This window comes from Helianthus annuus, chromosome 13 (genome assembly GCF_002127325.2).
Source record: "Helianthus annuus cultivar XRQ/B chromosome 13, HanXRQr2.0-SUNRISE, whole genome shotgun sequence".
Lineage (NCBI taxonomy): Eukaryota > Viridiplantae > Streptophyta > Magnoliopsida > Asterales > Asteraceae > Helianthus > Helianthus annuus.
The window spans coordinates 168,977,826-169,049,914 of NC_035445.2; the positions used below are offsets into that span (position 1 = coordinate 168,977,826).

Here is a 72,089-nt window from a genome sequence, read left to right on the forward strand (position 1 = left end):
TTATTAGGATCTGACCACTTTTCTATTAAAAACAAGTTTTAAACATAGATACATATTAATACTCATGTATGTACACATCCATGCATGCATCTATGTGGTAAAACTGTCGGGTCAGTTAAAAGTTTGGGGTCAAATTTGTTTCTGGTTAAAACGGGTCTTTTTTAATAAAGTGTTAATTTGGTTCAGATTAAAGCTAGATGGATTATGAACAAAATGGGCTCGCCTTTGTTGTCAAAACACTAAAGCGAATCTTATTAGGAAGATTTTAACATTTTTCATAATAGTGAATTTCAAGGATTGTCCTTTATCTTTATACCCATTTTCAGGCGCTGTCCTTTATGTTCAAAATTGATGACTTTTGTCCTTTATGTTTTCATATCATTCACGTTTTGTCCTTTAGGCCTAACCCAGTTAGTTTTTTCAGTTAAATTTGGTTATGTGCTTTGCACATGAGGGCATTTTTGTCAATTCAAAGGTCGCAGAAGCTTTGAGCTGTAAATCTGCCGTTGAACTTACCTTTGATTTGACAAAAATGTCCTCATGTGCAAAGCACATGACCAAATTTAACTGAAAAAACTAACTGGATTAGGCCTAAAGGACAAAACGTGTATGATATGAAATTCACTTTTTTCATAATAAAGAAAACAAATGTGGTTCAGTGGTTGAATCCAGAATCCATAAATATTTGATTGTTTCATCTGGGAACACATGTGATCCATCAAATATCAAGTAAATACACAAGTTTTTTTTAATGACTACCTACTCCCTCTCGAGTAAATAAACAAGTGGTTTTTTTTAATGACTACCTACTCCCTCTCGAGTAAATAAACAAGTGGTTTTTGTTAAATTATAATGGGCTTATTACATTTGTTATGTTTGTTGGGCCTGTTATATTTTCATTCTTCTTAATTCATTCAGTGAGTGCTAATGTTGGGCTTGTTCAAAATGGGCTGTTGGCTTGTTAGCCTGTTACTGTTGGAGATATTTATGGTTGCAAGTTGTTGCAACTGTTTTTGGGCCATTATTGTAAATCTTGTGTTTGTTAGGGTTTAAAGTGATCTTTTGGAGGGCCTCCGGTTAATGTTGGTTATAAGCTGAGGGTCAAAGTGAAACTTCATTTTTTCAACATATAAAAAGGGGTTTCTAGGGTTTCCAGATCATTCTGTACCCTTTCACTTCTCTTTCACTTGTACGCTCATGTTCTCTGGGTTTGTGTTGAAGATCGAGATGGTGTTGAAGATCTGCTGTTGATCTTGAAGATCCGTTGTTGATCTTGCTTTAGTTGTCATCTGTATTGTTTAGATCCTGTGGATCTTTGTCTGTTTTGGTTGTATCGTTCTTATGATCAACTGATTTATCATCAGTTGATCTTTTGTTCTTGTACTGATTTTAGATCTTACATTTTGTAAGATCAAGGGTGGTTGGGTGTTTTTTCTGGGTTGGTAACTAATAAAATTTTGTGTCACCGTTTTGTCGCTATTTCTGTTGTTGTTCATATTGATTGCTTAGATTAGAATTGTTGAACCATTTTTACATGGTATCAGAGCTTATAGCTCTTGATCTGTTGTTTCCGCTGCTTGATTCTGATTTTGTTTGTTATTGTTGTTCTTAGGGTCTTCCCTGGGTGTCTAGGGTTTGTGGACTTTGGACTTGGTTAGATCGGCTCGATCTTGGGAGTATTGGTTCAGATCTGTTCTTCGAAACCCTATCTTAGGGTTTCCTTGGAGTTGTGAGGACTTCATTATCTGCTGTTGGTTACACTGCGTTGGTCTCTAAAACCCTAGAAGGTTTTAGGGCAAACTAACCTGTGTGACTGTTGGTTTTCTGATATCAGATTCTGTGGTTCTAGAAAACTACAGATCTGATATTGATCAAGAAGATTGCACCCTCTGTAAGATCGTTCTTCTCTTGTTCTTTCTGTTGTTGGCTAGTTGAAGTCGGGGTAGTGAGGACCGGCACATATTTCTGTGATCTTGTTTGTTATCTTATCTGTTGTTTTTTGTGTTTGGGTCTTTGGCTCCTGAGTAAAGGCTTGTCCAGGCACCTTAGAGTGACGAACCTGGAATCTGGTCCCTGACTCAGCTTCGCCTTTTCTGTGTTGATTGATTGTTTGTTGTGTCTTGTCTTATTGTTTGGTTGTTGTGATTGTTTGCTGTTATGGGTGATACTGTTCCTAGTTCGTCTCAGACGTTGATTAGTAAACTTGATATAGGAGATCCTTTGTATTTGCATCCAAGTGATTCTAGTAGTCTAACTATCGTTAGTATTAAACTTAAAGGTACTGAAAACTATGCTGTGTGGTCTAGTGCCATGAAGTTGGCTTTAGAAGCTAAAAATAAGTATGGGTTTATAAATGGTAAAGTTGAAAAGTCTAAGGATGATACTGTTTTGGCAGCCCAATGGGACAGATGTAATTCTGTGGTAATAACTTGGTTGTTAAATTCAATTTCGGAAGAACTTTTTCTTGGTCAAGTATTTTCAAAACTAGCTTCCGAAGTGTGGACTGATTTAAAAGAGTCATTTGATAAAGTAGATGGTGCTGTTGTTTATGATCTATATAAAAGGATAAATTGTATTACACAAAATGGTAGCACTGTTGCTGAATATTATAACAGGTTGACAACAATGTGGAAGCAGTTTGATGCTATGCTTCAACTGCCTTCATGTTCTTGTCAAGCTGCTAAGGACTATAATGATTTTTCAACTCTTATAAAGTTAATGCAGTTTCTCATGGGTCTTGATGATGTATATCAGCCTGTGAGAACCAATCTTTTGACAAGAGAACCACTTCCCTCTGTTAAAGTTGCATTCTCAATAATATCTAGAGAAGAATCACATCGTTTATCTAGTAGTTCGTCTAAAAATCAAAATGTTTCATTTGTCTCTAAGGCTAGCCAAAGCTTTGATAATAGGAAAAGAACAACAAGAGGACCTAACCCTAATCTCAAGTGTACTCATTGCAATATGTTAGGTCATACGGTTGACAGGTGTTTTGAAATTATTGGTTATCCTTCAGGTTTTAGGAAAAGAACTAATAATAATAACAATAATAACTCTTCTAATAGAGTTAATTCATCTAGTACTAGTAATAATAACAAGTCTAATACATCTGTTGGTAAATCTGCTGCTGTTTCTATGTCTGGATTGCCTTTTACTTCTGAGCAGATTACCAAGTTGCTAAGTCTTGTTGGTGAAAGTAGTGGGTCAGATTCTCAGAATCCTAACCTGGGAGGTGAGTCTTTTAATGTGTCTAATTTTGTTAGCTGTTCTAGTTTTGGTGAATTTAGTAACAGTTGTGAGTGGATTGTTGACTCAGGGGCGAGTCAACATATGGTTAAGTCTGATAAATATCTAATAAATGCTGTGAATGTTTCTGAGTTTAATATCACTGTTAGTCACCCAAATGGTACTAAAGTTAAAGTGTTAAAGATTGGTAATCTTGAACTAATTAAAGGTGTTGTGTTACAAGATGTTTTTTATGTTCCTGATTACTGTGTAAATCTGCTGTCTGTTCACAAGTTAGCTAAGGATAATTGTGTGTCTGTTGTGTTTAATGAAGAGAATTGTTTGCTTCAGGATTCCAAGTCAAAGAAAACCCTGATGAGTGGTAGGCAAGATAGTGGGCTGTATATTATAGGAATGAATGGTAATTCTGCTCATGCTTGTTTTAATAGTGTTGTGAAATCTGTTACTTGGCATTCTAGGCTGGGACACCCCTCTGACCAGGTCTTAGCTGTGTTAAAACAGGGTCTTAACTTTAATTTAAATGGTCACAGTCCTTGTGATGTTTGTCACAGGGCTAAACAAGTTCGAGTTCCATTTCCTTTAAGTGAACATAAAACCAAGTTTGTAGGTGATCTTGTACATTTGGACTTGTGGGGTCCGTACAAGGTTACAAGCTATGAAGGCTTTAGATATTTTTTGACAATTGTGGATGATTTTTCAAGATCTGTTTGGTGTTACTTTATGTCAAGTAAAGTTGAAGTGTTTGAAAATTTAAAAGGGTTTTATGAGTTAATTCTAACACAATTTAAGAAAAAAATTAAAGTGTTTCGAAGTGATAATGGGACTGAATTTGTTAATAATAATATGCATGTGTTTTGTAAAAATAATGGTATTCTACATCAAACAACGTGTTCCTATACACCACAGCAAAATGGTGTGGTGGAAAGGAAACATAGGCACTTGCTAAACACAGCTAGGGCTTTGATGTTTCAAAGTGGTGTTCCTTTAAGGTTTTGGTCAGATTGCATTCTAACTGCTGTATACCTGATTAACAGGTTACCCTCCTCTGTGTTGAATAGTAAAAGTCCTTTTGAGGTTATGTTTGGTTTCAAACCCTCCTTGTCTCATTTAAGGAACTTTGGATGTTTGTGTTTCACTACTGTTTTAAATGAGGCTGATAAATTTGCCTCTCATGCTGATAAATGTATTTTTCTTGGTTATTCTAACATAAAAAAGGGGTATAAAGTTTGGAGTTTAGACAGTAAAAAGATATATTTTTCAAGGGATGTAAAATTCTATGAAGATGTGTACCCTTTTAAACTTAAAAGTTTTGATAATCAAGAAAAAGACATTGAGTTAAATTTAAATCACTTAAATTTTTTTGACATGATAACATCTGAAGTTCCTAACACGCCCAATGATGAAGAGGGTACAAGTGGTGCACATGATCCAGTTAGTGATGATCAGCAACCACTGCAGCCCTCTACATCAGCCCCTGTGTCCAGTTTTGAGTCTAGTCAATCTATGGAACAGGTTGGCAGTAGTGGATTAGGTAACAGTGGTAGGGCAGAGGACACTTCTGGGTCAAATGATGACACCAACCAGTCTGAGGGCATTCAGTCTGTTAGGCGTTCTTCTAGGAACATATCTATGCCAAAAAGGTTTGATGAGTATGTTGTTGAAGGGAGGGTAAAGTATGGCATAGAAAAAACTGTAAATTACTCTAATCTGTCTGTTGAAAACATGTGTTTTGTATCAAATTTAGATAAAACAATTGAGCCTTCTTGTTTTAGTGAGGCTGTTAAGGATTCTAGATGGGTAGAGGCCATGAATAAGGAGATGGAAGCATTATACAAGAATGGTACTTGGGTTCTTGTAAATTTGCCTAAAGATAGAAAGGCTATAGGCTGTAAATGGATCTATAAAATAAAATATAAGTCTAATGGTGAAATAGAAAGATATAAGGCCAGGTTAGTGGCTAAAGGTTTTAGCCAACGTGAAGGTCTAGATTTTGGGGAAACGTTTTCTCCTGTTGTAAAAATGGTAACCATTAGATGTGTGTTGAGCTTAGCTGTTAAAAATAACTGGCACATTTATCAGTTAGACGTTAACAATGCTTTTTTATATGGGTCTATTTCCGAAGACGTTTACATGAAACTTCCACCAGGTTATTTTCCAGAAAATGAAACTCGTGTTTGTAAGTTGGTTAAATCTTTGTATGGGCTTAAGCAAGCCCCAAGGAAGTGGAATGAGAAGTTGAATGATGTCTTGATTAAAATGGGTTTTGTGCAAAGTTTATGTGACCACTCTATGTATGTTATGTCTGCTGATTCTGTGTTTGTGGTTTTGCTTGTTTATGTTGACGATATCATTGTTACTGGTAATTCAGAAACTGATATTGTTAGAGTTAAGTCTGTGTTAAGTAAAAATTTTCAGATTAAAGATCTGGGAATTTTGAAATATTTTCTGGGAATTGAAGTGTTATATGTTGATAATGGCATTTGTTTGAACCAGCGTAAGTACTGCTTAGAATTACTTAGTGATTTTGGGTATTTGGGTGTTAAACCTGTTAGTACACCTATAGAGCAGAGTCATATTATTAGTAATAAACTGGAGCAGAATCAAACTGTTGTGAAAGATGTTACAAGTTTTCAGAAACTGATAGGCAAGCTAATATATCTGTCTATTACTAGACCTGATATAAGTTATGCCGTTCAGTTTCTAAGCCAGTTCATGCATTCTCCTAAAGATTGTCATTTGCAAATTGCGTTAAGGTTGTTAAAATACTTGAAACAATCTCCTGGTAAAGGGATTTTGTTTAAAAGGGAGAATGATTTTGTGTTAAAAGGTTTCGTTGATTCTGATTGGGCAAAGTGTTTAACATCTAGGAAGTCGGTAACTGGGTTTAGTATATTTCTTGGTAGTTCTGTTGTGTCTTGGAAGTCCAAGAAACAGAGTGTTGTTGCTAGATCTACCGCTGAGGCGGAATATAGGGCTATGTGCTCTGCTTGTTGTGAGGTTATGTGGATTTTGAATCTGTTAAAAGAACTGCGTATTGAAAGTGTTTTACCTGTGAAGTTGTTTTGTGATAGCCAGTCAGCTATCTCGATTGCGTTTAATCCAGTTTTTCATGAACGGACTAAACACTTTGAGCTGGATTTGCATTTCTTAAGGGAAAAAATTTCTGCAGGTATTGTTATTCCAGAAAAGGTAAGTTCGGATGATCAGTTGGCTGATCTGTTCACCAAAGGGCTGAATGGGTTACAGCATGACACTTTGTGTCATAAGATGGGTATGTTAGATGCTTTCACTGTATGAATTATGGGGGGATGTTAAATTATAATGGGCTTATTACATTTGTTATGTTTGTTGGGCCTGTTATATTTTCATTCTTCTTAATTCATTCAGTGAGTGCTAATGTTGGGCTTGTTCAAAATGGGCTGTTGGCTTGTTAGCCTGTTACTGTTGGAGATATTTATGGTTGCAAGTTGTTGCAACTGTTTTTGGGCCATTATTGTAAATCTTGTGTTTGTTAGGGTTTAAAGTGATCTTTTGGAGGGCCTCCGGTTAATGTTGGTTATAAGCTGAGGGTCAAAGTGAAACTTCATTTTTTCAACATATAAAAAGGGGTTTCTAGGGTTTCCAGATCATTCTGTACCCTTTCACTTCTCTTTCACTTGTACGCTCATGTTCTCTGGGTTTGTGTTGAAGATCGAGATGGTGTTGAAGATCTGCTGTTGATCTTGAAGATCCGTTGTTGATCTTGCTTTAGTTGTCATCTGTATTGTTTAGATCCTGTGGATCTTTGTCTGTTTTGGTTGTATCGTTCTTATGATCAACTGATTTATCATCAGTTGATCTTTTGTTCTTGTACTGATTTTAGATCTTACATTTTGTAAGATCAAGGGTGGTTGGGTGTTTTTTCTGGGTTGGTAACTAATAAAATTTTGTGTCACCGTTTTGTCGCTATTTCTGTTGTTGTTCATATTGATTGCTTAGATTAGAATTGTTGAACCATTTTTACAGTTTTTTTTAATGACTACCAGCCAGAAGATGCACAATAAGATTAAAATAAAAAAAGATAAAAGTTTGACCAAAAAAATTGCAGAATTCACTATAAACAACAGTTTCAATCGTTGTTTGATCTGTGCACTCATCAATTCATTCAGATCCCTATCACACACACACACACAGAGAGCTCCCAGTTTAAGTAATCACTATAAACCATGGCTGAAACTCTTGCAAATGAACTTCTCAAAGTTCTTGTTAAGAAGATGACCGATGAAGCCTTCAAGCAAGTTGCTCGTGCTCAGGGTATTCACAACGAGCTCAAGGAGTTGAAGAAGACACTCTCCAGGATCCAAGATCTACTTCAAGATGCCTCTCAGAAGGAGGTTACCCATAAATCTGTCAAAGAATGGCTGAATGCTCTCCAACATTTGGCTTACGATATCGACGACGTACTCGACGACGTGGCGACTGAAGCTATGCATCGTGAGCTCACCCTGCAGGAACCTGCAGCATCCACCAGCAAGGTAAGAAAGCTCATCCCATCATGCTGCACAAATTTCTCACTAACTCATAGGCTGTCTCCCAAGTTAGATAGTATTAACAGAGAGTTAGAAAATCTAGAAAAACGAAAAACGGATCTAGGTTTGCTTAAGATAGATGAAAAGCCAAGAAATACTAGTAGAAGAAGCGAAACCTCTTTACCAGAACGCCATGTTGTCGGAAGAGAAGTTGAGAAAGAGCAATTGCTTAAAAAGTTGTTGGGGGATGATGATGGGTCATCTCAGGATAACTTTAGCGTCTTACCTATAGTTGGTATGGGTGGGGTTGGAAAAACCACTCTCGCTAGACTTTTGTATAATGATACAAAGGTGCAGGAACACTTTGAACCCAAGGCATGGGTTTGTGTTTCAGATGATTTTGATATTTTTAAGATAAGCAATACCATCTTTCAGTCTGTGACTACTACCGAAAACAAGAAATTTGAAGATTTAGATAAGCTTCAAATAGCTATTGTAGAGCAATTTAAGGGCAAACGATTTCTACTGGTAGTTGATGATGTGTGGAGTGAAAACTATGGGGATTGGGAAAACCTAGTGCGCCCATTTCTGTCATGTGCTCCTGGAAGTAGGATAATCATGACCACTCGTAAGGAGCAATTGCTCAAACAGATAGGTTTGCATAATGTAGACCGTCTCGAGAGTTTGTCGAATGAAGATGCATTGCGTTTATTTGCAATACATGCATTGGGGGTAGATAACTTTGACTCACACATGACACTTAAACCGCAAGGTGAAGGTATTGTGAAAAAGTGTGGTTGTTTGTCTTTGGCTTTAAAGGCAATTGGAAGGCTTTTAAGGACGAAAACAGATAGAGAAGACTGGGATGAGGTGTTGAATAGCGAGATATGGGATGTAGAAATTGGTAATGCCACTGAAAATGGTAAAGATGTGGAAAATAGTGATAAGATTGTTCCGGCACTTAGGATAAGCTACCATGAACTTTCTGCAGATTTGAAGCAATTGTTTGCATACTGTTCTTTGTTCCCCAAAGACTTTTTGTTTGACAAGGAGGAGTTGGTATCGTTGTGGATGGCAGAAGGGTTTTTGAACTTATCCAAGTCACCAGAACGCTTGGGCCGTGAATATTTTGAAATTTTATTATCAAGGTCATTTTTCCAACATGCACCTAATGATGAATCATTGTTTATCATGCATGATCTGATGAATGACTTGGCCACTTTTGTTGCCGGAGATTTTTTTCTAAGGTTTGACAATCATACGAAGACAAAGACAGAAGCTTTGGCAAAGTATCGCCATATGTCATTTACTCACGAGGAGTATGTAGGTTACCAAAAGTTTGAGGCATTCAAAGGAGCCAAAAGCTTGAGAACATTTTTAGCAGTATCTCTCGGTGTGGATAAAGATTGGGGCTATTGTTACTTATCCTCTAAGATTTTGGATGACTTACTTCCAGAGTTAACATTGTTAAGGGTCCTTTCTTTGAGTCGTTTTCAGATAAGTGAGGTACCGGATTCCATTGGTAGTTTGAAGCACTTGCGGTATCTTAATTTATCTAGAACTAATATAAAAGAGTTACCGGAGAATGTTGGAAACCTTTATAATCTACAGACATTGATTGTTTTTGAGTGTATGTGGTTAACTAAGCTGCCTAAAAGCTTCTTAAATCTTAAAAGGTTACGACATTTGGACATAAGACATACTCCGTTGGAGAAGCTGCCATTGGGGATTGGTGAGTTGGGAAGCCTTCAGACTCTCCCCAAGATCATCATTGAAGGAGATGATGGCTTTGCTATAAATGAGCTCAAGGGATTAACAAATCTCCACGGGGAAGTTTCAATTGAGGGATTGCACAAAGTCCAAAGCGCAAAGCACGCACGGGAGGCGAACTTATCTCTAAAAAAGATTACTGGATTAGAGCTGCAATGGGTGGATGTGTTTGATGGCTCACGAATGGATACACTTGAAGAGGAAGTTCTCAATGAGTTGAAACCTAATAGTGATACATTGAAAATGCTTTCAGTCATGTCATATGGGGGAACACAAATTTCAAAATGGGTTGGTGATCGCTCTTTTCATGAGTTGGTTAATGTGTCAATACTTGGTTGTAAAAAATGCACATCTCTACCCCCATTTGGGTTGCTCCCTTCACTTAAGAGGTTGCAGATTCATGGCATGGATGAGGTTAAAATCATAGGTTTGGAGTTAACCGGAAATGATGTTAACGCCTTCCGTTCACTTGAAGTTCTAAGATTTGAAAATATGTCTGGATGGGAGGGGTGGTCAACTATAAAAGAGGGTTCAGCAGCAGTGTTTACGTGCCTTAAAGAGCTTTATGTAACGAAATGTCCAAAATTGATTCATGTCTCACTTCAAGCACTGCCTTCACTCAAGGTTCTTGAAATTGACAGATGTGGTGATGGTGTGTTGAGAAGTCTGGTTCAGGTAGCTTCTTCAGTCACTAAGTTGAAAATAAGTTATGTATCAGGGCTTACATATGAGGTGTGGAGAGGAGTTATAGGGTATCTTAGGGAAGTTGAAGATTTAAGTATCTGGGGATGTGATGAAATAAAATACTTGTGGGAATCAGAAACAGAGGCAAGTGAGCTTCTTGTGAGATTAAAGGAATTGAGGTTATGGGACTGTTCAGGTTTGGTAAGTTTAGAGGAGGATGACAATTTTGGGAGCAGCACCCTGTTTTCTCTTAGAAGTTTGCATGTATACTCTTCTAGTTGCATAAAGCGTTTATGCTGTCCAAATAGCATTGAGAGTTTGGAAATTCTTGATTGTTCAGTTATTACAGATGTCTACCTCCCAAAAGAAGGAGGGAGTAAGATCAAATCACTTCGTATAAGAAATTGTGATAAATTTGAGGGAAAAATCAACAACACAAGCATGCCAATGCTTGAAACCCTAAATATTTATAAATGGGAAAATCTAAGATCAATCAGTGAATTGAGTAACTCCACTTACCTCACCAGCCTGGAGATAATAGAATGCCCACATATCGTGTCACTTCCAGAGCTTCAGCTATCAAACCTCACCAGTTTGGAAATTGGTACATGTGAAAATCTTGAGTCATTACCCGAGCTATCAAACCTCACCAGTTTGTCAATTTGGACATGTGAAAGTCTGGAGTCATTACTTGAACTATCAAATCTCACCTTTTTGTCAATTAGTGATTGTAAACGTCTGGTGTCATTACCTGAGCTAAAGAATCTCGCCTTGTTAAAAGATCTGAAAATCAGAAGGTGTCCAGGTATTGCTGTTTCCATTCATGGTGGGCGTTGGCCTCCCAAATTGTGCTCACTTACACTAGAAGGGTTGAAGAAGCCCATATCAGAGTGGGGGGATCTGAATTTCCCACCTTTCCTTGTTGAGGTTGCGTTATTTGATGAACCCAATGTGAGTGATTTTAGTCGATTGTCCCACCTTTTCCCTTCTTCTCTTACTAAACTGGAAATAGTAAGATTTGATAATCTGGAATCACTATCAACGGGACTCCAACACCTCACATCTCTTCAACATCTTGAAATTTCGAATTGCCCAAAGCTGAACGATTTACCAGAGACGCTGTTGCCTTCCCTTCTGAGTTTGAGTATATATGGTGATTGCCCAAAATTGAAAGAAAGGTGTGAAGGAAGAGGCTCCCACTACTGGCCCCTCATCTCTCATATCCCCGAAATCAACATATAAGACTAATAAAGGTACATGTTTATTAAATACCCTCTGATTTCCATAAGATAAACTGGTATTCTCAGTCTTGTGCGTGTTTGTTTTTTGTTTTGGACTAGGAATTTGTTGCTCAGTACCTAAAATTAAATTTTAATTAATATCTTAACATGTTTAATATCTCTCAAAGGGTTAAGTGGATGGAAGTGGATGTTTACACAACTGAATATCTATTTTTTTTACAACATTTTGATTGAGATCATGTCTTACTCTGATGTTTTCTTTTCTTAATTCAAATTTATTTCAATTAGACATGCAGTTATTATTTACATCACCTTGACTTTCGGTTTGATAAATTCAAGAATCTGTTCAATCAGAGGGGGCTGACTGGATATCTTGTTTTTTTTCCTAGCCAATTTCATTATCTCTTTTGCAATTTCTTGAATTGAGTTTCTTCAATGATTCATTTTTAGTAATCCCATTAAAACTTGGCCTTTCAATTTCAATCCATTTGATTTTTTAAAACACATAAATCAAGCATCTTTCTCATTATCTTAGATCAAAAGTTTCAATTTAGTGGGACAATCGAATCGAGTATCTTAGATATTATACAACTATGTTTTGCAGGGACCTATAACCATATGAAATTGTAAAGGATGAACATTCACAGTTGACCGAGACATATGAGAGAACAGAGAAAAACCTATGAATGAGAGATTTTGGCAGTGTAATAACAATCACTCTGTCAATGGCATAAGCGTAAGTTCCTTTCAGTCTACAACATAACAACCTGGTTTTGATTATTCGTATTCATGATATAACTGTTAATGCACTTTTGGGTGATAAGTGCAAGGCTTCCAACATTTAGGGTCTTTATTGAACAATGTCCAAAGTTTAGAAAGAGTTTATTGTCTAGAAAGAGTTTATTGTCTAGAAAGAGTTTATTGGCTAGAAAGAGTTTATGGCTAGAAAGAGTTTATGGCTAGAAAGAGTTTATTTTGGAAAGAGTTTATTTTGGAAAGAGTTTATTTTTAGACAGAGTTTATATAGACTAGCTTTGTCTGAGTTTTGTATAGATTAGGCTTGTCTGAGTTTTGTGGCAAAAACTCTGTGTTGGCTTTGTGCTCTATGTTTTGTCCGGGCTTTCTATTTAGTGTTGAAAGTCCGGGTTTCACCTTGTATATATACTTTAATATGGAATAGACAAGGCAACGATTTCTGTGTGAATTTCTGTGCCCTAATCATTGTGCTTTTTGTCTGGCGGCGCTTTGTGTGAGTGACGTCATTCATCTTCATCAAGAATACTCTGTGTATTCTTGATTTCTCTCTCAAATCCTTGCATTCTTGTGTTCATCTATAGTGGTTGATCATCAGGTGGATTCCGCACACCTTTTGGTTGCTTTAGCTGAGTGAGATCTTGGATTAGGAGGCCTTACAAGTGGTATCAGAGCAGTGTGCTCATACTACTGTAGGTGTTCTTAGTTTGAAGGTTTTGGTGAGATTAGTTCATACTTTGATAGGGTTTAGTGAGATTTTAGTGAGTTTTTGTGTGTTATTCATGATTCTTCATTCATTTCTAGTGTTTGGATGATGGATTTTGAGTAGTTTAGTGAGTTTTTAGTGTTTTCTTCATCTGGGTTTTACAGGGGTTTTTGTTCTTGTTCATACAGAGCTTTGAAGGAGATAAAGATTCTGAGTTTTGATCTTTGGAAGCTTGGTCTGAGGTTTACACTTTGTGTTTGTGTCTCCAGGGTATTATTGAACCAGTGTGTAGTCACATTGGGGAGATACTCCGAAGATTGGTTCTTTCTGAGTTTTGAGACTTGTCTGAGTTTCAATTCTTTCAGTCTGAGCTTTCCTAGTCTGAGTTTTCCTTTTAGAGATTATTAAGGTCTGAGTTTCTTGTTAGTTGGTCCGAATTTTTCTAATTTAGGTAAATTGTGTCTGAGTTTTATCTTGTCTGAGTTTATTTATTTTCTAGGTGTCTGAGTTTATTTTGTTTTTACTAGGTGTCCGAATTTCTTATTGTTGAGTCTTAGGTCCGAGTTTGAAGTCTTATACTAGTCTGAGTTTTATTTGATATATATTAGTGAGTCCGAGATATTTGATATATATTAGTCCGAGTTTTGAGTTTATTTGTTTAGTCTGACTTTTAGTGTTATATTATATATATAGTTAGTAGTCCGAGGTTCTTTGTTTATTACTTTGAGTCTGAGTTTATTACTTTGAGTTAGTTTGAGTCCAAGTTTTAAATAGAGTCTGAGTTTATTACTTTTGAGTCTTTGTTTATTACTTTGAGTCTGAGTTTATTACTTTGAGTTATTTTGAGTCCAAGTTTTAAATAAAGTCTGAGTTTATTACTTTTGAGTCTGAGTTTATTACTTTGAGTCTGAGTTTATTTTCTGTCCGAGTTTTATTTTAGAAAATTGGTCCGAGTTTGTTTTTTTAAGTGTTATCCGAGTTTAGTGAGCCGAGTTTCTTGTTTAACTTATTAGTCCGAGTTAGTTTTAGTGTAGTAGAGGCCCGAATTTATTTAAACATATTACGTCCGAGTTTAGTAAGTAAATTTTGAGTCCGAGTTTTTGTTTTTAAGGTTTTAGTCCGAGTTTAATTCTTATTTTTGTCTCCAAGTTTTTAGGTGATAGTTTTCTCGTCCGAGTTTTATTCCTTTTATTATTTTTATCGAGTCCAAGTTTAATTATTGTGGTGTGGTCCGAGTTTAAGTTGTGTTTTAGTAGGTCCGAGTATATTACTCATTTAGTCTGAGTTTATAGTTATCATATCTAGTCCGAGTTTCGTTTGTTTTTATATCTTAGGTCCGAGTTTTTAAGTGTCTTCTCTTGGTCTGAGTTTAAGTCCTAGTTCTTCTTTAAGTACCTTTGAGTCCGAGTTCTCGTTGAGTCAGAGTTATTTAAGTGTTAGATATTTGAGTCCGAATTTTTATCAATCAAATAGTTGGTCTGAGTTTCAAATTCCTAACAGTGTAGTCCGAGTTTCTCTGTTTGTGTTTATTTCAGGTTTCTGTGATCCGGGGTTCACACTCTGATTGAAGCTCACTTCACTGCTTGGAAGTTCTCGGTTGTTTTCTAAAATGGCAAACAATAATCTGACAACGATGGTGCAAAACCTCAAGCACAATGCTGAGGTAGGAAGTAACGACAAACCTCCTTTGTTGGTCAACGAACTTGATTTTCCTGAGTGGAAGGAGCGTTTTGAAAGATATGTTCGAGCAAAAGACATCAATTTGAAAGATATGTTCGACTCAATTTGTTGTGTTTAAAGCGTTAAAGAATGAGTCCTTTGATGACACTGTGAATCGATTTTATCATCTGCTGAGCGAACTTGATAGAAGTCAAGAGAATATCTACACGGAATTCGAGAAGGTTGAGAAGTTTCTGAATTGTCTTTCCAGAGAATGGAACATGTACACCGCTTTGATCAGAGAGGGTGTTCTCTACGAAGAGCTTTCATTGGAAGAAGCTATTCAGAAACTGAGGGGTTATGCTTGGAATATGGAAGATCAAGCATCTGATTTCGAGAAGATCCAAGATCCTCAGTTATACAAGGCTTCGAAACCAACGGATAAGGGTAGTAATGGTGGTGTTGGTGTTGCTTTGTATTCAGAAAATGAAGGTCCTGCAAGTGAACACGCTTTCATAAGCAACACAGTCAGTTCAAGTGGGACAACCAATTCAAATCAAGGGATGTACTCTTCTAGTGGCGCTCAGAAATCTCAAGGTACAAGTGGTATCAGAGCAGTGTGCTCATACTACTGTAGGTGTTCTTAGTTTGAAGGTTTTGGTGAGATTAGTTCATACTTTGATAGGGTTTAGTGAGATTTTAGTGAGTTTTTATGTGTTATTCATGATTCTTCATTCATTTCTAGTGTTTGGATGATTCAATAAAGATATGTACAAGTGTGAACATTCCTAAGATAGATGCAAGCGGCTTGAAGTTGATTGAAGAAAATATGGGTCTGTTGGCGTCCTTCATGACTGCATACGAGAACTTCTGTCTTGGAAAGCTCGTTGAACCGTCAAGTCTCGATGAAGACTTCGATCAGATAGATCAAGACGAGATGGAAGAACTTGATCTATAGCTCAATATGGCATTACTAGTTCGTAGAGCGAAGAAGTTTCTGCTGAAGATGGGTAGGAAGTTCATAGGGGGTCAGACAAAGACTCGAATGGGGGTCGACATGTCAAAGGTAAAGTGTTACAACTGCAGGATCTACGGGCATTTCGCACATGATTGTCGAAAGCCGAAGATGGAAAGATCTGACAGAGACAACAACTCCCGAGGAAACAACTCAAGACCTCAATACAATGCATCAAATGCTACGACCAACTCAAGTGCTCGTTCAAGTGGGTCTGAAAATACCACATCTTCGACAAACAATGCTATGGTGGCTCAACCTTTGCAGAGTGTGACTGAGCCTTATGACTGGGGTTGTGCTTTGGAAGACATCTCAGGAGCTATTGTGTCACAAGCTTTTATAGCTGAAATTGTGAACGAGGAAGTGTATGAAGAGGTTGTTGAAGAGACAAGCATTGAAGAGCTTGCAGTAGTCGCTGAAGTTCTTGGGGAAGAGTTGGATTCGGGGAATGTTACTGAAAATGAAAGTCCTTCGATCGAAGAGACTGTTGAGAAGTCTAGCAAGACAGAAGATGGCGAAAAGGGAGAACGCTTTGAATTCAACATCTCCACAGCTGAAATGCAGCAATTTGCGGATGCAGAAGCTAAAAGGTTGGAAGAAAATCCCGTAGAAAACGAGGCTTGTGCATTCATGGCTGGCATTGAGGTAAAATCATCTTCTGTAGATAAGCGATGTGCTAGATGTGTTGAGTTTGTGACTAAGATTGATAGATATGCACTTCATAACACAAACTTAATTGCAGATTTAGAAAAATCCAGAGAACTCATTGCGGTTTTGTCTAATTCGGATAAAGAACACCGAATTAAGATAAAAGCGCTAAAGAATGATATCTCTGAATTTGAGAGACTTGTGGCTAAGGGAAATCTTAAAAATCAGGAATTAAAATCTGAACTGGAAACAAGTCAAAATTCTGTTTTGGAAAAGAACAAAATCATTTTGGAAAAAGATAATTTGATTTTGGAATTGCAACGAAAGATTGAAAAGTTCAAGGATTCATCTGAAGTGATGAACTTCTGTATTAGCAGCCAACGTCTCAAAGAATCTGAGGAAGAAATGTTTGGCATTGGTTATACCAAGGTGCCTCCTCCGGTAAACCATAACTATACATCGATGCCAAGCATTGATCCTGAATTGGCAAACTTTGTGCCTACGACTCCTCTGACAGTTGAACCACAAAGTGAGTCAGAATCTGAGCCAGATGAAGTTACAGACTCAGATCAGTCGAAGAAGAGTGGCATGTCTAAGAAAAATGAAGTGAACCTTGAAAACATTGAAAATTTGATAAGCAACAAGATTTTGGAAATTTTCAATCAAGTTCAAAATGAAAAATCAAAACCTAAGTCACGTGGGAAAAACAAAAAGGGTTTGAAAAATGTCCCTAAAACAGAGTTTGTTAAAGGGGAAGATTTTATCAAAGAAGAAGTAAAAATTGAGACGGGTTCCAACTCACAGTTTGTGAACCAAATTTTGAAAAATCCCGCCAATGCCTCTTCATCTTCGACCGATCATGAGGAACGTCCGAAGAATGCTGCGAAAATTCGCAAATGCTACAAGTGTCGTGGGAAAGGACACTTAGCAGCAGACTGTCCAGATGACAGGGGTAAATCACTTGTTGATCCTGATCAAAAGAAACCTTTTGTTGACAAACCACAAAATGAATCAGTTAATGTTGAAAAGAAAAATGGTAAAAATCAAAAGGTTGAGAAAAACAAAGTGATTAAACAAGAAGTAAAACCAGTTGTTAAAACAAATGTTAAATCACAACAAAATCAGGATCAAGAGGAGAAACCCACTGTTATTAACCGTGGGGACAGATCAGAAAACGTCCCTCAAAGACATGATACTCGTGAGAAAACCCCTCACAGACGACAAAATCATGTCACCTTTCAAGGCGTTGAGAATGACAATCGTTCTGGAGGTTCGAACAACAACTATGCTAGACCTCATGCACAGAACAGATTCGTGAATGATCGAAATGCGTCACCCCCCCTCCCCCGATTTCCAAATCAAAGACCGCATTCGGATAATCGTCCACGATCATTCTCAAGACAAGAAGATGCTCCTAGATTTGGTAGGAATTTTGAGCCTCCCAGGAATCAAAATTACAATTACCAAAACTATGGAAGCCGAGGGTATGGAAACTGTCACACCCCCAAATTACCACCTAGGGCGTGTCCCTAATGGAGGTGTAACGATTCAACAAAGAGCCACCAATCATATCAAACACAAGTCATAATGTATTAAAATCCCCAATTGAAAGAAATGTATCGTCTGAAAAGTTAAACCAAAACCAAAGTACTGAGCGGAAGCATAAATGTATAAGTGTGTAAATGTATCAAAACCAAATCAAAATAACTGTTTATTATGACCACAACCACTCCAGCAGCATCAGACAGCAAGCTCCCAAGTTTCTTCAATAATTACCTACAAGCATGTAAACAAGTGTGTCAGACTACGCTGGTGAGTTCAAGGTTTGTGTTTGTTTACCAAGTTGTGTTACCGATCAAGTGAGTAAAACAGTTTACAAAATGATATGTTGTTTGTTGTTGTGATGTTTAATGTTTCGATGTTTTGATGTTGTTATTACTCGAGTACCAAATGGCCAGATGATATGTGATTGCCAACCCCAATGCCTCTATCAAAGCATTGGTCATGTTTTAAGGTAATTAGTTCACGCCCGTTCCCCTTGAACGTCGTGAGGGTGCCAAACCTAATAGCGCTATCAACTAATAACCCCCGTTGCCCTACAAGCAACGACCCGGTAGATGTAGTGGTCTTACAATGATAGAAAAACTGAGTACAATAACCAACATCCCGTTACCCATGCATTCCTCATCGGAACGTTACCCGTTATCCCTTCACTGGGATCCATGCTTGAGAAAAGAGCAATGAACTCACCTTTGGTTTGCTCGGTTGGTCTCTTAAAAATGGTTAACAGTCAAGGTAGGTCAATCACGTCCTAGCATGGTTGCCATATCTTAATTAGATTCGTATTCAATTGACGTCACGTAAATATCCACACGTAGCACATAAAGCAAGTCATGATAATGCACTAAGTAACATACTTAATCCAATTACAGATACCCTAAGTGTATGGCCCAAAATATGCACGGCCCAAACAATAAGTGTGCTGCATCGTAGAGTGTGTGATATAATATAGAGTGTGAGGTCATGCAAAATTGTGTAGTACGATGTGCGACAGAAAATTATACCACAAGGGTGCGTGGTCGCCAAGTAGTGTGCGACCCTACTTTGAGTGTGCGCCACCTTTATGCGGGTTTGCATTTATATAATGTGCATCATTTATCACATGTACATCATACCCAAAACACCAAATACTTATCCTACTTTAAATGGAACTGGCCACACAACATCATTGGTCTAAATGAACTCTTGTTTATCAATTTCACAAATTATCATCATAACCGATACTAAAGTCAGACCCATAGTTTCAATAATTGCAAAGAACCAACATTTTTAAGACACGTAGATCCTAATTATTCAACAAACCATGCCACACCAAATTATCATAATGTTAATATATATATATAACAGTTTGCTATGAGGGCACTCTTAAAACTCAATCAAATTAAAATATGTAAGGCAATTGGTGGGCCACACCCTTTTGAATTGGGCGACCAACATTAATAACAGTGGGACATTATCAATTTGTGCGGCCGTCAATCAATGAACAAGTGGGGCCAGACATGTGTAGTGTGCGATCAGGTGGTGGGGGCCAATTCCTTAAATGTGTGTTTGACAAATCGATAACAACATATGATCTTTGCAAATCAAATCGAAAAGGAAAAAAAAAACACATACTCCTAAATCAGTCATGTGATACCTTAACATTTTGAATCAACATATTCATACATGCTTTATCCAAGTGAGTTGTACCCTATGCTCCTATAATTGTACATTCTCCTAACAATACCCAATATCAGCAAGAATATTTTGAATCAACAAATATGACAATTTCCTTTATTCGAACACATGAGATTAGATCAAAACATCCAGCCATATGCAAGACAATCACAGTACCCCCTTTTACATCTATGCAATCAAAAACCACATACCTGCTACTTCCTTTTCTGAACCGAGACCCGGAACAAACCCGAAACATCCGTGATTCGAACCCAAGTCCGAACCGAGCTCGAACCCGCTCAAAATCTGTTGCTGAATCAGCGTCTTCACAGCTTCATCACCATCGGAGAAGGAGAAAACGCCGTCACTGCGGACATGAGCGGCGTCTCCGGTCGTCGCCGGTTCTATCTTTGCTCTCTCTCTCTCTATCTCTACTGTGCAGGGGTGTGCGTGTGGGAACAAGATAAGGGGAGATGGGGTCTTGTGAGGCTTGATCAAATAGAATGAAGGAGGGTTGTAAATGTATGAGGGTGTGCTACGTTGGTGAAAGGGGCACCGGAACTTCCGGCCGTCGGAGATGAAGAAGAGGCATGGAGAAGTGCGTGGTGTGCGGCTATTATTTTAGGTTAGGGTTTTTGTGTTTATTTTTTTTAAAATAGGGGTGAGAGGTATAGGGATGTTTAAACACTAGGTTTAGGTAGGTTGGGCCTAGCCCAAGTGCGTGTGTGTGGATTTCTAGCGAAAACAAATTAGGCCCAATTATGTTAACTAGATGCGTAATTAAATAAATCGTCCGTCGCGTGTTTTATTATCCGATAAACAAATAATAATAATAATGATAAAATAGATTACTCCTCTCGACGATCACGGTCGAGAGTTCGGGTTGTCACATTCTCCCCATGTTATAGAAATTTCGTCCTCGAAATTTAAGATATACGATTCGTTAATGACCTTATTGTTATACAGAAATACATGTAGTTTCACGAAAGTTCACAAAACGAATCATGCAAGTCATATTGCATATAAAATCATGTAGCATGTAAATTCACGTAATTCTCATAACATGAAACTTTTCACATAGTTTAAAATTATTTCACATAGTAGGGAAATATTATATAAGTTATATCTATTTGCTCACGAACACTATGTAGCGATTGTATGTGAAATTTTTGGGACACCTGATTTATCTAAACTTAAACACAACGCCTAAGTGAATATATACTTTAACGGAGTTAACAGGGTTTGTGTTCACCCTGTGAAGGTCGGGTGTTACATCATCCCCAACTTGAAGAGGAATTTCGTCCCGAAATTCGCCAATGATATCAAGAGTTGATACAACCACTTGAACAACTGAGGATACTAGAGCTTACTCCGATCATCGCGTTCCCACGTGAACTCCGGTCCACGTTTTGAGTTCCAACGAACTCTCATGATTTAAATTCAACTATACTAACGAATCCTGATGTCCAGGTCCATGATTTCAGTAGATCCCACGACAACTGCAACTTGTCGTCAGCCTTAGGTTCTAATAAGGGTATCACTAGTTTTTCCGTCGGGCAACCACTTCTTTAGATTTGAGGCATAAGTGGCATTGTGACCGTTACCCAATTCATTAGGTAATTCGTGTTTGTGAGTCATATCACTGATCCGTTCCAGGAATACGAATGTCCCAGCGTACCGTAGACTAGGCTTGCCACCTTTCCAATAGCGTTTCGCACCCTCCCAGGGTGAGACTTCCAATATGACACGTTCGCCTGCAGCGAACTCCCAGTGTTTCCTAAGTTATCAGGGTTCCTGGCGATCACGCGTTGTCGCCACACAATTTCCAATACCGAGTGCCAGTCCTAGTCCCGTGATGAGGTTGTCATCCACCTCAACCCAACAAGGAGGTTGGCAGTATCATCCACACAATGCCTCAAACAGAGCTGTATGCATACTAAAACGGTAACGGCTGCAGTAGAGCTCACCCAAAGGTAAGTGTCCTTCCCAAATGTTTACTAAAGTCAATCACGCACATGCTCGCAGCATGTCTTCGTGTGTCGGGATGGTTCGTTACTTTCTCCGGTTGTCCTACAGTGATAAGTAATGCTCATGTCTAGATGTGAGTCAAGGGTGTTGTGTATTACCTGTCATAAATCAGGTATAGTTCAAAATCAAAGGTAACAGAAGTTGGCACCTCCATGGCAGTCTGTTCTAATCTACGAATAGGTGTTTCTGGTTGTTGATACTCCACCTTGACCTTCCCACGAGTCAAACATCGTTCACTTGCGTTGCCATGTGGGCCTTCAGGCCCGGTCACCCACATATGGTCTTCAGGTTTCAATGCATCGTATCAAAACTCAGGTGAATAGGATATCGAGGCCCACGTGCTTCGCCTACCCCACTTCCCTAAGCTGAGAAAGCTGAGAAGACGTCCTCCTAGTTTGGTTCCCAAGAGTTCACCGCTCCTCACAGTGCTAACGAGGTTAAGGCTACGCAATCTTCGAAAATCCCGTGATGAATCTGTGATAGTATCCAGCGAATCCAAGGGATTGCTGTATCCCAGAAGGAAATCAGGATTGGCATAAGGTCAATTCTGGAATTCCACCTAACGATGTGGAAGTAAACCAAGTAACTTTTCAGAAGACACGTCAGAAAATTCACGAATAACTGGAAGATACTCTATCTTCCTTTCTTAAAGTGGCGAATCGGTGATAAGAGCTAGTATAGCAGAGTAGCCCTTCCGTAGACTCTCCTGGCTTTCATGACTGTGACAATGCCAACAACGGCGCCACCACGATGATCTTAAACTGATAAGGATTCCCCACTGGGGAGAGGGAACGCACGATTTTCTTTTTGCAGAGAATTTCTGCTTGATACATAGATAACCAAATCCATGTCAACGACCGCGTCAAAACTTACAAGAGTATAGGGAAGTGGGTCAATGTCGAACACTTGACCCACGAGATCAAGTTTACAACCAAAAAGAACATGAGAAGCTTCTATCGATCTACTATCAGTTAATTCTACTACATGCTTATTTACAAGAAAGGTGGGAGTCAGTCCTAACTGACGACTGAACCCTAAGGCACATAACCCCAATCGAAACAAGAGTCAAATAAAACAGAAACAGAAAAAGATCATTCAAAGAAGGCGTACCGGTCTCAACATTGCCATCATTGCGAGTCTTCCCCAGCGCCAATAGTAAATACCCTTCCACGTGCTCCGTTCCCACCATTGTTCCCATTGTTGCCGCTCCAAGTATTGTTGTTGTTGCCAGCATTCTGATTGAGCTGAGGGCAATCCCTCTTAAAATGACCCTCATCACCACACTGAAAACACCCCTTTTGATTTCCCTGGTTCTGTTGAGACTGTTGCCCTTGCTGTCTCTGATTCGACTGTGTCTGCTGCTGCTGCTTTGGCTGAGGAGCCCTACAATCCTTGGCCTCATGGCCTATCTTGTCGCACCTGCGACAAACCCGATCACACTGCCCATAGTGATGAAACCCACATTTGCTACACTGAGGCTTCTTTCCTGCATAAGACCTCTGATTTTGATTCACCGAGGATGATTGGCTAAAGCTGCGAGTACTGCCCGTGTCTGTCTTCTTTTGGGGCTGAATCGAGTTGGACGCTTTGTCCATATCACCCCACTTGCGTTTACTATCAGTGACAGGAGTAGTGGCGGTGGTGGCGGCAGTAGTAGCTTTGGAAATACGCGGTGGCAGTGAGTTGCTTTCCACCTCCTGATCAATAATCTTGTGAGTCAACCGGACAATCTGGGTCAGGTTATTGAGGTTTGCAGCAGTAACCAAACCCTTCACTCGCGGAGGTATCCCTTGATGAATAACTCGATCCTCCGTGACATAGGTCGAGACAGATTCGGACACAAGTCAGCCAACTCATACGACCGCTTCACATATGCCTCAACCTCAGATCCCACCAGTTTCAGATCGTAGTACTCGTTCTCTAACTTCTGTATCTCATCACGAGGACAGTATTCCTCCCTCATTAATTCCTTGAAGTCGTCCCAAGTAGTAGCGTTTGCTGCATCAATACCCAGCAGCTGAACCTGGGCATTCCACCAGGTTAAGGCACCATCCTCAAGCGTGCCCGTCGCATACTTCACGCGGTCCCCCACGGGACAGTTGCACATAGCGAACACTGACTCAGCTTTCTCGAACCACCTCAATAGTCCCACAGCCCCTTCCGTTCCGCTGAAGGTCTGTGGCTTACAGTCCATAAACATCTTGAACGTACAGGCAGGCTGGTGGTTTGGGTGCGCTGAGTGAAAGAAGATACGACACAAGAGTAAGAGTTGGGTTCACGATATAGGATAAAAAGTATTTGGTACAGTTCATACCGGCTTGGTAGGCTGCCAGAGCCTCAGCCACACGTGTGTTTATCAGATTTGTTAACTCAGCCTGAGTCATGTTGATGCTACCACGACCGTGTCCTCGTCCACTCATATTTCTATAATAGGAGAAGGGAATGGATTTAGGAGTCGAAAAAAAAAACGAGGAATGTGTTCAGGTCTATCACGTTAAGAACGATTAACTACCATATTCATACACAAACAGGGAAGAACCCCTCTTACACTCGTTAAGCCTCATTGGGATTTGCATGCACCACGCGTTATTATTATGTGTGCACCCATGATAATAAGGCGGTTTGCATGCTCCTCCCGATGCTTCTTAACTTATGTTTGAAGTTTCTCCCACCCAAATCAACACAAAACAAGTACTACCAACAAGATTAGGATTTACTAGATGTAGGTGTTATGTTACACTATCAATGTGTCATGATGCCTACCATGTCGTATCGTGCATGCTATAAATATAGTTACGTTTACTAGGCATATAAAGCATAAGCTAACGAGGAACGAACCTTGCGGTCTGAAGCTGAGTGTCATGGTCATCGTTTGGATCAATTCGGTTATAGTCTAGTTTTATGAAAACATTTTTAAAACCGAGTTCTCTATAACCAGTGGCTCTGATACCAAACTGTCACACCCCCAAATTACCACCTAGGGCGTGTCCCTAATGGAGGTGTAACGATTCAACAAAGAGCCACCAATCATATCAAACACAAGTCATAATGTATTAAAATCCCCAATTGAAAGAAATGTATCGTCTGAAAAGTTAAACCAAAACCAAAGTACTGAGCGGAAGCATAAATGTATAAGTGTGTAAATGTATCAAAACCAAATCAAAATAACTGTTTATTATGACCACAACCACTCCAGCAGCATCAGACAGCAAGCTCCCAAGTTCCTTCAATAATTACCTACAAGCATGTAAACAAGTGTGTCAGACTACGCTGGTGAGTTCAAGGTTTGTGTTTGTTTACCAAGTTGTGTTACCGATCAAGTGAGTAAAACAGTTTACAAAATGATATGTTGTTTGTTGTTGTGATGTTTAATGTTTCGATGTTTTGATGTTGTTATTACTCGAGTACCGAATGGCCAGATGATATGTGATTGCCAACCCCAATGCCTCTATCAAAGCATTGGTCATGTTTTAAGGTAATTAGTTCACGCCCGTTCCCCTTGAACGTCGTGAGGGTGCCAAACCTAATAGCGCTATCAACTAATAACCCCCGTTGCCCTACAAGCAACGACCCGGTAGATGTAGTGGTCTTACAATGATAGAAAAACTGATTACAATAACCAACATCCCGTTACCCATGCATTCCTCATCGGAACGTTACCCGTTATCCCTTCACTGGGATCCATGCTTGAGAAAAGAGCAATGAACTCACCTTTGGTTTGCTCGGTTGGTCTCTTAAAAATGGTTAACAGTCAAGGTAGGTCAATCACGTCCTAGCATGGTTGCCATATCTTAATTAGATTCGTATTCAATTGACGTCACGTAAATATCCACACGTAGCACATAAAGCAAGTCATGATAATGCACTAAGTAACATACTTAATCCAATTACAGATACCCTAAGTGTATGGCCCAAAATATGCACGGCCCAAACAATAAGTGTGCTGCATCGTAGAGTGTGTGATATAATATAGAGTGTGAGGTCATGCAAAATTGTGTAGTACGATGTGCGACAGAAAATTATACCACAAGGGTGCGTGGTCGCCAAGTAGTGTGCGACCCTACTTTGAGTGTGCGCCACCTTTATGCGGGTTTGCATTTATATAATGTGCATCATTTATCACATGTACATCATACCCAAAACACCAAATACTTATCCTACTTTAAATGGAACTGGCCACACAACATCATTGGTCTAAATGAACTCTTGTTTATCAATTTCACAAATTATCATCATAACCGATACTAAAGTCAGACCCATAGTTTCAATAATTGCAAAGAACCAACATTTTTAAGACACGTAGATCCTAATTATTCAACAAACCATGCCACACCAAATTATCATAATGTTAATATATATATATAACAGTTTGCTATGAGGGCACTCTTAAAACTCAATCAAATTAAAATATGTAAGGCAATTGGTGGGCCACACTCTTTTGAATTGGGCGACCAACATTAATAACAGTGGGACATTATCAATTTGTGCGGCCGTCAATCAATGAACAAGTGGGGCCAGACATGTGTAGTGTGCGATCAGGTGGTGGGGGCCAATTCCTTAAATGTGTGTTTGACAAATCGATAACAACATATGATCTTTGCAAATCAAATCGAAAAGGAAAAAAAAAGCACATACTCCTAAATCAGTCATGTGATACCTTAACATTTTGAATCAACATATTCATACATGCTTTATCCAAGTGAGTTGTACCCTATGCTCCTATAATTGTACATTCTCCTAACAATACCCAATATCAGCAAGAATATTTTGAATCAACAAATATGACAATTTCCTTTATTCGAACACATGAGATTAGATCAAAACATCCAGCCATATGCAAGACAATCACAGTACCCCCTTTTACATCTATGCAATCAAAAACCACATACCTGCTACTTCCTTTTCTGAACCGAGACCCGGAACAAACCCGAAACATCCGTGATTCGAACCCAAGTCCGAACCGAGCTCGAACCCGCTCAAAATCTGTTGCTGAATCAGCGTCTTCACAGCTTCATCACCATCGGAGAAGGAGAAAACGCCGTCACTACGGACATGAGCGGCGTCTCCGGTCGTCGCCGGTTCTATCTTTGCTCTCTCTCTCTCTATCTCTACTGTGCAGGGGTGTGCGTGTGGGAACAAGATAAGGGGAGATGGGGTCTTGTGAGGCTTGATCAAATAGAATGAAGGAGGGTTGTAAATGTATGAGGGTGTGCTACGGTTGGTGAAAGGGGCACCGGAACTTCCGGCCGTCGGAGATGAAGAAGAGGCATGGAGAAGTGCGTGGTGTGCGGCTATTATTTTAGGTTAGGGTTTTTGTGTTTATTTTTTTTAAAATAGGGGTGAGAGGTATAGGGATGTTTAAACACTAGGTTTAGGTAGGTTGGGCCTAGCCCAAGTGCGTGTGTGTGGATTTCTAGCGAAAACAAATTAGGCCCAATTATGTTAACTAGATGCGTAATTAAATAAATCATCCGTCGCGTGTTTTATTATCCGATAAACAAATAATAATAATAATGATAAAATAGATTACTCCTCTCGACGATCACGGTCGAGAGTTCGGGTTGTCACATTCTCCCCATGTTATAGAAATTTCGTCCTCGAAATTTAAGATATACGATTCGTTAATGACCTTATTGTTATACAGAAATACATGTAGTTTCACGAAAGTTCACAAAACGAATCATGCAAGTCATATTGCATATAAAATCATGTAGCATGTAAATTCACGTAATTCTCATAACATGAAACTTTTCACATAGTTTAAAATTATTTCACATAGTAGGGAAATATTATATAAGTTATATCTATTTGCTCACGAACACTATGTAGCGATTGTATGTGAAATTTTTGGGACACCTGATTTATCTAAACTTAAACACAACGCCTAAGTGAATATATACTTTAACGGAGTTAACAGGGTTTGTGTTCACCCTGTGAAGGTCGGGTGTTACATCATCCCCAACTTGAAGAGGAATTTCGTCCCGAAATTCGCCAATGATATCAAGAGTTGATACAACCACTTGAACAACTGAGGATACTAGAGCTTACTCCGATCATCGCGTTCCCACGTGAACTCCGGTCCACGTTTTGAGTTCCAACGAACTCTCATGATTTAAATTCGACTATACTAACGAATCCTGATGTCCAGGTCCATGATTTCAGTAGATCCCACGACAACTGCAACTTGTCGTCAGCCTTAGGTTCTAATAAGGGTATCACTAGTTTTTCCGTCGGGCAACCACTTCTTTAGATTTGAGGCATAAGTGGCATTGTGACCGTTACCCAATTCATTAGGTAATTCGTGTTTGTGAGTCATATCACTGATCCGTTCCAGGAATACGAATGTCCCAGCGTACCGTAGACTAGGCTTGCCACCTTTCCAATAGCGTTTCGCACCCTCCCAGGGTGAGACTTCCAATATGACACGTTCGCCTGCAGCGAACTCCTAGTGTTTCCTAAGTTATCAGGGTTCCTGGCGATCACGCGTTGTCGCCACACAATTTCCAATACCGAGTGCCAGTCCTAGTCCCGTGATGAGGTTGTCATCCACCTCAACCCAACAAGGAGGTTGGCAGTATCATCCACACAATGCCTCAAACAGAGCTGTATGCATACTAAAACGGTAACGGCTGCAGTAGAGCTCACCCAAAGGTAAGTGTCCTTCCCAAATGTTTACTAAAGTCAATCACGCACATGCTCGCAGCATGTCTTCGTGTGTCGGGATGGTTCGTTACTTTCTCCGGTTGTCCTACAGTGATAAGTAATGCTCATGTCTAGATGTGAGTCAAGGGTGTTGTGTATTACCTGTCATAAATCAGGTATAGTTCAAAATCAAAGGTAACAGAAGTTGGCACCTCCATGGCAGTCTATTCTAATCTACGAATAGGTGTTTCTGGTTGTTGATACTCCAACTTGACCTTCCCACGAGTCAAACATCGTTCACTTGCGTTGCCATGTGGGCCTTCAGGCCCGGTCACCCACATATGGTCTTCAGGTTTCAATGCATCGTATCAAAACTCAGGTGAATAGGATATCGAGGCCCACGTGCTTCGCCTACCCCACTTCCCTAAGCTGAGAAAGCTGAGAAGACGTCCTCCTAGTTTGGTTCCCAAGAGTTCACCGCTCCTCACAGTGCTAACGAGGTTAAGGCTACGCAATCTTCGAAAATCCCGTGATGAATCTGTGATAGTATCCAGCGAATCCAAGGGATTGCTGTATCCCAGAAGGAAATCAGGATTGGCATAAGGTCAATTCTGGAATTCCACCTAACGATGTGGAAGTAAACCAAGTAACTTTTCAGAAGACACGTCAGAAAATTCACGAATAACTGGGAGATACTCTATCTTCCTTTCTTAAAGTGGCGAATCGGTGACAAGAGCTAGTATAGCAGAGTAGCCCTTCCGTAGACTCTCCTGGCTTTCATGACTGTGACAATGCCAACAACGGCGCCACCACGATGATCTTAAACTGATAAGGATTCCCCACTGGGGAGAGGGAACGCACGATTTTCTTTTTGCAGAGAATTTCTGCTTGATACATAGATAACCAAATCCATGTCAACGACCGCGTCAAAACTTACAAGAGTATAGGGAAGTGGGTCAATGTCGAACACTTGACCCACGAGATCAAGTTTACAACCAAAAAGAACATGAGAAGCTTCTATCGATCTACTATCAGTTAATTCTACTACATGCTTATTTACAAGAAAGGTGGGAGTCAGTCCTAACTGACGACTGAACCCTAAGGCACATAACCCCAATCGAAACAAGAGTCAAATAAAACAGAAACAGAGAAAGATCATTCAAAGAAGGCGTACCGGTCTCAACATTGCCATCATTGCGAGTCTTCCCCAGCGCCAATAGTAAATACCCTTCCACGTGCTCCGTTCCCACCATTGTTCCCATTGTTGCCGCTCCAAGTATTGTTGTTGTTGCCAGCATTCTGATTGAGCTGAGGGCAATCCCTCTTAAAATGACCCTCATCACCACACTGAAAACACCCCTTTTGATTTCCCTGGTTCTGTTGAGACTGTTGCCCTTGCTGTCTCTGATTCGACTGTGTCTGCTGCTGCTGCTTTGGCTGAGGAGCCCTACAATCCTTGGCCTCATGGCCTATCTTGTCGCACCTGCGACAAACCCGATCACACTGCCCATAGTGATGAAACCCACATTTGCTACACTGAGGCTTCTTTCCTGCATAAGACCTCTGATTTTGATTCACCGAGGATGATTGGCTAAAGCTGCGCGTACTGCCCGTGTCTGTCTTCTTTTGGGGCTGAATCGAGTTGGACGCTTTGTCCATATCACCCCACTTGCGTTTACTATCAGTGACAGGAGTAGTGGCGGTGGTGGCGGCAGTAGTAGCTTTGGAAATACGCGGTGGCAGTGAGTTGCTTTCCACCTCCTGATCAATAATCTTGTGAGTCAACCGGACAATCTGGGTTAGGTTATTGAGGTTTGCAGCAGTAACCAAACCCTTCACTCGCGGAGGTAACCCCTTGATGAATAACTCGATCCTCCGTGACATAGGTCGAGACAGATTCGGACACAAGTCAGCCAACTCATACGACCGCTTCACATATGCCTCAACCTCAGATCCCACCAGTTTCAGATCGTAGTACTCGTTCTCTAACTTCTGTATCTCATCACGAGGACAGTATTCCTCCCTCATTAATTCCTTGAAGTCGTCCCAAGTAGTAGCGTTTGCTGCATCAATACCCAGCAGCTGAACCTGGGCATTCCACCAGGTTAAGGCACCATCCTCAAGCGTGCCCGTCGCATACTTCACGCGGTCCCCCACGGGACAGTTGCACATAGCGAACACTGACTCAGCTTTCTCGAACCACCTCAATAGTCCCACAGCCCCTTCCGTTCCGCTGAAGGTCTGTGGCTTACAGTCCATAAACATCTTGAACGTACAGGCAGGCTGGTTGTTTGGGTGCGCTGAGTGAAAGAAGATACGACACAAGAGTAAGAGTTGGGTTCACGATATAGGATAAAAAGTATTTGGTACAGTTCATACCGGCTTGGTAGGCTGCCAGAGCCTCAGCCACACGTGTGTTTATCAGATTTGTTAACTCAGCCTGAGTCATGTTGATGCTACCACGACCGTGTCCTCGTCCACTCATATTTCTATAATAGGAGAAGGGAATGGATTTAGGAGTCGAAAAAAAAAACGAGGAATGTGTTCAGGTCTATCACGTTAAGAACGATTAACTACCGTATTCATACACAAACAGGGAAGAACCCCTCTTACACTCGTTAAGCCTCATTGGGATTTGCATGCACCACGCGTTATTATTATGTCTGCACCCATGATAATAAGGCGGTTTGCATGCTCCTCCCGATGCTTCTTAACTTATGTTTGAAGTTTCTCCCACCCAAATCAACACAAAACAAGTACTACCAACAAGATTAGGATTTACTAGATGTAGGTGTTATGTTACACTATCAATGTGTCATGATGCCTACCATGTCGTATCGTGCATGCTATAAATATAGTTACGTTTACTAGGCATATAAAGCATAAGCTAACGAGGAACGAACCTTGCGGTCTGAAGCTGAGTGTCATGGTCATCGTTTGGATCAATTCGGTTATAGTCTGGTTTTATGAAAACATTTTTAAAACCGAGTTCTCTATAACCAGTGGCTCTGATACCAAACTGTCACACCCCCAAATTACCACCTAGGGCGTGTCCCTAATGGAGGTGTAACGATTCAACAAAGAGCCACCAATCATATCAAACACAAGTCATAATGTATTAAAATCCCCAATTGAAAGAAATGTATCGTCTGAAAAGTTAAACCAAAACCAAAGTACTGAGCGGAAGCATAAATGTATAAGTGTGTAAATGTATCAAAACCAAATCAAAATAACTGTTTATTATGACCACAACCACTCCAGCAGCATCAGACAGCAAGCTCCCAAGTTCCTTCAATAATTACCTACAAGCATGTAAACAAGTGTGTCAGACTACGCTGGTGAGTTCAAGGTTTGTGTTTGTTTACCAAGTTGTGTTACCGATCAAGTGAGTAAAACAGTTTACAAAATGATATGTTGTTTGTTGTTGTGATGTTTAATGTTTCGATGTTTTGATGTTGTTATTACTCGAGTACCGAATGGCCAGATGATATGTGATTGCCAACCCCAATGCCTCTATCAAAGCATTGGTCATGTTTTAAGGTAATTAGTTCACGCCCGTTCCCCTTGAACGTCGTGAGGGTGCCAAACCTAATAGCGCTATCAACTAATAACCCCCGTTGCCCTACAAGCAACGACCCGGTAGATGTAGTGGTCTTACAATGATAGAAAAACTGAGTACAATAACCAACATCCCGTTACCCATGCATTCCTCATCGGAACGTTACCCGTTATCCCTTCACTGGGATCCATGCTTGAGAAAAGAGCAATGAACTCACCTTTGGTTTGCTCGGTTGGTCTCTTAAAAATGGTTAACAGTCAAGGTAGGCCAATCACGTCCTAGCATGGTTGCCATATCTTAATTAGATTCGTATTCAATTGACGTCACGTAAATATCCACACGTAGCACATAAAGCAAGTCATGATAATGCACTAAGTAACATACTTAATCCAATTACAGATACCCTAAGTGTATGGCCCAAAATATGCACGGCCCAAACAATAAGGGTGCTGCATCGTAGAGTGTGTGATATAATATAGAGTGTGAGGTCATGCAAAATTGTGTAGTATGATGTGCGACAGAAAATTATACCACAAGGGTGCGTGGTCGCCAAGTAGTGTGCGACCCTACTTTAAGTGTGCGCCACCTTTATGCGGGTTTGCATTTATATAATGTGCATCATTTATCACATGTACATCATACCCAAAACACCAAATACTTATCCTACTTTAAATGGAACTGGCCACACAACATCATTGGTCTAAATGAACTCTTGTTTATCAATTTCACAAATTATCATCATAACCGATACTAAAGTCAGACCCATAGTTTTAATAATTGCAAAGAACCAACATTTTTAAGACACGTAGATCCTAATTATTCAACAAACCATGCCACACCAAATTATCATAATGTTAATATATATATATATAACAGTTTGCTATGAGGGCACTCTTAAAACTCAATCAAATTAAAATATGTAAGGCAATTGGTGGGCCACACCCTTTTGAATTGGGCGACCAACATTAATAACAGTGGGACATTATCAATTTGTGCGGCCGTCAATCAATGAACAAGTGGGGCCAGACATGTGTAGTGTGCGATCAGGTGGTGGGGGCCAATTCCTTAAATGTGTGTTTGACAAATCGATAACAACATATGATCTTTGCAAATCAAATCGAAAAGGAAAAAAAAACACATACTCCTAAATCAGTCATGTGATACCTTAACATTTTGAATCAACATATTCATACATGCTTTATCCAAGTGAGTTGTACCCTATGCTCCTATAATTGTACATTCTCCTAACAATACCCAATATCAGCAAGAATATTTTGAATCAACAAATATGACAATTTCCTTTATTCGAACACATGAGATTAGATCAAAACATCCAGCCATATGCAAGACAATCACAGTACCCCCTTTTACATCTATGCAATCAAAAACCACATACCTGCTACTTCCTTTTCTGAACCGAGACCCGGAACAAACCCGAAACATCCGTGATTCGAACCCAAGTCCGAACCGAGCTCGAACCCGCTCAAAATCTGTTGCTGAATCAGCGTCTTCACAGCTTCATCAACATCGGAAAAGGAGAAAACGCCGTCACTGCGGACATGAGCGGCGTCTCCGGTCGTCGCCGGTTCTATATTTGCTCTCTCTCTCTCTCTCTCTCTCTATATCTCTACTGTGCAGGGGTGTGCGTGTGGGAACAAGATAAGGGGAGATGGGGTCTTGTGAGGGCTTGATCAAATAGAATGAAGGAGGGTTGTAAATGTATGAGGGTGTGCTACGGTTGGTGAAAGGGGCACCGGAACTTCCGGCCGTCGGAGATGAAGAAGAGGCATGGAGAAGTGCGTGGTGTGCGGCTATTATTTTAGGTTAGGGTTTTTATGTTTATTTTTTTTTTAAATAGGGGTGAGAGGTATAGGGATGTTTAAACACTAGGTTTAGGTAGGTTGGGCCTAGCCCAAGTGCGTGTGTGTGGATTTCTAGCGAAAACAAATTAGGCCCAATTATGTTAACTAGATGCGTAATTAAATAAATCGTCCGTCGCGTGTTTTATTATCCGATAAACAAATAATAATAATAATGATAAAATAGATTACTCCTCTCGACGATCACGGTCGAGAGTTCGGGTTGTCACAGAAACTCTGGTTATACCAACCGATCGTCAACTCCGTATAATCCACGATTTGCGGGGACTCATTCCAACAATTTCCGAAATGGAAATGGTGGACACAGAGGCGATGATGGTTATTTCAAAGAGTTTTCTTATGTTGACGAATCAGGACGACCCAAGACCATCATGGCTTGGGTCCCACACTCTAACTAAATTTTTGTTGAGGAGTGTAGGAGCAGCTGAAGAGGGCTATCTATATTTGGTATATCGATAGTGGCTGTTCCAGACACATGACAGGAAATAAAGAATTATTGAACAATTTTAAACAATTTCGTGGTGGTTATGTGAATTTTGCCGGTGAAAAGGGTGGTTACATCACCGGTGAGGGCTCCGTGTCGAATGGAAAAATCACGCTGCATAAAGTGAACTACGTTGAAGAACTGAAGCATAACTTGATGTCGGTTTCTCAAATCTGTGATAACAAGTACACGATGCTGTTCACTGATAAAGCTTGCTTCGTATTGCGTCCGAGATTTGTTGTTCCTGAAGATTGGATCGTTATGAGGGCTCCAAGGGTGAATAACACATATGTCATGGACATGCGCCCGTTGGTTAACTCATCTGCTCCAGTGACTTGTCTACTTTCAAAGGCGACTGAAGATCAATCGTATCTCTGGCATAGGAGAATGGGCCATGTGCATCTGCGAAAGATGAACCACTTAGTGAAAAACAACTTGGTGTTGGGGGTTCCTTTACGTAGTTTTAATATGCATAACAAATTTGAATCATGTGAAAAAGGAAAAATCAAACGAAAGCCTCATAAACCGAAAACAGTTAACTCAATCCAAAAACCACTTGAATTGCTTCACATGGATCTTTTCGGCCCGATCCATGTTGCTAGCATTGGTGGTATGTCTTATTGCTTAGTTGTCACTGACGATTTCTCACGTTATTCATGGGTATTTTTCTTAAAAACAAAGGATCAAACCGCTGGTATTTTAAGAGATTTATTCAAACAACTTGAGAAAAATTATTCACTTCCTATTAAGAAAATCCGAAGTGACAACGGCACTGAGTTTAAGAATCAGTATATGGATGAGTTATGTCGGGAAATGGGAATCATTCATCAGTTCAGCGCTCCATATGTTCCTCAACAGAACGGAGTTGCAGAACGGAAGAATCGTACCCTAATTGAGGCGGCCCGCACTATGCTTTCTGAATCAAAATTGCCAATTTTCTTCTGGGACGAGGCGGTGAACACTGCATGTTATGTGTTAAATCATGTGCTTACTGTCAAAAGAGAAGATAAAACTTGTTATGAATTGCTTGAAGGCAGGAAACCGAACCTATCTGGTTTTCAACCTTTTGGGATTAAGTGTGTTATCAAACGCACCAAAGATACTCCGAAAATGGGGGAAGTTGGTGAAATTGGGTTCTTTTTGGGTTATGCCAATGGAACTCCAAACAAACGCGTTTATAACATAAAGAAACGAACAGTGGAGATCGTGTTTGATATAACTCCTTTGAGTTTCGATCCTCCACCGTCCGAATTCGGTCCCAAAAGCGGTTATGATTATGATAAATTATTTGATTCGTTTGATCTTCCTGATGTTTCAGAAGAAGATTCGGAGGTTGTATACACACATCTTGTGAACAAAGATGAAGTGGATGCGAGCTGGAGAGCAAGTATTCCTACTAATGTGTCTTCGAGTGTTCCAGTCGCTGATTCTTCGACCGTAAATGACGTTGTTGCTGAGCAGATCCCCAATGCAGCTGCTCAAACTACCAGTGGAGATCTATACGTTGACTTTTCAGCATATCCAAATGTTGATGCGTCTTCTGGCAATGGTGGAGCTTCTAGTAGTAATGCAAATGCTGAGGGGGAGATACAATCAAATTTGGGATACAATCTTCAAGCTCCTGCAATCCCAGTTCCAAGAACAAATATTCATCATCCTGTTGATAATATTATTGGGAATCCAACTGCGGGGGTGCAAACGCGAAGGAGTATTTCAGAGATGCAATGTTTGTTCTCTGCTATCAAGAAAGAAGAAATCTACAATCTTAGCCTGCACGAATGTTTTATCTCTCAGATAGAGCCGAAGAACTATCAGATGGCTCTGAAGGATAATTCTTGGTGTGAGGCGATGCAAGAAGAGTTAGCTCAGTTCGATAAGTTAAAGGTGTGGAATTTGGTCGATCTTCCAAAGGGCCAGCTTGCAATCAACACGAAATGGGTTTTCAAGTGCAAGAAAGACGATAAGGGTGTCGTGGTCAGAAACAAAGCACGGTTGGTTGTTCAAGGCTTCAATTAGGAAGAAGGGATTGATTATACAGAAGTTTATGCACCGGTGGCAAGACTGGAAGCTATTCGTTTGTTTCTAGCCTTTGCTGCACACATGCGCATCAAAGTCTATCAGTTAGATGTGAAAAGCGCCTTCCTTTACGGGAAATTGCATGAAACTGTGTATGTGTCCCAACCGCCGGGTTTCGAAGCTCCAGGGTTAGACAACAAGGTCTATTTGTTGGACAAGGCTCTCTATGGTCTCCATCAGGCCCCTCGAGCTTGGTACGAGACATTGTCAAAGCATCTTTTGGAGCATGGGTTCTCGCGTGGTGCAATCGACTCCACACTGTTCATTTTGAAGAAAGGGGGAGATTTTCTGATCGTGCAAATTTACGTTGATGACATAATCTTTGGTTCTTCAAATGAAGAGTTGTGTCGTGAGTTTGAGAAGGTGATGAAGTCAAAGTTTGAAATGAGCGCGATGGGCGAGTTATCATTCTTTCTAGGTCTTCAAGTGAGTCAAGAAAAAACCGGGACGTACGTGCACCAGACAAAGTATGTCCACGAGATTCTCAAAAGATTTGGATTGGAAGATAGCTTACCCTATGACACGCCTCTACCGACAAATCTCAAGCTTTCACCCGATGATGAGAAAGATCCTGAAGTGGATCCGACTCTATATCGAGCAATGATAGGTTCATTGATGTATCTAACTGCGTCACGACCAGATATTATGTTCTCTGTTTGTTTATGTGCTAGGTACCAATCAACTCCGAAGGAATCGCACTTGAAAGCTGTCAAGCGTATTTTCAGATATCTGAAAGGAACACCTAGGCTTTGATTGTGGTATCCAGCTGAAGGTGGTCTGGATTTGATGGCGTATGCTGATGCAGATTTCGGAGGGTGCCGGATGAACAGAAAGTCAACCTCTGGTGGCGCACAACTTCTTGGAAACCGTCTTGTCTCGTGGCAATGCAAAAAGCAAGTTGCCGTTTCTCTATCCACGTGCGAGGCCGAGTACATTGCTGCTTCAAGCTGTTGTGCTCAGGTTTTGTGGATTCAGCAGCAAATGAGAGACTACGGTTTGAATTTTACTCGAACTCCTATCCTTGTTGATAATAACTCTGCCATTTCCATAACAAACAATCCGGTAAATCACTCACGCACTAAGCACATAGATGTTAGGCATCACTTTATTCGCGACTGTGCTGAGAAGGGGTTGATAGAAGTGGTTAGGGTAGACACCTTGGATAATCTTGCCGACCTGTTTACGAAAACATTTGATCGGGCTAGATTTGAAAATCTGGTCCGAATGATTGGCATGATCAACCCAGAGTAAAATGCTTTCTAAACTCGCATAGAAACTTTATTTTATCTTTTCTGTACAGTTCTTACTGCTTTCGAAAAATTGAAAAACTCCAAAAATATTTTACTTAGTTGTAGGATAAATTTCAGAAAAATACAAAAACATTTGAAAAATCTAAAATGAAGTCGTGTTGAGATATAAGGAAAATGATAGTACATCGGTTAGTCGTATCTGGTGTAGGACTATGGCTATATATATATATGAGATTAACTATTAAATGTGACAGCTTCATTATACGTTGCATCGGTAGGTTTTACGCGTAAATAAGAACCTGTTTTTGGTATATAAACATAATGAACTGCGTAACTCGTGTGGCGCATCTCTCGGATATATGGTCTTGGTACCGTAATTTCGTTTGATAGATTGCCGAGGTTCTGAGATACGTGGTCTTTATGTTGTTTATCATCTGGGTATCATGGTTGCTTCTTTTACCGGAAAACAACGGGGACGCAAGTCTAGATCTTCCATGATACCATACATACGTGTAAATATCTTCAAAACATGATGCATCCGACCCGAATAAGTGATAAACAATCACATGTCCTACAAAATCTTGCGGGAGTCAAGTCTATCCTCAATAAGTGATTCTATCACAAATGATTTGCTCCTGTGCCCTTTGCATCTGAAATTCAAGTAAGTGAGTATCTCACATTAGCTTATGCGTCAAAAACAGATGATAAATGGTATACTCACCAGTAAGATGATCTCTCGCGCATACCTTGATACGGGAGTATATTCTGAGGTGGGTAAACACAGTTAATGTCAGCTTAATACACTTAATTCCATATCTCGAAAACAGTGTTCGAAAGCGTGCTAAAACTTAAGTGGACCACAATACCGTTGAACGTCTTGAACTGTCAACATCAATCTAAAAGATTAAAGCTAAAATGCTATGGTTCTTGTGTTGGGTACTGACAATAAAACCGATATGATTCCGTTGCTCCGATTTCGCAAAAAGATAATTAGTGTAAATACGTTCGTAGGTTTGATTTCCATTTCAGTCAAAAATTGAGAAACCACAAAAAGATTTTGCTTTCTTGTTTCTATGTGCGAGTAATCTTTCTGAAAAATACTCTAGGGTTGTGAAAGTTTATTTAAATAAGTTATTAAATTGTTTAATATTTCAATTGTTAATTCTGGGGTATTGAATTTATTTTTGGGATCCAGGTTTGGGCCGATATCTTCGGGGTCAAGTTTCTTAATCCTGGGTTAAGTGTTTCAGGTCTGGATCGTTCATCTCAAGATGGAAGATTTGAGAAGCTGTGTGCATCTGGCTCGTGCATCTCAAGACTGGGGAATCAGTGATTTCTAAAACGAAAGTGACGAAGGAGATTGCTAAGGTGCTGGATCTGATTTGGCTTGCAAACTTAAGGGGAGAACATCTGAAGAAGCTTCGACGCCTGCCTCTAAAATACAATGAAGAAGATCGTGTTCTAGCTGACCAGTCCATCAAGGTGGTTCAGTTCTGTGTGAAGAACAAGGTCTGGGCAGGAAGCAGCTCTCGAAGAACGGATGAAGATCTCAAGTCCAATGAAGACCATGCACTGATCAAGGGGGAGTTTGTTAATGCAATTCGGGTGATAAGTGCATGACTCCCATGTTACCAATGGAATTGAAGATCTCAAGTTCAATGAAGACCATGCACTGATCAAGGGGGAGTTTGTTAATGCACTTTTGGGTGATAAGTGCAAGGCTTCCAACATTTAGGGTCTTTATTGAACAATGTCCAAAGTTTAGAAAGAGTTTATTGTCTAGAAAGAGTTTATTGTCTAGAAAGAGTTTATTGGCTAGAAAGAGTTTATGGCTAGAAAGAGTTTATGGCTAGAAAGAGTTTATTTTGGAAAGAGTTTATTTTGGAAAGAGTTTATTTTTAGACAGAGTTTATATAGACTAGCTTTGTCTGAGTTTTGTATAGATTAGGCTTGTCTGAGTTTTGTGGCAAAAACTCTGTGTTGGCTTTGTGCTCTATGTTTTGTCCGGGCTTTCTATTTAGTGTTGAAAGTCCGGGTTTCACCTTGTATATATACTTTAATATGGAATAGACAAGGCAACGATTTCTGTGTGAATTTCTGTGCCCTAATCATTGTGCTTTTTGTCTGGCGGCGCTTTGTGTGAGTGACGTCATTCATCTTCATCAAGAATACTCTGTGTATTCTTGATTTCTCTCTCAAATCCTTGCATTCTTGTGTTCATCTATAGTGGTTGATCATCAGGTGGATTCCGCACACCTTTTGGTTGCTTTAGCTGAGTGAGATCTTGGATTAGGAGGCCTTACAATAACAGAGGATTAATTAATGATAGCAGGTTGGATTCACTATTCAAAGATCATCTTTACAAATTGGTTACCATTCTACATTTATAATGGATTTATAACTGGGATAGAAATGCAACAGGTTCCACATCATCTTTAATGAAAAAAAAAAGTTGTTTTTTTAACATTCTTGTTATATTTAATTTGAAAAGCAACAGGCTTGGCCACTAATGTCAAAGAGTGTTGTTTGACCCTTGAATTTTTGAATTTGCAGTTAAAAAAAGAAGAAAATCTATCAAGCTTCTTGAGTTTTTTTAACATTCTTGTTACATTACTAAGATTCAAGATAAGGTTGCAACATAAATTGAAAAAACAACAAAAATGAGAAACAAGGTCACAAACATTGTAGAATTTGCAAATGGTGTGAGTGAAGAAAGCCTACAAAAGATGCAGAATCTTCATGCAGATTTCAACGGAACTATCATGCAGTTCCAGTGGTATGCTATCTCAGATATTTAGCAATTTCTCATAACTTACAGGAGAGTCAGAGGCTCATATCGTAGCCTATCGAAAGTTATTTTTGTCTAAAAGTTATAAATTAATTATTATTAATAATTAGCGTCTCAACAGAAGAAATAATATTTCAATGATAAGCCGATTTTTACGAAAACAATTTCAAAGGTTTTAATTTTGTTTATTACACTTATGGTAACTTTACATCTTATAATACAAATGCAGGGTGATGATGTATCTGTTGGTTATGATGTGAAGAAAGGAGATTACCATACCTTATGAGCCCATATGCAATAGGGAGGGTCAAGTTTGATGCACTCGAACCAGAAAGATGGTTTCATCACATTGTTGCTTTCATCCACAAAGCTTCTTTAAGTTTTACAGCTTTGCAGGTTAGTAAAAATACAACCCATATTGATCATTCCTTTTTCGTTCAGATCATGTAACTGAACCATTGATTTGTAAAATTTTATGTTGTCTGGTTTAACAGTCAACCTTCAAGTTATGTCATATGACCAAAGCAAAAGTTTTAACATGATTTACTATTTTGATGAAGAAACACAAGAGGGACAAAGAATTTGTTTGGCTCAAGAATTTGCGTATGTGCTGCAGATGAAGATCTTTGCTTCTATTTAGTTAAGTTATTTCATTTTCAAGGTGAATGAAAACAAAAGTGCAAATGCTTAATCTTCACATTGATGGTGATACAGAGTTGATCCATGATCTGGCATACTCATATTTGGTGCAGTTAGACACACGGAAGTGGATTGGAAAATGGTTCATGCTAAAAAAGGATTAACTTTCAGTACGTTTGAAGTTATATGGGGGATAAGTAATGGACATAAACGTCTCAACAAGCCACACGCATGGACAAATGCTATAGGTGGGTTTTCCCAAATCTCGGCACCCAATTTCGTCATCTAGAGCTCCAATTTTGAAGCCAAGGTTTTCCCCAATTTTAGCAGTTTCAATTAATTTGGTCTGCTTGTAAAAAACGGCTGGATTTTTTAACTAGATATTTATTTGTTGTTTTTTAGGTTGTTAATTTCAAGGAACCCTTGGAGTGGTTACAAGTTGCGTCTGATAGCACTTGGCATTCATGGGCTAAGTTACGCACCTTTGATTGGAACTTATAACCAATAAAGAATTAATGGAACTTGCCTTTGATGTCAAGTTACCATCTGATGAAGATTAAAAGAACTTACTGAAGCAAGTTACCTCTAGTGAAGATTGATGAAGTCTCGCTAATGAAGAAGAGATGCCACGTATTAGCCTATCATTTGACGAAGACAATCTGTTGAGAGGATGTTATACGTAATTGTCACTTTTCAATTCCATACATCTCAACAAGATTACAAAAACATTAGTCCACATTGAATTTATTATCACTTGACCCCATAGCTTGTCGTGTCAAGCAGTTGAGTATGAATTCGGTGCTTGAACTTACGTGTGCAAACTTCAGAGGAAATTTGCAAAGCCCCCCAACCTAACATATCTAGGAAATCGTCTGTAAAATTTATGACTAGTTTTACATGATGTATTGATACATTTGATTTTGATTAATACCCTATGCTCAAAACAATTGTTCTTCTACTCTTGTTTATTGCTATGTTCAATCAATTGACGATGAAACAGTGATACTTGACATATTGATTAATTAATATTTCGTTACAAACTTACTAATAATCAATCTAGGTTATTAGCTAAGTGTTAGCTTGATTGTGATCCGCACAAAGTCAATCTCCCAACAACATTGTGTCCTAGAAAGATGTAATTCACTTGGTAATAACTTGAAAGGTATCTATTCATGTTACAATATCTTATAAAGAATTCATAAATAAAGTAGACATGACCTGTAAAGACAGGTATCGATTTTCCTTTCAAGATATCTTTTGTAAAGAAAAAATAAGCCATATCACCCCACGGTCCATAAACCATAAAAACCTTAAAGCCGTTAAAGCCAACCTGTAAATATGATTATACGTATGCGCAATTTCCTCACTGGCTTTCTTCATTGGAGCGTAACAATTATTAAAATCCCACGTTTTTCCAACAAATGTTGACGAGCCCTTTTGAGGGTAGGATCGTAACAATCATTAAAATTATACAACCCTAAAACACCGTGGGCACTTCAATACGATGCTGACATGGGTCCCACGAAGCCGGCGGCATCAGTGACTAAAACAGAGTACCCTGTTTTTTTATCAGATCTTGGCCCGTCTTTTTTCAACCAGGTCCGCCCCAAGATCCCTATTAACACACAGAGCTCCCAGTTGAAGTAATCACTATAAACAAAGGCTGAAGCTGTTGCAAATGATGAAATGAACTCGTCAAATCCACGTTTCTCCATTTTTCCTCACAATGAACAGCCATCTTGAGCTTTCAAAATCTGGATGCTAACCGACATGTAAATAACGCACTTTTTTTAAGTAATAATAACTTCAAGTTGTACCCTTTTTTTCAAGAACATACAAATTAGAAGATAATCTTTCTTCCCTAAGAACGGCTCTTTCACTTGTTCTTCACATCTGCAAATAACAAAAACTTCAACTGATCTAACAAACCACAAAAGAACAACATATACAGTACAATAAAAACCCAATACCTATACCAGCAACCATGGTTTTCTTCTTAGGGACTCTTTTAATGTCAATCTTGATGTCTGTGAGTTTTAGCCTTTAGATTTTAGACGGCCCCTCCAAGTGCCTGCCGATAAAAAGAAAGGGGACTCAGAAAGAAAACATCTACTCTAAAATATTTACAAAAGATAGCCATATAAGACATAAATTCCACCATGTAAACAACTGCAATTAAGGCACAATGCACACATATAACAAGTCATTAGAACATGTATAACAACAGGACCAATCATTTTTTTCTTGAAATGCATAAGAAGCAACTCACTGTTATAAGTTTTAACCATGTTCTATCAAATATGAACAATTGTTAAATGTGGGGTTCTACTATAAATAGGCCTCATTGAAAGAGTGCAAAAAAGCAAGATACATATACAGCTAAGTCACCACCTAATCTGCAGGATCTAAATAAGGCCTCAAGCGAGAATGTACTTATTTTATATGTGTATAGCAAACTCTATAGAATTAGGTCCTTTTCATGATATTGTTATTACTTATCAACAACTTATATAACAATAACTGTAGGTCCCTAGAGGAGGATCTAAGAAACCTTATCCTTGTTATTTGACACACCCGGTTGTGCGGAATCCAAACGGGTATGCAAACCGAGCTAAAGAACACACAATACACAAAGATTCAACGTTTTAAAGCTCAAATATATTACTTTCAGAAAGTTTGTTACAAGAAAATAAAACCAGAAGATGCTCTCAAACTCTCTGAATACCCTCACTTGTGTTCTATCTGTGTGCTACTGAAACAGTTTGCTGCAAGTGCCTTTATATACCAAACCTTATCCATACCCTACGAAGAACCTATTGGGCTTGAATATGAGCCCACGAAGAAGCAGAAACCACGAAAGACTGATGTCTTTCGTGAACAAGATTCCCAGCCAAACCTTGGACGAAGTATGTTCTTCGTATAAGTACTTCTTCGGCAGATGCAGGTTCTTCGGCTAAGGGTTCTTCGTGGGAGTAGAAACAACATGCTGATGTAGGTTCTTCGGCTAAGGGATATGGTCACCATTCAGGTTCTTCGTTGATGAGAATTCAGCAAACAAGACTTGCAGCAATCATGCAGACATGCAGAACTTGCAGTCACAGTCGAGATCGCACCGAGACACGATGGAGGATATCGAGTCTCGGTCTTCCATTTGTAACGCGGGCGAACCGAAACGAGACGCATCCACATAATCAACAATAACGACCCCCACTGCTAAACATAAACATTGCCACAAAATGTATGTGTGCAGAGTTAATAATAACTACCAAGTAGAAATAGAAAATGAAAGATACACTAATGCTATACATATAAACTCCATACTCAAATTAAACAAGTAACAATCTGGCAACTAAATATAAACAACAATCAACTAACTAAATAATTCAAAAAAGAAAGAAAAACTGATAAAGAATTAAAGAAGAGACTTCAATTTACCATCTTTTGCATTGCCTAGTAGTTTTATTCCTCAAACAGATGCAATGATTCCCCGACTGCATATAACACCAATCAATTCGTAAACAAATTACAAACAATTCATATTTGTTCCTTCAATATATCACCGTAACAAGAAAGCAAGAAGGTTCCTTCCATCACCTAACGATTCACAAGAAATAAAGATCTGAATGTGGGTTAATCTACCAACAATAGTTGAAAATAGGAACGTATCTCCAAGATTTCTTACATACCCATCAAGAATATCACTTCAGAATGACTAATCTCAACGAAAATCATTAAACAAGTGACTAAAAAAGACAGATACAAGAGCCTTTTAAAACACTTACTCACTGAGACATTTCATCAAACACTTACCGGACGTGAAAGTGCCGATGGGTTCTTCCTAGCCAAAGAAGCTACATCAATCAGCGCAGCAGGAAGGACTAAGTCTGGGCGTTTGGCACTGATGAGTACACAAACAAACAATCGATCAATCGAGAATGCAGTTTACCGTCAGGAAGATTTGGCGTCTGTCTGATCGAAGAATATTCCAATCAATCAATCATGGTGGTTTCACACACACAGCACGACGTTGAAAGTTGAAGCTTGAAACCGAGATCGACTGAACAAGAGGAGAGGAATAAAACGTGTTTATCGTTTATTAAATAAAACTTTGAGTAAAATGCACGGATAGTCCCTGTGGTTTGCCAAAGTAACAGGTTTAGTCCGTAAGTTTTGGAAATTACATTAGTGCTCTATGTGGTTTGCTCGGTTGTTACTCAGATAGTCCTAATAGTGGATGTCCGTTAGTTTGAGCTGTTAAACTCATGTGAAATAACTATAATGCCCCTTAGTGTTAAAAAAATAACAACAAAAACATTAAAACTAAAAGAAATATGATTACTATTTGAGAATATGAGTGGGACCCACTATTTTTGTCTAAAAAAATAAACCCCACCCATTGTCCCCCTCTTCTCCGGTGATGTTTTCTCCATCGCCGGTATCACCTCCGATGCCATCCTCATCTATTTCATTCCATAACGCCACCGATCTGCAACCATTAAGAACACCCACCTGTAGAGAGAGAAAGAGATATATCTAGATAGAGAAGGAGATCTACAAAGAGAAACCACCGAGACCTATCGCCATCGTTTCTGTAGCCACCAATAACACTGCCCCTGCCATCGCTCCCTTACCCATAGCTTTTTGGCATCATGAGGAGCAACCATTAACTCAGACAAGCAAGACAAATTCAACAACTTCACATCACCCTTAAAATCTATAGTCTCCTTGAGCAAATGTGACAATATCACCACCCTGCTCGGCAAATATGTACAATCTTTTTTAAACTCTACAGAGAATCAAGCACTGGATGTCTGATCAATGTCCCTGACAACCTGGAAGAGTAATTGAATAGAACCGATACCGTCCATCGTATAACATTCCTGTTAGTAATTGACCTTCAACCATAACCACCACCACCATCCACTTATCTCTTGAAACCGTAATTTTCAGTAAATCCTCCAAGTTTTTTTTTTTTTTGAGAAACCCATCAAAACCACGCATCAAAACAGATCAACAAGCTGAAATTAGGGATTTGGTTGGTGGATGTGTGTGAAATTGCTCGTAGGTGAACGGTGGCTGTCGACGGTGCGAAACGGTGAGGAAGAAGACCGGTGATGGTGGGTGGGTTTGACATCCGAGAGAGGGAGGAGGAGGGAGAAAAGGAAGGTAGGGTAGGTCCAACATATTTATTTTTTTATTTCTTTTAATGTTTTATATATTATTTTTTAATATAACGGGTAGTTTAGTCATTTCATAGCAGCTTAACTAGAAAACTTAACGGATATCTTGATGTTGAAATGGTTCGGGTCGAAATGTTGGGTCAAAACGGTTTGGTTCGAAACGGTTCGCGTCAAAACGGTTCGAGTCAAATGGTACGGGTCATAATAGTTTGGTTCCAAACATTTCACGTCAGAACGGTTCGGGTCAAAACGGCTCGGTTCCAAACGGTTTGCGTCGAAATGGTTCGGGTGGAAGCAGTACGGGTCAAAACGGTTGGGTTCCAAACCCAAACGATTCGTGTCAAAACTGTTCGATTCGAAACGGTTCAGATCAAAACGGTTTGCATCAAAACGGATCGGTTCCAAACAGTTCGCGTCTAGACAGTTGGAGTCGATACGGTACGGGTAGAAACCGTTTGGTTTGAAATTGTGCGGGTTGAAATGATCGAAGATTTCAATGAATTTACTTTAATTCCTTCACATACAGGAAGGGTTTTGAATTCCTTTAGTTAAAGGAATTTAAATGAATTCATATTGAATTCCAATTCCAATTCCCTTGTCAACAAAACACATGAAGATTAGAATTCAAGTTCCAATTACAACAAATTGTGTGAACAAAACATCTTAAGAGATGAAATATAGATTCCAATTCCCTTAAATTCTACTGAATTCCTGAGAACCAAACGCACCTTAAATGGATGGATCATGAGGGTGTTGCTACAAGTCTGTTGGTTGTTGGTAAAACAATAATGTTATCAATAGCTCGTATGATGATTGGCTATTTTTCTTGAAGAGTGATCCCTTAAAACCAATTATTTATGGCAATACTTGATCATGTGAAGAATATTACGAGTGTAGGTCCCTATCCGGTGGATGACGAACCTCAAACCTTGTTATACTAACTCACTAGCGAGTGCGGAATCCAAGCTAGCAAGCAAACCGGGATTAAACAAGTATGAACACAAGCACACACGGGTTCACCGATTAACACAACTTGTATTAATGCAATGAGGGTTCGGTTACAAGCTCAATGTTTACAGAAATGTTCAATAAACTCTCAAAGTGTGTGTGTGAGTTCTGGACAGAATGCTCTCAAATCTCTCTATCTCTCGGATGTGCAAATGGCAGAACTCTCTGAACTCAACACACTGCATGGGTATATATACCCATACACAGCAGGTCTGCTCGAAGGATCTGATAGATGGTCCGAAGGATCATCTTTCGGATACAATGCTTTCGAACGATCAGCAAGGACCTCGAAGGATCATCCTTCGAGGACTATCAATCGAAGCATATCTTTCGAGGTGATCGAAGGATCTACATTATCCTTCGATCACTCATCCTTCGAGCCAGACAACTTTCAACAAGTTTACTTACTGTTGACTGAGTCAAACCAGGAGGACGGTTGACTTGGTCAACTTACATGACTTACAAGGACATCGTTTATATACAGACTGAATACAGACAAAGTACAGACACAAGTGCACCAACAAACTCCCCCTTGGCTGTAGCTTTGTCTTTATCTTCTATAGTTGTAGACTCGTCTCGAACTTCGACGGTCTTTGGTCTTCGAGTTACCAAAACTCTGATGTCCTTTCAAGTCTTCAATGTCGGAGGATCTTCAAAGTCTTCACGTCTTGAAAGCAGAGAGTGTATCAACAAACTACCCGTATCATGTAGGAAGTGTGTTGACAAACTCCCCCTTAACATAAGCTCCCCCTTGAGTTATGCTCGTGAATGGACTTTATCTTTATGAAGTGAGATCCTTGTGGTGTTGATGATGGTCAGCGGCTGCTCGATCATCTTCAACTTTTGAGCGCCTTCTCGTCGTGTCTTCATTCCAAAGCTTGTCATCGACCATGTTCTCCTTGCCTTTAGAATCTGCACATGCAAGAAATCTAAACGCGTAATGAGAACAACTGCTTGGAATAAAGTATAAACAAATGACACACGAATGACCAAGTCTCAATCAAACACCGTCCGACAGTTTGAAAGTTTAATAAAATTTTTCAATTTTAGTCTTTAACTTTCAAAACATGCAAATTTCGACCGTTTATGAAGATTTAGTCAATTCGGTTTTCGTTCAGGTTTCAGGTAACGAAGACTCGAGCTCCAACATCGTACGATCGAAAATAAAGTAGAAAGAAAATCTTTTTGGCTTTTATAAAGTTTATATTAAAACAAGCCTAAAATCTTTTTGGTATTTTTGAAATTAAAAGACAACAATTTAAAATCCTTTGAGTGTTATCAAACGACATCACCGCTAATGTCGTACTGATATGCACCAAACGACGAAACTGTTTAAAAGAAAACAATAAAAGTTAAGCAGTAAATAAATATATACAGACATTCTTTTTGCGAGTTTCGAGGGTAAGAGAATCATATCAGTGTACGGTCATGCCAAAACACTCTTGTTGTTCAGTTAGTTAACATTAAGGTAAGCATCCTATAACAATTATCGGTATTGTTGTCCACTTAAGCTCAACTTATCAGATGTAATCATGGCGAGGGGATACGTTAAGGTATGATTTATACTTACCGACCGGTGTTCATCCACATCACGACACATTCCCGTATCAAGGTATGCACGAGAGTTCATCTTACCGGTGAGTATACCGATTATCATCTGTTTGACCGTATAAATTGTGAGATACTCACTTATTTTGATTTGAAAACAAGCCCTATGTGATATAATCACTTATTGATGAGGAACTTGATTTTCATATGCATGAGGGCACAGGTGCAAGTCCGTGAACAGGTCAGTACTTCCGTACAGCAAAGAGACGAACTTGACACCCGGATAGATGTGATATTTTTATCACTTATTTGATTTGGACATGTGATTGTTTATCACTTATTGAGGTCGAATGCAGTATGCAATATGTACACGTATGTATAGTATCATGGAAGATCTAGACTTGCGTCCCCGTTATTTTTCGGTAAAAGATACAACCATGATACCCAGATGATAAGCAGCATAAAGACCGAATATCTCAGAACCTCGGCAATCTATCAAACGAAATTTCGGTACTAAGACCATATGCCAATGAATGGTTCCCACCTGGTCTTCAGTCGATTAAGATTTATATCACCCTGCACACTTTAAAATGATTGTGAGCCTACCGATACATCTTATATAGAGCTGCTTATCGTTTTTCATTTAAGGTTTAAAGAGGTTTGGATAGACCACTGATGTACTATCATTTTCTCTTTTGCTCTCCAGGAAACTCATTTTTGTTTTTCTATTGTTTTTGTGTTTTTGAAATTTTTCGATGTTTTTGGATTTTCCAATTTTTGAATTTACTCCCCCTAAAATCAATAAACTAAGAGAAATTTAAAACACACAAAGATATTTACAAAAATGATTTTCCGATGCTGGTTTTACTCTTGCTTGACCTTAATGCCGTTTACCAATAATAAAAAGTCAAATCTTGATTTGTCAAAAGCTTTGGTAAATAAGTCGGCACGTTGGTCATCGGTGTGGACCTTAACAACATCGATTAGCCTTTTCTCAAAGCAATCACGTATGAAGTGATATTTAATTTCGATGTGTTTGGTCTTTGAATGCTGCACAGGATTTCTAGTGATATCTAAAGCAGCAGAATTATCAACGTAAATAGGAGTAGTTAGGAATTCAAAACCGTAGTCCCGCATTTGTTGTTGGATCCAAAGAACTTGGGAGCAACAACTTGAGGCAGCAATGTATTCAGCTTCGCATGTTGATGTAGCTACACACGTCTGCTTCTTGCACTGCCATGTGACTAGGCGATTTCCTAAGAACTGACATCCAGCCGTTGTGGATTTACCGTCGATTTTGCATCCGCCAAAATCAGAATCACTGAAAGCTACCAATTCAAAGTTATTATCCCTAGGGTACCACAGACCGGTGTCAGGGTACGCCTTCAAATAACGAAAAATCCTTTTAACAGCAGCAAGATGTGAGGCCTTCGGGTTAACTTGATATCTGGCAAGCAGGCACGTTGGGTACATTATGTCTGGCCTTGATGCTGTGAGGTACATAAGAGATCCGATCATAGCGCGATAGATTGAAGGGCTAACAGCTTCTCCCTTCAAGTCTGGAGTAATTCCGTGATTAGTTGGCAATGGGGTACCAATGGGCGTTGCATCAGACATCTGGAACCGGCTCAAGATGTCACCAACATATTTAGTCTGATGGATGAATATCCCAGACTCCGTTTGTTGTACTTGTAGGCCCAAGAAGAAAGTCATTTTCCCCATAGCACTCATCTCGAATTTATCCTGCATAATGCGCTCGAATTCCCTACACAAGACATCATTAGTAGAACCAAAAATAATGTCATCAACGTATACCTGTACCAGAAGAAGATCTCCATCTTGTTCTTTGATGAAAAGAGTACAGTCGATAAGACCTCTACGAAAACCGTTCTCCAGCAGATAGTGTGATAAAGTTGCATACCAAGCTCGTGGTGCTTGATGAAGACCATAAAGAGCTTTGTTGAGCAACCAAACCCGATCGGGATGGATAGGATCTTCAAAACCTGGAGGCTGTTCGACGTACACTTCTTCTTCAACCACACCATGTAAAAATGCACTTTTCACGTCCATCTGATAGACCTTGAATCCTTTGAAGGACGCATAGGCTAGAAAGATTCGAATTGCTTCGAGACGTGCCACTGGTGCATAGACTTCGTTGTAGTCGATCCCTTCAATCTGACGAAAACCTTGAACGACTAAACGAGCTTTGTTTCGGATAACAACTCCGCGGTCATCCTTTTTGCATTTGAAAACCCAACGGGTACCAATCTTCTTGTATCCAGCAGGTTTCTCTACTAGTTTCCAGACACCCAGCTTCTGGAATTGTTGCAGTTCTTCCTGCATTGCTTCAACCCAGGCATTATCCTTCAAGGCTTCTTTCCACGTTCTTGGTTCTTCTTGTGAGACATAACACGCAAAGGACCAGTCGTTTTGTTGCCCGGATTCTCGAATAGCTGCATACAAGCCTGCATTGTTGTTGTTTCGCAACATGTTTCTTGTTTGAACGCCACTTTGCACATTTCCAATGATGTTTTGTTGAGGATGGGTATTATGAATCCTTGTTTCTGGATTATCTGGAACTGGAACATTTATACCCAGATTGTTGAGGTTAAGATCAACAACCAATTCAAGACCCGGAATTGACGAAGAGGATGATGCAGTAGCCTCAGCTGTTCTATGGGCATCTACTGGAGGAGTACCCTCTGAAGTACCATGAACTGCTGTTGTAGGAGCTTCCTGATCTGCATCTAGAAATTCATCATCCTCTGAAGATTCGTTCAATTCGTTTGCATCATGAAAATCCTCATTGTTGAGAGTATTATTGTTCACCGAAGAAGATGGTTCTTGATTAACAAGAATTGGACGAACCACCGGTGAAACTGTTGCATTGTCACTCTCGAAAAACATCCTAGCCGCAGCATTTTCTTAAACGGCTTCAACATTGATCGAATTGAAGAAGTCATCATACTCAAACATCCAAGGTTGACCCGGATTTTTGACTGGCAAAGTGTGCCTTTGTACTCTGACCTCAGACCATTCCTCGACCCTTTTAGTCTCTAGATTCCAGACTCGTAAGTTAGGGGTGGCATACCCAAGAAAGTATCCATCAATAGCTCTTGCCCCAAACTTTCCATTAGGATCGATGATTGTGCATGGAGCTCCAAACGGTTCTAGATAAGACAAATCTGGTTTCCGTTTTTGAAGAAGCTCAAAGCAGGTCTTGTTGTGTCTTTTGACTGTAAGGACTCTGTTCAATGTGTAACATGCAGAGGCCACAGCTTCAGTCCAGAATGGAATGGGCAACTGTGACTCTACCAACATTGTCCTAGCAGTCTCGATCAATGTGCGGTTCTTACGTTCAGCGACACCATTCTGTTGAGGAGTATAAGCTGCACTAAACTCATGAAGAATACCTTTTGAAGTGCAAAACTCCGTCATGGAATGATTTTTAAATTCAGTACCATTGTCGCTACGTATCCGCCTAACCTTCAACTTATACAAATTCTCAATCTGAATGATCAAGTTTTTGATAATGCCAAAGGTTTCACTCTTGTGTGCCATGAACGCAACCCAAGAAAATCTTGAATAATCATCAGTAACCACGAGGCAGTATTGATCACCCCGAATACTCTTGTGCTTGACAGGACCGAACAAATCCATGTGCAAACGTTCAAGAGGAACTGCCACCGTGTTGATCTTCTTTGTAGGGTGCTTCTTCTTTGTTTGCTTTCCTTTCTGGCACGAAACACAGACGTCTTGAAGATGGAAATTTTTGAGGGGAACACCATTCACCAATTCATTTGAAACCAAATGATTCATTTTTCGTAAGTGAATGTGACCCATTCGTCTGTGCCAAGAGATAGTGTCTTTTTCTGTGGCTTTAGAAACGAAACAAGTTGCTTGTGCAGACGTAGTAATAGCCTGGCTCATGTCAAGGACGTACAAATCATTTATCCTTGGAGCCGACAAGAGAATCCATTCTTTTGGAATTTTGAAGCCGGGTTTCAGCACGTAACAGCCATTAGCATCAAAGTGTACTGAGAACTGCTTGTCACAGATTTGAGAAACACTGAGAAGATTGTGATCAAGTTGTTGCACAAAATTGATCTTGTCAAAGCTGACAATCCCGTTAGATATCATTCCTTCACCCGTTATATATCCACCTTTATCTCCAGCAAAAGCAACATAACCTCCTCTTATAGATTTAACGTCGTAGAGAAGCTTCATGTCGCCCGTCATGTGCCTGGATGCCCCACTATCAACAATCCAGTGACTACTGATAGTTCCTCCTGAAGCACCCTGCACATGAACTCAAATGAATTAGTTGGAGATGGGGACCCAAGCCATTGTGGTCTTGGGTCTTCCATTTTCATCAATGACAATAACTTCTTGTCTTTGATGGTTGGTGAATTGTGATGGTCCCCCTGATTCAGTAACCGTTTTTGGTTTCCAAGTCTGTTTGGTTTCACCAGTGTTTTTCTTTAAAAGTTTAACTTCTTGATGATTTGAAGTTTTAGAATTTTCTGGTTTTACAACAACAGATTGTTTTTGAACCACATCGGTTTTAATCGCTTTTTCAATCTTTTTGACCTGTTGGCGTTTCTGTTTCTTTTCCCTTTCTTTTACAAGGCGGGGATCTTGTTTTGTGGAAACAGTTGGCTTACGGTCAGTTTTGCCACGGGGATCATCAACCTTTCCTTTCTGCTTATGAAGATATGGACAATTACGAATAATATGTCCAATGGTTCCACACTCAAAACATGATCTTCGTTCTACAAACCCCGAAGTATCATGTGATCGCTTAGCCGATGATGTTGAACTTTGTGAACCCGAGGTACTAGGCTTTGAACTGCTTGGTTCATTTCTTTTCTCGACAATAGTTTTCTTGACAAAATCTAAGTTAGATTGATTTTCAAACTTTTCAATTTTGTCTGTTCCCGTCGATTTCACAAAGTTAACATTTTTCTTCTTCTTTTGGTTCGGCTTCTTTTGGACTTGAGCCGGTGATTTTCCTTTGGGCTTGGTGTGATTTTGCTGTTTTGGCACTGTTGGTAATTTCTTGTTACCAAATTGCTTTCGGATTTCAGCTTTTGGAATAGGAGGGCACTGTGTAACTGTAACTTTAGGTCCTGCCTTTCCCAAGAACTTACTTGTCGAATTTTCAAAGACTTTGCAGATTAAGGATTGATTAACATTCTTAATGGGAAAATCTTTGTCTGAATAAATTTTATCATCACCAACTAGAGTGTACAGCAACTTCACACTCTCAGGCTCTTCTGCAGATGAAGACTCAGTTGCAACAGTCTTAGCAGGTTGTACAGGGGGATCACATAGAATGTGATTCTCAAGAGGTATGTCCTCATTTTTGGCTACCGCATCAGACTTTGCTGGGACAGTATCATCAGATTCATCATCAGACGAATCAGCATCCTCAATCACAACAGGAGGATCTTGATTCTGTTCAGCACTCACAAATGTATCTGCTGACACATCTGAATCTGAGGATACTTCCTTTTGGTATCTGAGTCCTGCAGCAAATTCCTTAACATCTAGAGGTACAGACGGTTCAAAGAATACCCTGTCCTCTTCATCAGGCATGGCGTCATAATTATGTCTCACTGGTGGTGGACACTTCTTGTAGCCTATGCAGGTGACATCTCTCTTTTCCTTCTGAACGTCAATGATGTGATCTAACACATAGCTAGAACTCAAATAACTGTCTAGCTTGAGTTGGATCGCATCACTTTCGGTTTTCACACAAGCCATCTCTTTTTGCATACTCTCAAGGCGAGATATATACAAATTAATATCAGTTTGTTTTCTTGAAACCATTTTAGTCAGTTCAGTTTTATCCTTCTTTAATGTTTCAATTACTGACTTAAATTCTTTTTCATGGTTTTCATAAAACATGTTGGCTTCTGTGCATTTAGAGAGGTCCACAGTCAGCTTCTGATTGTGGATGAATGTCACATCATATTTCTCTTGCAAAGCCTCATGCTTGCTTTGCAAGTCACACCACTCAGCACTCAAGGAACTATGTTTGTCTTGCAAGTCAAACAAACTAGCTTGTAAAGCATCATGTTTGGCCTGCAACTCAGACATGTTCCCTTCTAATTCGGCACACCTAGCATGCAATCTATCACATTCATCACAGTTAACAGCAGTGGGTTCATCGACACATACCTGACTTGATGAACCGTCGACATTAGCCATAAAGGCTGAATGGAGAGAAGACGAAGTATAAGCAGCTTGATCCACCAGAATAGATCTTCTTTGAGTTTCTGCTGCAGCTTCCTCCAAAAGTTCATCAAAATCAACATCATCCGAAACATTAGATGTCTCACCCACATGATCATCACCAGAATTGGATGATTCTTCATCAACACTTCTACTGTAACCAGACGAGTCTTCATCTTCAGATGATTCACCACCACTGGCAGAAGATTCTCCACCACTGGTGTGAACTAGCTTCTTTACAACCTGAGCAAAACATGCTGTTCCATCGGGAGCATCACCACCCAACTGGATTGACCAGTCACAACCTTCATCTACCTGAACCGCAAGTGCCCGGTTGGTTTGGTTGTTGACAGGTACCATGGTACGATCATTGTTTCTGTTCTGCCGGTTGCCTTGGTTTCTGAAGGGGTTTTGATTCCCGTGCTGGGCTGGCTTGGTGCATTCCCGTTTAAAGTGACCCCTTTCACCACAGTTGAAGCATTTAACAGCCTGCTTATCGAACCCATACTTGGTGTCTCGCTTACTTTCCAAGCTGGTTCTTCCAGTACTCTCCATCCAATCCTTTGCTCTTCTCACAGCACTCGCAAAGGCCCACTTGATATCCATCAAGTCCATCTCCTCTTTATCAATCTGCCTGTAATCTTCTTGTGTCAGATTAATGTTGCCAATCTGACCTTCTATCAACCCACAATACGCGCTCACTACAGTGTTAAGCAGCTCCATGTGTTCCTTAGCTACTTCTACACTGATTTTAGAGAAGCTTGACGTGTCGAGCTGTACTGTACTTGACTTGGATTGTTGACCAGCAGAAGATGTTCCTCCATAACATGCACGTTGTTGTTGTTGAGCAGGAGGAGGTGGAGGTGGTTGGATTGGATTTCCATACATGTCTGTGGTGGGAGGTGGCTTAACAGGAACTTGTATTGGGTTGCCAAAACAATCTGTGCTTGTGACAAACGCTGTCTGAAGTGGAGCATGTGGACCGGTTCTTGCAGATGAAGAATTGGAAGTTCCACCGTACATTTCTGGATTCTGTGGCAATGGAACTCTCTTCGCCTTCAATGTTTCCTCCTGATCCTTGTTTTCCAAAAGTTGAACGAATTCGTTGATATTAGTGGTTCTCAACACTCCGTTGTACTTCAGGATTTCCAAGAAACTACTCCATTGAGGAGGCAAAGCATCAGCAAATTTCTTCACAACTTCAGCTTGAGTTGTCACCACACTATAATTATCCAATTCCGTTAGCAGATGATAAAATCGGCTTGTCATATCTCCCAAGGATTCCTTATCCATACAAGTGAAACCTTCAAATTCTTTCTTGAGAAGATCATGACGCATTTGACGTGTTGCTGCATTTCCCACTCCTCTGTTTTTCAATCCGTCCCACAACTTCTTTGTTGTCTTGAAGCTGACGAACTGATGGTAGATATCCTTGCTCAACGCCTGAGTGAGAATGGCATATGCCTTCTTTTCCAGATCATAAGTTTTCTTTTTATCTTCTGGAAGATCAGCAAACGTAGCAGAATCTGAAGCAGCAACCTCTATGGCTTGATCGAAATCTGTGGTGAAACGTATCCACAGTTCCGTATTTTGACCAAGAACATATGTTTTGAATCTCTCAACCCATCCTGGATATTCATTCAAATGCATCAACTTTGGAGGTCGATTCAAACTTCCTGTTTCACTTTCGCTTAGTAGAATACTTTGAATGCTCGGAGTTTGATTCGATACCAAAGCCCATTGATTTCCCTGAGAAGAAGTTGATACCGGCGACTCGGCCCATAAAGGAGATGACCTTGTATTCGTGTATTTTCCATCGTCTGGAGCCGGTGTACCCCACCATGAGGGAGTGACATTTGATCTTGTATATTCACCATTATCTGGAGCCGGATTCCACCAACTAGGATTCATGATAGATAAGCAAAATAAATGCTAAGTAAGAATGATCCGAAAGATAACACAACCGAAGGATCCTGGTCGAAAGATCTGAAATCACAGAAACTTGTTAACAATAAACAGACCACAATCGAAAGATATAACCTTGTTCGAAGGATCAACAGTACTCGAACGATTACTGTTGACTCTCGAACAATGATTTCGAAAGATTCAAGAACTCGAAAGATTCCCTTTTGAAAGATCCTTATCTTTCGTGCCAAATCCTTATCTTTCGAACAACAGATCTCGAAAGATTCACCAATACGAAAGATCCTTATCTTTCGGACACTTGTCTTTCGAAAAGATTCCTTTCTCGAAGGATATGATTCAAACTTTGAAAGATGAATCGAAGGATAATAATCTTTCGACCCTTTCTTGATCGAAAGATGATCTTTCGATATCGAAAGATATCCTTCGAGACTTCTGACACAAACTGATCTGATGTGAAAGGTTGGTGAAAAGGTGACAGGTTGGTAAGTCAACTTTCGGCAAAAGGAGGTAAGGTCTGACACAGATTTCTACCAACTTTGAAATGACCTGAAAGTTTACCAAATATGGACAATCTTATCCACACAGTCCGGTGACCGGAATAGTTACCGGAGTATGCCGGAAATCACCAAAACACTCAAAAACAAGTTTTTAAGTTACCCAACCCCACTTTAAACACTCCCGGTTAGTTTAGACACGTTTTTACTCAAAGAAAATGCAAGAAACTAAGTAAAAACAGGTGCAAAACCAAGTGTTTCAACACACCAAAACTTGTAAAAACCCGGTTTTAAACAAGGTAAAGAGCCAAGGCTCTGATACCACTTGTAGGTCCCTATCCGGTGGATGACGAACCTCAAACCTTGTTATACTAACTCACTAGCGAGTGCGGAATCCAAGCTAGCAAGCAAACCGGGATTAAACAAGTATGAACACAAGCACACACGGGTTCACCGATTAACACAACTTGTATTAATGCAATGAGGGTTCGGTTACAAGCTCAATGTTTACAGAAATGTTCTATAAACTCTCAAAGTGTGTGTGTGAGTTCTGGACAGAATGCTCTCAAATCTCTCTATCTCTCGGATGTGCAAATGGCAGAACTCTCTGAACTCAACACACTGCATGGGTATATATACCCATACACAGCAGGTCTGCTCGAAGGATCTGATAGATGGTCCGAAGGATCATCTTTCGGATACAATGCTTTCGAACGATCAGCAAGGACCTCGAAGGATCATCCTTCGAGGACTATCAATCGAAGCATATCTTTCGAGGTGATCGAAGGATCTACATTATCCTTCGATCACTCATCCTTCGAGCCAGACAACTTTCAACAAGTTTACTTACTGTTGACTGAGTCAAACCAGGAGGACGGTTGACTTGGTCAACTTACATGACTTACAAGGACATCGTTTATATACAGACTGAATACAGACAAAGTACAGACACAAGTGCACCAACAACGAGTGATCATGTGAAGAACATTACGAGTCAGGTTGAGTGGTATGCTACTGATAGGAGTAAAACCCCGAATCACCGGTTCAAATCAAACGGTAAAATAAAAGATAGTTCTACGGCTCGTTTGGATACAGATTCACCACCAAACGAAACGGTAGGGCTGCGACGTTTAACCGAAGATACCGATACACCACTACGGTTAGAGAATCGTGTCTAAGTTCACCACCCAACGCGCCACGGTTGAGCTAGCATAGACGAATTAATTAACCCACAAACTTGAGATAATTAACGCAAAGATTTTCATTCTAAAACTCACTGATCTTTCATTGCTCACAAAATGTTTACATAAAGGAAACTCAACAAAATAATTACCCCACGTTGCTACATCTTAGGAAAAAGAAAGACTAAAGTACAAACTAAAAAGCAGAAAGTACAACTAAAAAGAGCATGACTAAAACTAAATTAAAAACATGGGCATAAAGAGAAATAACTGATGTGTGGATTTGCATGGGAGCCTTGAACCGCCACCATGGATATTCGACCCGATCCGACTAACCCATGTTGGTGTCATTTTGCATGCTGCTACTGTGCAACGGATCCGTTTTTCTATCGACTCGTCTTTAACGGTTTGCGATCCTACGGCTAACGAGCGTTGGCTCAAGAGGTGGCTATCAGCTACAAATAAAAAGCTTAATGAACTAGCAAACATTGCTGCAGAAGTTGTTTTCAATGATGTGAATATATCTAATGAAAAAGAGTTAAAAAATTTGAAAAGGTGCATGATCGTTGCAAAAGATACAAATTAGATGGTCAGGTGAGATGGATTTCATCACAAACAAACCATACACAAAATGGTGAACTTACCCCTATATTGCTATGGAAGGGCAATCTTTGTACATGTATAATACAATAGTTTTTTTTTTTCTCATTTGAGACATGAGACTTCTTTTGGTACATAAGAGTTATTAAGAGATGATTTTGTATATTGTCACACTAGGCATGTTATTTTCTGGATTATAAATTAAAAAATAGTGTTTTTGTTTGTCATATTGTATAATTCGGTGTACGCTTAATACACATTAGCTTTGTTTATCACGTTGTTTGTTTAGTTTTGTGCAATGTTTTAAAATCTGGTATATATATCGTACCGTATTTGGCTAAAAAACGGTTTAACCAGGTGTATCGGGCGGTTTAACCGGTTCTACTGGACGGTTCAACCGGCCGGTTTGAACCGGTTTTTAAAACATTGGTTTTGTGTAATTTGATGTTCTATTTTATTTCTTTGTGTTCATATTTTCATTCATGTTATTGCTATATAATACATCAACGTAACCCGTCCACCGGACGGGTATTAAACTAGCTCCTTTTAAAGATTCTTAACGTCAAACACACTAAAATTGATTACCATTCTTCAATATTCTAAGAAGCATTTATCAAGTTGTTCTTTTTGTAACACACATTCTTGTTGATCTGGATTTGTAGAGCATTGAGTTTGACCACAATACCCTTGTTTTTTTAAAAATTGCAGTTGAAGAAAGAAGATTTTCTATTAAGAATTCTGCAAATTAACAACACGGGGTTCAATATACTTGGAGAGATGCAATGCAAATTCAGTTTATCTCGAGCCCGATTTTGACATTTATGATTATCCCCAAATTTAGTTATTTTGTTTCCATTTCATTCCCAACATTCACCATAAGCAATGTTGAGACTTTGAGAGTTTGCCACATGAAGATTTTCATTCATCCCGTCTTAAAAATTTTTACATGCTATTTCTCATTCTCATGTATAGTAAAAAACACCAAACATAGATGAAAACAATTTCCGCCGAAATAATTTGATCTGAGAGTGATTACACGCCTCTCTGATCATCCGGTTACTGAAATTTTCCCCAACATAGATGAAAACAATTTCCTTTCCTTTGAAGTCGAATACGAATGAATGGTCAAAATTCAAAAGTCAAAATTCGTTGCAGGAACCTTTTGCCCTCCGCCCCTGCCCTTTCTCTATTTTGGTTGCGGGCAATATGAATGAGAATGAATTTGTATTCTTTTCTGTTTTTTACATGTGTTTTTAATCAGGGCCGTCTTGAAAATCACATTTTTTTTGCCCCTGTTTGAGATAAAAAAATTTAGGCTCTATTCGAAAATACTTGGAGAGATGTAATGCAAATTCTCTATATCTCGAGCCCGATTTTAACTTTATGATATCCCCAAATTTAGTTATTTTGGTTGATTTTGTTTCCATTTCGTTACCAACATTCACCATAAGCAATCTTGAGAGTTTGCTTCATTCATCCTGTCTTCATAATTTTTTCATGCTATTTCTCATTCTCATGTATAGTAAATACACTTCATTTAGCCAACAACTTTCCTATTAATTTCACTCTAATACGAAATTCTTATATTTTTTTATAAAACTAAAAGTTTTTTTTAAAAAAAAAAGTGGATTAACCCAACTTAGTTATCCCTTACTTAATTTTTATTTTAATGACTCTATTATCAAATGACCTTTTATGAATGTTACAGGTAATATTAAGTTTCGCTTACGTGACTAGTTTAAGATATCAAATGACTTTTTATACATGTCACAAGTAATATTAAGTTGGGCTTGTTTAAGAAGGTGGACTGGGCCCAATTAAAGCAGCCTATGTGACTCAAAACGTGAATCATTTATCTTTTTCACATGAATTTGTAATTCTAATTGCAGCTTCAAGGTCTTCTCTTCTCTTCACTGACACACAGGTGTATGTATCTGTGTGTCTCTGTTTTGATTTTTGAACTTTAGAAGTGATTATTAAATTAAAATTTCAAATTTGGTGTGACCTAATTTGATGTTGTTAGGCTAGAGGGTATGGTGATTGGTGACATCCCATCCTTTGAGGACCATCCGCCACGTAGGCGCCACGTCATACTCCTCCCAAGGATGGTCACTAGAGGGTATAGAGAATGATCCTACCCCACCACTTTTTTTTTTTATTTTTTTTTTAATTTCTATGCCCTATGTACAAGTATTGAAACCTAATGTACAAGTCTCTAACACAACCAAACAAACAAACAAAACAAAGGGGGCCCACCATTTCAGACCGTCGCCACCGTCTGAAATTGGACGTGGAAGACGGGACGGAGGACGTGGGGGGTGGGATGGAGGACGTGGGGGGCGCCGGTGGAGGACGGCATGCATACCGTGCAGCCTTATGGTCTCATCTGATTATTAAATTAAAATTTCAAATTTAGTCTGGGTTGTTAAATTACTATTCATTCTTATGCTGTCAGTTTACTGTTTCAGATGTTCTATCAAACTCTGCATTCATCACCTTTTTTGAGCTAATTGATTTGGCTGTGTAGGAGGATTCTTGAACTCTGTTATGCATTTTGATCTAGCTCATTGACTTGTATGGTTTTGTATAAGATGGACACGCTTGTGTATCCGTTACGTGTATCCATGAGCGGGCCCACCTTATCAAGACTGTGTCACATGCCACTTGTACTTTTTTTTTGTGTTAAAAATGTACGTACATGACATTCGAGTGACAGTGTATAGTTTCAGCAGATTCTAGAGCTTACGTTTTTAGACGTGCCAAAATGGGTTGGTAGACTGGGTTGAAACTGGAATAACAGGTCAAAATGAGTAAACTTTGTGATGGTCAAACATGTCGTGTATTGGGTTGACCCATAAGTACTTTATATCAAACATTTTAAATCTGTTTATATAAAGGATGAGTGTTTTCAAGACTCATATCTGATTACAAAAACTATATTCGTTGGATATTGAACTATTTTTGGAGGTTTAACTCGTAAAGAGTACAGTTGACGACTTTAATTTCAACGTCTTTCATTATGAGTTTCATTTTTGTGATTCAAAATGTAATTGGGACCACAAATGTGAGGTGAGCAATTGTACAAAATACATCTACATCCAAGCCATCATAGATAACTTTTGACCCGTTCAAGCCATTTTCAGTTTAATTACCCATTTGACGTTTGAGAAAATAAAACATAGCCCCAATGTATACCGGTTCTTAAGTAGTGGATTGAAATTGTCATCAAATTCAAATTTTGGTTTGTACCCGTATTTTCTACAGTATCAAAAGATACCCATATAAATCAAACCATTTTGGATGGTTCCAACAAACGTGGATCCAGGCTCCCGAATTACGTGCTGCAACACAAGCTGGATCCAGGCTTCATGTGGTGACAGCTTCGGTGTCGCATCGAAAGGCCAGTTCACCAAAGAAGATGTTCTTACCAGAGCCTAGAAAAGACGCAATATCTTCATGCAGCTTTAAATGAAGTATCCTACACTTCCAACGGTATGCAATCTCAGATATAGCAATCTCTCATACTTTGTCTTAACCAGGCCTTTGACTAATCAAGATGGTTACTTATTAGATGTTCAAATTGGAACGGATTGAGTCGATCAAAGCTTCTTTTTTTGTCTAAAAAGGTTAGAAAAAATAAAGATTTAGTGTCAACAAAAGTTGCATTATTTCATTGATATTCTAATTTATTTTTACTGAAATGATTAGGTTAATACATTTAGCACCCCTAGTCAAATGGATGGATGTCTCATGGAGTAAAAAAAAAACACATTACAGTAAACAGCAATCTTCATCAACATTACAGTAAACAGCAATCTTCATCAACATTGTTGTTTTGCTATTAAGACGCAGGAATATAGATGCTCATTATAAGACCCGCTTCACTAATAAATCGTAAACTTTAAAGCCATATGACCCTATATATATATGTCTCATCAGTTTGAGATAGAAAAAGTGAAAAACAAACCAAATCGACCCATCTTGACATTCATAAGTAAATGGGTTGAAACTGCCCTCCGTCATTCTCACAGTTATTGACAAAATTTTGTGTACAAGATAATATAATATGGTATCAAGGCAACAAGCTTTATATGCAGTTTTTGTTCTCTTAGTTTCACTTCTACCTGAAATTCTTTGTTGTATGACTAAACTGCCCTGCTGCTTGTTTTGTATGGTGAGTTGGGCAAAATGCTAAAAATCCTACCTTTTTCATGTAGTAAGGGCAAAATCTGGTAAGAAGCAATCATTAGAAGATATGCTGGTGGCAAAATTGCACATTCTGCAGGAGCTTCAATGAGCTTGCCTTAAATAAGGTGTGTTTTAACATACATACATACATACATATTAAGTTTTTCTTAGAAAATTTTAAAGTATTCATATCAGTTCTTATTTTGGAAAATTGCTGTTACTTTTGACCTTTATAGTCAAAGTAGGACAGGTAAAAGAGCAAAGATCACTCAATGGCTAACACTTACGAACCCAGACGGGTTGACATATGCGAGAGATCAGGTGGAGCGATTACTGAATTGAAACCGCATGAATTATGAATCGTTGCTGCCTCACCAGACGAAACAGAAACGATCATTGGTTGTTCTTTTCTCAATCAGTATGTTTTAATATTTGATTTGCGTTTATTTGCTTTTTTTTTTCCCAAAATAAAACTGTTTTCTTTTAAGTTCAACTGAATTTTAGTTTTTCAATTAAAATGAATGACTTCTTGTTTCAGGTGCCGTAACGAGTGCGGAATCCCCGTCGCAACACAAATCGAGCGAGAGAGCAAACACACAAACAAAGATTCAACGTTTAAAGCTTAAATGTGTATAGATCTGGAAGAGTTTGGTTACAAGAATGATACAAGAAATAATGCTCTCAAACTCTCTCAGATGTGTGCTCTCTGTGTTCTCTTTACTTCTGTGACAGCAGGCTGTTTAAATAGACAATGCACAACAACAACCACGAACAGTGATATTGGCCACGAACCCTCAAGAAAGCCCACGAAGAGTCACTCTTTGTGGCTTGACTCTTCGTCCACCATAAGAAAGAAGCCTTCGTCGCAGGGAGAAGGACGAACCCTTTGAGGGTTCGTCGATTAAACCCTTCGTGAGGAATGATAAAGGTTCGCGATGCATAGAGTGTTCGTCCAATACACTCTTCGTGAACATATAGTCTTTTATCCAAGATGAGTGTTCGTCCAAGACATGAAGTCTTCGTCACATGAATGAATCAGGCCCAACAGAAACAAATGGCCCAAAATTGTATTAGATATACGTTGTCAATTGCATGCATTTGATAAATTATTCACATTACATCATCATGACATCATCATGGTGATGTCATGGTGATGTCATGGTGATGATGGTTCGCGGTTCTTCGTGCTTCGTGTGTCGATCTTTGGGGCGCACAAGGGAGGAGTGTCGCAACGACGGGCTTGAGCCGAAACGACCCAAGTCGAACCGAACCGAGTCGCGTCCACATAATATGCATCAACACACTTTCAAAATATATTTAAAAAATATAGGGGGTGAACAGTATCCTCCAAATATACAGATGAACAGTAACATTTTCTCTCTCCTCCACTCATAACCACTCTTTATACTCTTTATATTATAAAAACTCCACACAAAGAATTTAATGGAATGGATGTGAATGCTCTAAAGTGGTGAGCAAATGCCAAGAACCGACCCGATTAGGAACCGAACCGACCCGATACCCGAAAACAGTCTAAACTGATACCCGAAAACAATACCCTATCTAATACCTCGGTTCCATGGTTCTCGGGTAGGAGAACCGAACCTGAATTGATGTTTATATCTTTCTCTGTTTCTCAAACCTACAATCACATCATTAATGTTTCATTCGATCAGCTGTAGTTAGATTTCTGCAGTGAATCAAGATGTGCTCCATTGACATTCCACTCTAAAATGCGGCTTCACATTGGATGTTAGAAATAAAGGTACGTCATGTGAATCAAGAATGTTTAATTGTTTTTGATTCTTTGTGTTGTGTATAAATTTGGTTAGGTTTCTTGATTAATAGGTAGTGTATGATTATTATGAACTTGATGGGTTATGCTTGATTATAATGGTTAGTAAAATATATGATGTCAAAATGTTTGCACGCCAAGTGTTCGATTAAATGTCCAAGTGAAAAGTATTGTAAGAAAAGATTAAAGTTTAATATGAAAAGTATAAGAACTAAATAAAAACTGAAATTAAAATGAAACTTGAGCGTATTTAGGGTCGGACCCAAAAAACTAGTACCGAACCAAAATATTACCGAAACCGACTTTCATGAATTATTATAAACGGTATCCAAAAATAATTCAATGCTTCATGAATAAAAAATCCAAAACATATCCAATAACTAAAACACAAAACCAAACAAATGTAATAATCCAAACGAAATGCGATAAATTCAACAAAGAAACTTAAATCAAAATTACTTTACTTTCTTTCGTCTATTCAATAATCGTATTCAGCTACTGCTTAATCGACCTCAATATTCATGTGATCCGGTTCCACCCGAACTGGAAACATTATGAATCCTAAGAACCGATTTCAGAACCTACCAGATACGGTTCGGGTCGGGTCGGTCAGAGTCTTTTTTCGGTTCGGTTCTCGGGTAATTTCGGTCCGAATCCAATTATGCTCAGCCCTAAGCTCAACTAGGAACATGTATTTAGGAGGTATGGTATAGTGGAGGGTTCAAATGAGAAGAAATTTTTTGTAAGAATAAAAAAGAACAAACTTCAACAAATAAGAATGCTTTATTTTACTTCATTTAATTTTTGTATTTAATATAGGTGTAAGGGTATATTGGTAAAATTAGATAGATCATTAATTGTTATTCTTCCTTTTTAATAGCTAACTAAATTAAATTTGTAACTTATTTTAAAAAAAAAAACTATATCTTTTCAAAGAAGAAAAAAAATTAATTTAAGGTATAGGATAAATTATGAGGTGTGTAGGATAAATTTCAATATGTGTAGGATAAGTTTAAAAAATGTGTAGGATAAATTTTGATGTGTTTAGGCAAAAATTTTAGTGTGGAGGCTGATAATTTTTATGACTAATTAATTAGTCAAAAAGAATAATAAATGAGATGAGAGAATACTATTTAATGTTTTACAATTGTACCCTTTGTTCTTTTTTTCTCAATTTAATTTTCTTCTCAAATCAACATCCCCGTATGGTATAACTATGCAACTGTGTTCGTTTACACTAAATCAAGTCAAATAATGAATGCCATTTATGCCTTTTGAATTACAGTTAATATTAAAAACTGAATGAAAATTAAAACAATGTTTAGTTTACAGTCATTCAAGCACAATAAAACAATTTCTTTTAATCGGACTATGGGTGACACAACAATAAACAACTTTTCCAAGTGTTGATAACTTTGACATGAATAATAATAGTCCCTAAAATATTATAAAAAAATAAAAAGTACTAACCAAGTCGTTATGTGGCTAAAAGCTATAGAGTGGTACGGTAAAAAAGGGGAAAATGGGTACCGGTACTGAATATACAGGTACGGTACCTATTTTGGTTGATTTACCGGTAAATATCGGTACCGGTACCGAAAAATGGAAAAAATGGGTACGGTACTGAACTTAACGGTATGGTACCGGTTCCTAGTATCAAATGCTCATCCCTAGCTATATATACCTACTCCTTACAAAAGAATTGTTAAAATATGTTGACCAAGAGGACCAAGAACATGGAGAGAGAGGTAATCTGAATTAAGTAGCAGAAATCAAAGCAAGCCTTCAACAAACGGATGATTTCAAAGTTTTTTATGCGGATATTGTTTACATTAATGGATTTGCTTCTATTGCTTTGATTATTTTCTTTTCATCTAGACGTGACAAAAATGTAAAGTGATTATGACTCGACTTCACATAAGAAAAAAAAATAAAAAAAAAATGTCGGCATGGTTGGTGATGTAGATTGTTAATGCGCACTTACCAAGTGGTTGATAATGTGGAAATGCCACATTAGCAAAATTGACGAGTTAGATTGTGGAATAAAAAATAAATAAAAACTAACATGAATTGTTAAATAAGTATATAGCAAATAAGTCACTATCTACCCTTAAAGATGATAAGGTTTGCTTATATTTTGCTAAAACTAACTTTTAATCTTATTAATGTGATAGAAAATGTTTGATTTCTATCATTAGGAAATGCAATTTTTATGTACCATGTTTTATACTTGCCCTTTGTTTTTATTGTAACGTTCCATATTAAAAAAAAAAATCAATTGCAAAGTCTCATATTTGCTCATTAAAAATTGCTGATATTCTTGTAAAAACTTAGAGAAATATTACAATAAATCAGTTTATTACAACAACTTCTTAATTATATGCCAATCAAATCTATTAATTTTTATTAATAAACATTTGAAAACAGTATTATTGTGTTTTCTAGTAACAATCATCATGTAAATGTCAAATTAATCTCTGACTTGAAACTAAGGGCTTTGGGTTTTGGATTAAAAAAACAGTCAATTAAGAAAAACTTAACGAACAACCATAAACAGGTTATATAACACAGCTTTTTGCTCATTTTTCTCGAATCATATATCTTCATTGCAGCTTGAATTTAAGTCGGTTACACCCTCAAGACCACCAATCTCTCCAAAGATGGATGTAACATCATCCAACAACGATCCCTGTTGCCTCTCTCTGTCATGATATTATAAATGTGATGATGCTATTCATTAATTGTATCCACAATGCATTGTGAAGGCTCATGTATAAGTCAAAGAAATTAAAACCAAAACAGATCAAAGTAAAGACATGGATCAAAGAAATTGGTAAAACTGAATGTCGGCAACTGTACATCATAGAACTTAAAATAATTGCCCACTATGCAAAAGCATCATTCTTTTCAAAAAGCAAAACAATTAAAAGCAATTAGTGTCGGCAACTTAATATAAAGTGATACACGTTCATATGAATAATAATAATCAATTGCTCCATTATGAAAAGTAAGGAATATTAACATAATTGGTTGAATTGAATGACTAAAAAGAATGCTCTTTCTTATCTCCACTCATTCTTGTCTCCAAGACCACTCCCATCTTCTCTCCACTCATCTTATTTACCTACATTCATTCATACCATACAAACCAAACCAAAAACTACTCTCATTCCAATTTCCAGTTTACTTCTTCACTCTTAGTTAACAATGGCTGAAGCCGCTGCTGCTGCACTCGTCAAAGTCATTTTTGAGAAGCTAGCCGATGAAGCCTTCAAGAAATATGCTCGCTCTCAGAACATCCACTCGGAGCTCAAGCAATTGGGGAGCACGTTGTCCCAGATCCAAGCTCTGCTTAATGATGCCTCTCACAAGGAAATAACTGATGAATCTGTCAGACTATGGCTCAATAGTCTCCAACATCTGGCTTACGATATCGATGACGTACTTGATGAGGTGGCTACTGAAGCTATGCATCGTGAGCTGACCCCGGAATCAGAAGCAAGCACCAGCATGGTAAGAAAGCTCATCCCAACTTGCTGCACAAACTTCTCACTAAGTCATAGGTTGACTCCCAAGTTAGACAGTATTACCACCAAGTTACAACATCTAGAAAAACAAAATCCTGGTTTGATTGTGAAAGGTGAAAAGCCAAAAAATAACAACAGAGGAAACGAAACCTCCTTGCTAGAATCTGATGTCATTGGACGAGAAATTGAGAAAGAAAAATTGCTCAACAAGCTGTTGCAGGATGAGCCATCTAAGGAAAACTTCAGCGTCTTACCCATAGTCGGTATGGGTGGGGTTGGTAAGACCACTCTAGCTAGATTTTTGTACAATGATACACAAGTGAAGGGTCGGTTTGAACTCCACGCATGGGTTTGTGTCTCTGATGATTTTGATATCTCTAAGATAACCAAAACCATCTTTCAAGCTGTGTCCAACGAAAACAACAAGGAATTTGCTGATCTAAATCAGCTTCAAGTGGCTCTTAAAGAGAAACTTAAGGACAAACGGTTTCTACTAGTACTAGATGATGTGTGGCATGAAAACTTTAATGATTGGGAAAACCTAGTGCTCCCATTTCATTCAGGGGCTCGTGGAAGTAAGGTAATCATGACATCCCGCAAGGAGCAATTGCTTAAGATGCTAGGTTTTGATAATCTAGACCATCTTGAGACTTTGTCATCTGAAGATGCTTTGTCTTTATTTGCTTTACATGCACTGGGCGTAGACAACTTTGATTCACACCCAACACTCAGACCAAAGGGTGAGCGTATTGTGGAAAAGTGTGGTCGTTTGCCTTTGGCTTTAAAGGCAATTGGAAGGCTGTTGAGAGCTAAAACAGATGAAGAAAAATGGGATGAGGTGTTGAATAGTAAGATATGGGATTCAAAAAGTGTTGGTGATCTTTCTGCAGATTGGAAGGTGATTTTTCCTGCCCTTATGTTAAGCTACCATGAACTTTCAGCAAATTTGAAGCGGTTGTTTGCATATTGCTCCTTGTTTCCTAAGGACTTTTTGTTTGACAAAAAAGAGTTAGTCCTGTTGTGGCTGGCCGAAGGGTTTTTGTACAAATCAAATGCAGCCAACTCACCAGAACGCCTTGGTTATGAATATTTTGAAGAGTTGTTATCAAGGTCATTTTTTCAACAATCACCAAATGAGGAACCGTTATTTGTGATGCATGACCTGATGAATGATTTGGCCACATTTGTTGCCGGGGAGTTCTTTTCAAGGGATGACAATCGGATGGCGACAGAAGATTTAGCAAGGTACCGCCACATGTCATTTATTCGTGATGAATATGTAGCTTACCACAAGTTTGAGGCCTTCAAGAGAGCTAAAGGTTTGAGAACATTGTTAGCGGTATATGTTGGGGTGGAACAATGGTGGGACACGTTCTACTTATCGAGCAAGATTTTGGTTGACTTACTTCCTGAGTTACCGTTATTAAGGGTTCTTAGTTTGAGTCGTTTTAGTATAAGTGAGGTACCGAATTCCATTGGTAGTTTGAAGCACCTGAGGTATCTTAATCTATCTAAAACTGATATCAAAGAGTTGCCGGACAATGTTGGTAATCTTTATAATTTAGAAACATTGATAGTTTTTGGATGTAAGAGTTTGACCCAGTTGCCGAAAAGCTTTTTAAAGCTAAAAAAGTTGAGGCATTTTGACATGAGAGATACTCCATGTCTGAAAAAGTTGCCCTTGGGGATTGGTGAGTTGAAAAGCCTACAAACTCTCACTAAAATTATGATTGAAGAACACGGTGGCTTTGCACTAACCGAGCTTAAGGGATTAAAGGATCTGCACGGGGAAATTTCCATCAAGGGGTTGAACAAAGTGCAAAGCTCAATGCATGCACGAGAGGCAAAGTTATCTTTAAAAGGGATTAATAAGTTAAAGTTGAAATGGAATGATGGTTCTGGAAGGGAAACAATTGAGAAGGAGGTTCTCAGTGAGTTAATGCCATGTAGTGATAAGTTGAAAATGCTCGAGGTTAAGTATTATAAGGGAACAGAGTTTCCGAATTGGGTTGGGGATCCGTCTTTTCATCAATTGGTTCATGTGTTGCTACGGGGTTGTAGAAAATGTACATCTCTACCGCTGCTTGGGCGGTTACCTTCACTTAAGGAGTTGTTGATTCAAGGAATGGATGATGTTAAAATCATCAGTTTGGAGTTAAGTAGGAGTACTGATGTTACCTTCCCTTCACTTGAAATTCTAAGGTTTGAAGATATGTCTAGTTGGAAGGTATGGTCAACCAATAGCGAGGTAATGTTTCCACGCCTTCGAGAGCTTCGAATAATCAAATGTCCCAATTTGAGTGATGTCTCACTTGAAGCATTACCTTCGCTAAGAGTTTTGAAGATAGAGGGATGTGGTGAAAGTGTGCTGAGAAGTCTGGTTAAAGCAGCTTCATCTACCACTAAACTGGAAATAGGATCAATTTTAGGGCTTACGGATGAGGTATGGAGAGGTGTCATCGTGAATTTTGGGGCGGTTGAAGAGCTATGCATACAAAAATGTGATGAGATAAGATACCTATGGGAATCAGATGCAGAGGCAAGTAAAGTTCTTGTAAATTTAAAGGAATTGGAGGTATCTCGATGTAAAAAATTGGTGAGTTTAGGAGAGAAAGAGGAGGACGAGGATAACACTGGGAGCGATCTCTTATCATCTCTTAAGAAGTTGTATATAAAGTTTTGTGAAAGTATGGAGCGTTTGTGTTGTCCAAATAGCATTGAGAGTTTGGTGATCCAGTGGTGCAGTTCAGTTAGAGATGTCTCCTTCCCAAGAGCAACAACAACAGGTGGAGGAGGAGGGCAGAATCTCAAGTCACTTACTATAGATATATATAGTTGTGGAAATCTAAAATCAATAAATCAATTGAGTACCTCCACTCACCTCACCTCTTTGTCAATAAAAGAATGTAAAAACATGGAGTTATTTTCTGATCTTCATCAGCTATCAAATCTCACCTCGTTGTACATACAACGTTGTAAAAGCATAGAGTCATTTTCTGACCTTGAGCTATCAAACCTCACCAGGTTGGGAATAGCTTGGTGTGAAAGCATAGAGTCATTTCCTAACCTCCAGCTTCCAAATCTCACAGATCTGGCCATAGTACGTTGCAAAAACATGAAGGCATTTGGTGATCTGCAGCTACCAAATCTAATCAGGTGGAGGATAGATGATTGTGAAAATCTGGAGTCGTTTCCTGACCTTCAGCTATCAAAACTCACCATGTTAAAAGAGATGGATATCAGGAGTTGTCCAATGATTGATGCTTCCTTTCCTCGTGGGCTTTGGCCTCCCAAATTGGTTACGCTTACAACAGGGGGGTTGAAAAAGCCCATCTCAGAATGGGGCAATCAGAATTTCACAGCTTCCCTTGTTGAACTAAGATTATTTCACGAACCCAATGTGAGGAATTTTAGTCAATTGTCCCACCTTTTCCCTTCTTCTCTTACCTCTCTGAGCATATGGGAATTTGATAATCTGGAATCCATTTCAACGGGACTCCAACACCTCACATCCCTTCAACATCTCAGTATTAGGTATTGCCCAAAGGTGAACGATCTACCAGAGACGCTGTTACCTTCACTTTTGAGTTTGAGAATCAGAGAATGCCCAAAA

The 72,089-nt window shown here is 39.0% G+C and overlaps 2 protein-coding genes and 4 long non-coding RNA genes across 6 annotated transcripts in view; 3 read left to right on the forward strand and 3 right to left on the reverse strand.

Annotated features, from left to right (window-relative positions):
• Positions 1-7,312: 7,312 nt before the first annotated feature.
• LOC110908444 (putative disease resistance protein RGA4) lies at positions 7,313-11,450 on the forward strand. The gene has a single exon (XM_022153388.2). The coding sequence runs from the start codon at positions 7,452-7,454 to the stop codon at positions 11,448-11,450; it is 3,999 nt and encodes a 1,332-aa protein (XP_022009080.1). The 5' UTR covers positions 7,313-7,451.
• Positions 11,451-17,993: 6,543 nt separating this feature from the next.
• Positions 17,994-19,800, reverse strand: LOC110908966. The gene is made up of 3 exons (XR_002575050.2): positions 19,659-19,800; positions 18,481-18,541; positions 17,994-18,006 (listed from the first exon to the last, which is right to left on the reverse strand). It is a non-coding gene; the product is annotated as an uncharacterized LOC110908966 (long non-coding RNA).
• Positions 19,801-24,649: 4,849 nt separating this feature from the next.
• Positions 24,650-26,480, reverse strand: LOC110901659. The gene is made up of 3 exons (XR_002570984.2): positions 26,364-26,480; positions 25,186-25,246; positions 24,650-24,711 (listed from the first exon to the last, which is right to left on the reverse strand). It is a non-coding gene; the product is annotated as an uncharacterized LOC110901659 (long non-coding RNA).
• Positions 26,481-39,818: 13,338 nt separating this feature from the next.
• On the forward strand, positions 39,819-41,492 carry LOC110864200. Its single transcript, XR_004876607.1, has 4 exons — positions 39,819-40,141; positions 40,383-40,549; positions 40,714-41,102; positions 41,195-41,492. It is a non-coding gene; the product is annotated as an uncharacterized LOC110864200 (long non-coding RNA).
• A 1,126-nt stretch (positions 41,493-42,618) lies between these two features.
• LOC110864199 lies at positions 42,619-44,871 on the reverse strand. Its single transcript, XR_004876608.1, has 3 exons — positions 44,228-44,871; positions 42,763-42,863; positions 42,619-42,685 (listed from the first exon to the last, which is right to left on the reverse strand). It is a non-coding gene; the product is annotated as an uncharacterized LOC110864199 (long non-coding RNA).
• A 23,233-nt stretch (positions 44,872-68,104) lies between these two features.
• Positions 68,105-72,089, forward strand: part of LOC110908973 (putative disease resistance RPP13-like protein 1) — a 4,066-nt gene continuing 81 nt past the window's right edge. Inside the window, exon 1 of the mRNA XM_022153979.2 lies at positions 68,105-72,089. This exon is cut by the window's right edge and continues 81 nt beyond it. Coding sequence (XP_022009671.1) covers positions 68,157-72,089 — 3,933 coding nt within the window. The 5' untranslated portion in view covers positions 68,105-68,156.

What these genes read in the sequence shown, in the direction of transcription:
- LOC110908444 (XM_022153388.2), top strand. Translation starts at nt 7,452, where the DNA reads ATGGCTGAAACTCTTGCAAATGAACTTCTCAAAGTTCTTGTTAAGAAG.